Source organism: Nicotiana tabacum, chromosome 24, assembly GCF_000715075.1.
Source record: "Nicotiana tabacum cultivar K326 chromosome 24, ASM71507v2, whole genome shotgun sequence".
Taxonomy (NCBI): Eukaryota; Viridiplantae; Streptophyta; class Magnoliopsida; order Solanales; family Solanaceae; genus Nicotiana; species Nicotiana tabacum.
In genome coordinates, this window is record NC_134103.1 from 100,180,300 (window position 1) to 100,252,388 (window position 72,089).

At 36.6% G+C, this 72,089-nt stretch overlaps 1 protein-coding gene and 1 non-coding gene across 2 annotated transcripts; both read left to right on the plus strand.

The window, feature by feature from the left end:
- The first annotated feature begins 11,884 nt into the window (after positions 1-11,884).
- LOC107768913 (tropinone reductase 1) lies at positions 11,885-39,648 on the plus strand. Its single transcript, XM_016588086.2, has 6 exons — positions 11,885-12,061; positions 12,852-13,059; positions 13,715-13,931; positions 15,005-15,018; positions 17,017-17,118; positions 39,417-39,648. Exons 1-6 carry the CDS (start codon positions 11,955-11,957, stop codon positions 39,594-39,596), a joined length of 828 nt encoding a protein of 275 aa, XP_016443572.1. The 5' UTR covers positions 11,885-11,954; the 3' UTR covers positions 39,597-39,648.
- On the plus strand, positions 36,932-37,038 carry LOC142178692 (small nucleolar RNA R71). The gene has a single exon (XR_012706958.1). It is a non-coding gene; the product is annotated as a small nucleolar RNA R71 (small nucleolar RNA).
- Positions 39,649-72,089: the final 32,441 nt, after the last annotated feature.

A 72,089-nucleotide genomic window follows, 5' to 3' on the forward strand; every position in this document is an offset into this window, starting at 1 on the left:
TGGGTCAAACCATCCGATAGGTGAACGACATCGCCGACCATATAAAGCCTCAAATGGATCCATCTCGATGCTGGATTGGTAATTGTTATTATAAGCAAACTCGGCCAAAGGAGGAAATGATCCCACTGACCTCCAAAGTCAATCACACATGCCCTGAGCATATCCTCCAAAATCTGAATTGTCCTCTCTGACTGTCCATCGGTCTGCGGATGAAAGGCTGTGATGAGCTCTACATGGGTCCCCAACTCACTCTGTACTGCTCTCTAGAAATGTGAAGTAAACTAAGGACCTCTATCTGATATGATGGAAATTGGCACACCGTGCAACCGAACTATCTCCTGAATATAAATCTGAGCCAACCTCTCTGAAGTATATGTAGTCACAATAGGAATAAAATGTGCCGACTTAGTCAACCTGTCAACAATCACCCAAACTGCATCAAATTTCCTCAAGGTCCGCGGCAACCCAACTACAAAATCCATAGTAATTCGTTCCCATTTCCACTCTGGTATGGTCGTCTACTGAAGTAGGCCACCTGGCCTCTGGTGCCCATATTTAACTTGCTAGCAATTTAGACACCGAGCTACATAATCAACTATGTCCTTTTTCATTCGTCTCCACCAATAATGTTGTCTCAAGTCACGATACATCTTCGTAGCACCTGGATAAATAGAATATCGAGAACTGTGTGCCTCCTCTAGGATCTTTTTCCTCAGTTCATCCACATTAGGAACACACAGACGATCCTGGAGTCGTAGAACACCATCTGCACCAATAGTGACTTCCTTGGCACCACCTCGTAGTACCGTTTCACGAAGAACCACCAGGTGTGGGTCATCATACTGGCGAGCCTTGATCTGTTCAAATAGTGAAAACCGGGCCACAACACATGCAAGAACTCGGCTGGGCTCTGAAATATCCAGCCTCACAAGTCTGTTAGCCAAAGACTGAATATCTGAGGCTAATGGCCTTTCCTCTGCTGAAATGAAAGCCAAACTACCCATACTCTCCGCCTTTCTGCTCAAGGCATCTGCAACCACATTTGCTTTGTCCGGATGATACAGTATAGTAATATCATAATCTTTTAGTAACTCCAGCCATCTACGCTGCCTCAAATTTAGATCCCTCTGCTTGAACAAATGCTGCAAACTGCGATGATCAGTGTAAACTTCACAAGACACCCCATAAAGATAATGCCTCCAAATCTTAAGAGCGTGAACAATCGTAGCTAACTCCAAATCATGTACCGGATAATTCTTTTCATGGGGCTTCAGATGACGTGAAGCATATGCAATAACTTGCCCTTCCTGCATCAATACACAACCCAAGCCAACGCGCGAAGCGTCGCAATACACTGTATACATCCCCGAACCGGAAGGCAACACTAACACTGGTGCTGTAGTCAATGATGTCTTGAGCTTCTGAAAGCTCACCTCACAATCATCGGACCATCGGAATGGAGCACCCTTCTGGGTTAATTTGGTCAAAGGTGCTGCAATAGATGAAAAACCTTTCACGAACCGACGATAATAACCTGCCAAACCCAGAAAACTCCCGATCTCCATTGCCGAAGTGGGACGATGCCAATTCTGAACTGCCTCAATCGTTTTGGGATCAACTTTAATACCTTCGCCCGATATGATATGTCCCAAAAATGCTACAGATTCAAGCCAGAACTCACATTTAGAGAACTTAGCATATAGCTTTTGTTCCCGCAATGTCTGAAGCACTAATCTCATTTTCTGCTCATGTTCCTCCTTATTGCGCGAATAGATTAATATGTCATCAATGAAGACAATGATAAACAAATCAATATATGGCATGAATACCCTGTTCATCAGATCCATAAACGTTGCCAGGGCATTAGTTAAACCAAAAGACATTACCAGAAACTCATAATGACCATATCTAGTACGAAAAGCAGTCTTCGGAATATCCGAATCCTGAATCTTCAACTGATGGTACCCCGACCTCAAATCGATCTTAGAGAATACCCTAGCACCCTGCAACTGGTCAAATAGATCATTAATACGCGGCAACGGGTACTTGTTCTTAATAGTGACTTTGTTCAATTGGCGATAATCAATACACATCCGTATTGTTCCATCTTTCTTTTTCACAAATAATACCGGTTCACCCCAAGGCGATACACTCGGTCTGACAAACCCTTTGGCTAGTAACTCTTCAAGCTATTCTTTCAATTCTTTCGGAGCCATGCGATACGGTGGGATAGATATAGGCTGGGTATCTGAAGCCAAGTCAATACAGAAATCAATATCACGATCAGGTGGCATACCTGGAAGATCTGACGGGAATACATCGGGGAACTCCCGAACTACAGGCACTGAATCAATAGCCGGAGTCTCTACAATAATATCCCAAACATAGGCTAGATAAGCCAAACAACCCTTCTCAACCATGTGTTGAGCCTTAATAAAAGAAATAACTCGATTAAATGAACTAACATGCGAACCCTTCCACTCCAGCTTAAGCAATGCTGGAATAGCCAAGGTAACAGTCTTGGCATGATAATCTAGAATAGCATGATATGGAGATAACCAGTCCATACCCAGAATAATTTCAAAATCGATCATCTCAAGCAACAGGAGATCTGCTCTAGTTTCATAACCACAGAATATAATAATACATGACCGGTAGATCCGGTTCACGACAACAGAATCGCCCACAGGAGTGGACACATAAACAGGAGTACTCAAGGACTCACGAGAAACACCCAGGAATGGAGCAAATAGAGATGACACATATGAATACATAGATCCTGGATCAAATAATACTGAGGCATCTTTGCCACAAACAGAAATAATACCTGTAATCACGGCATCTGAGGCCTCTGCATCTGGTCTAGCCGGAAAAGCATAGAACCGAGATGGAGCGCCAACTGTCTGGCCTCCGCCTGGCTGACCTCTACTTCTAGGACGGCCCCTACCCACCTGTCCTCCACCTCTGGGTGGTCGGACTACTGGTAGAGCAACTGGTCCGGTAAGCATAGGCTGCTGACCCTGCTGTACTGGTCTACCCCGAAGCCTGGGGCAAAACATCCGCATGTGACTGGGATCCCCGCACTCGTAACAACTCTTCGGTACGATGGGCTGCTGACTAAGTGTCTGGCCCTAGGGACCTAAATACCCACTGGGAGGATCCTGAATAGCTGGTGGGCGGTAAGAACTCTCTGGGATAACACTAAGATAAGGTCGCACTGGAGCACCTCGAGGAGGTGGTGGTGCTGGATATGGGGGTCTGCTGGACTGTCCCCTCACGAACTGACCTCTGCCCCCGGACGGAGCACCTCTGAACTTCTCCAGAGTACCTGAACCGCTTATCTCTCATAATCTGCTCACGGCTCCGCTGACGTACACCCTCAATCCTCTGGGCTATCTCCACAACTCGCTCATAAGAAGTACCCATCTCAACCTCTCGAGCCATAGTGTCCTGAATACCAGTATGTAAACCGGCTACAAACCTTCGCACTCTCTCCGCCTCAGTAGGGAGTATCATTAGTGCATGGCGAGATAATTCAGAAAACCTCGCCTCATAATCAGTCACTGACATCTGACCCTGCTGGAGCTGCTCAAACTGAAATCGCAACTCTTCCCTCTGGGAGGGTGGAATATACCTGTCCAAAAAGATACGGGTGAACCTGTCCCAAGTCATGGGAGAATTTGCTGGTCTGCCAAGAGCATAAGACTGCCACCATCCACGGGCTCTACCCTCTAGCTGAAAGGTAGCGAAATCAACCCCATGGGATTCCAATATCCTCATGTTGTATAGTCTATCCTTACAACGATCAATGAAATCCTGTGGATCCTCATGTCGCTCACCCCCGAAGACAGGAGGATGTTGTCTAGTCCATCTGTCCAATTGTTTCTGAGGATCGGCGGCTACAGCTGGCCTGGGCTCAGGTGTAGCTGATGCCACTGGCTGGACTCCACCCACGGGTAGTGCACCCTGGGTTTGATATACAGCAGCTGCCTGTCCATGAGCCTGCGCAGTAGGGGTCTGTGCTCCCCCGCCCGCCTGAGATGTGGCTGGGTCTGCCGGAAATAAACCGGCTTGAGTCATATTGTCCATGAATCGCAGCATACGACCTATGAAATCTTGAAATCCCGGTGCAGATGTGAAGTCCACCGGAGTTGGCTCTGCCACAGGCACCTCACCCTGCTCCTCAATAATGGGATTTTCTGCTGGATTCACTGGCGACATAACCGGAATAGTCCTAGGACGTCCTCGCCCTCTACCACGGGCTGGAGCCCTCCCTCGGCCTCTAGCAACTGGGGGAGTAGCTCTTCCCTGGTCTGGAATCTCATTAGAGCGTGTTCTCACCATCTGTGAGAGAATAAGAGAAAGATATTTAGTACTACATCAATTGCACGATGGAATATGAAGAAAGGTAGTTTCCTAACACCATATAGCCTCTCGAAGATAAGTACAGACGTCTCCGTACCAATCCGCAAGACTCTATTAGGTCTGCTCATAACTTGTAAGACCTACGTGAACCTAGTGCTCTGATACCATATTGTCACGACCCAATTTTACCTATAGGTCGTGATGGCGCCCAACACTACAGCTAGGCAAGCCAACTAATAAGTCAAACATACATTGGTTAAACTTTTATTCCAAGAAGATAATAAAATACCAATTTCTACCAATGTGTATGCCAAGACCTGGTGTCACAAGTGCATGAGCATCTAGTAGATTATACAAAACTCCAAATACTGTCTGAAATAAAATAGACAGAATATAAATATCAGAAGAGACACTGGTAGCTGCAGAACGGCTCAGAAAGGTAGCTCACCACTATGCCTCGGGATGACGTGGGTATGTGATGATAGGTCCTCCACTAGTACCTGTCTCAGATCCTGCACAAAAAGTACAGCAAGTGTAGTATGAGTGCGTAAACAACGTGTATCCAGTAAGTATCAAGCCTAATCTCGAAGTGGTAGAGACGAGATGGCCGACTTTGACACTCACTATAGGTCAATAATAATTGAAATAAAACTAGGATATTTAAATCAGCATGATTTACAGAATTTACAATAATTTATTTAATCAGCGAAAATAATCAAATTCCTTCAAATGTATAAATTCTCAATATATTAATTAAATTCCTTCAATTCAAATAAATTCCAATTTATCAATTAAATCTCATTTACAGGAGTAACAATTAATTCCTTAACAAGCAAGAAAAATAATTCATTAAATTCCGAAGATTTTCCAATTTACTAATTAGCTTCACAAACTGAAATAAATTATTAAAGCATAGTGTAATTATTATTATTATTAAGCACGATTTCTGCCGAGGACGTACGGCCCGATCCAGAGTGTCGTGTACACTGCCGAGGGACGTGCGGCGCGATCCATAGATGCATCTATCCTGTCGAGGCGTTCGGCCCGCTCCACAAGAAAGGAGGACATTTTCTTATGTGCCTCCGGAAGGAGAGTATATTCATTATAAGATGAATTTGGGAGGAGAACAATTTCTTTTAACAATTAATTGATTTAAACAGACAATCAAGCCTATGAGATTTCCATCCTTTAATATCTTTATCTAACAATTCACAATATATTCATATAGATATCAATTAATATAAATAAATCAAAGAATACAATTTACACAAGTAAGGCATGCTTTGAGTCCTAAACTACCCGCACTTTAGTATTAATAGTAGCTACGCACAGACTCTCGTCACCACGTGCGAACGTAGCCCCCCACAATTAGCAACAATTATTTAATTTTAATCACCTATGAGGTAATTTCCCCCTCACAAGATTAGACAAGAGACTTACCTCGTCTTGCTCCAATTTAATCCACAATTTTGCCTTTTCCACGATTATCCAACTCTGTCTGGCTCGAATCTAGCCAAAATAATTCGATACAATCACTAAAAATTATATGAAATAAATTCTATAAGGAAATACTACATTTTTAATAAAAATCCCAAAATTAATTAAAGATTCGCCCGCGGGGCTCACATCTCGGAATCCGGCGAAAGTTATGAAATCCGACAACCCATTCAATTACGAGTCCAACCATACCAGTTTCACTCAATTCCGACTCCGAATCGATACCGAAATCTTTCTAAATCTCAAATCTCAAAACATTAATTAAATCGTGAAAACAATGATACACTTGTATATGTAGACCAAATCCGTGTTAGAATCACTTACCCCAATGTTTTTCCCTTGAAAATCTGCCAAAAGTCGTCTCTACTCAAGCTCAAGTTCGTCAAAAATGGCAAATGGGACGAATGCCCTCTTTTTATAAAATTGCCGAGCAGCCTTCGGAACTGGGCCTCGATCGCGGCATCGAACATGTGCCTTCGATCAGGGCATCGAGGGTTGGGCCTCGATCCTAGCCCTCGAGCCATACCTTCGATCATGCCCTCGAGCCTTGCCTTCGATCGCGGCTTCGATCACAGGCTCGAGCCTGGACCTCGGTCATGGCCTCGATCCGGGTATCGAGGTTGAGCCTTCGATCATAGCCTCAATCATGGCATCGAGCTTGAGCCTTCGATTGTGACCCTCGATCTTGGGTCTCGATCTTGGCCCTAGAGCCTTGCCTTCGATCATGGCCCTCGAGCTGGACCTTCGATCATGGCTTCGATACACTAGCTCAAGCCTGTACCTCGTCAACCCTAGGCTCGATATCTGGGATCGATCACAGCCCAGGATGTCCAACAGAAGAGGAAAAATTGCACCAGCTTTTTAACTCAAATTTTTGATCCGTTAACCATCCGAAACTCACCAGAGGCCCTCGGGACCTCAACCAAATATACCAACAAGTCCTAAAACATCATACGAACTTAGTCGAACCTCTAAATCACATCAAACAACGCTAAAACCATGAATCATATCCCAATTCAAGCTTAATGAAACTAAGAGTTTTCAACTTCTACATTCAATGCCGGAACCTATCAAATCAACTCCGATTGACCTAAAATTTTACACACAAGTCATAGATTATATAACGGAGCTATAAAAATTTTCAGAACTGGATTCCAACTCCGGTATGAAAAAGTCAACTCATCGGTCAAATTTCCAAACTTAAGTTCTTGTTTTTAGCCATTTCATGCCTAATTTAACTACGGACTTCCAAATAAAATTCCGAACATGCTCCTAAGTCTAAAATCACCATACGGAGCTGTTGGAATCATCAAAATTTTATTCCGGGGTCGTTTTCTCAAAATATTGACCGAAGTCAAACTTAGCACTTTAAGGCCAACTTAAGAAACCAAGTGTTCTGGTTTCACCCAAAACACTTCCAAATCCCGAACCAATCATCCCCGCAAGTCATAAATTATTACAAGCACCTACAGGAAGTTTTATTTTAGGGAACGGGATTCTAAAAGTTAAAATGACCGGTTGGGTCATTACAAATAGTAGCCCACATTCAAGTTTAAAAACAAATTAATAATTAAATATAATAATTAAATTTGAATTAATTTAATATTTTATTTTTTAAATTAATAGTTTTTAACACTCGAAGTCTCACATTAATCCCTATTCTAAATAATATAAGTCTTTAAATATAATAATTAAATTTGAATAGCTTCTTAAATGTTTATATAATCCAAATTAACTAATGATTTCTCAAACAAAAGAAATAGTTGTAATTAAAAATTATTTAAACTATTTAAACATATAAAAATTAAAGAATTCTAATAGAATATAAAAATTAAGGCATTTAATTTAAAGAGCATAATTGTTTAATATAAAGTAAAATGAATTCAAATATTTGGGATCTACAATAACAATTATGTAAAAAAAAAAAGGACTAATCTACAACTATAATTTAATAATTTAATGGATGAAAATGATAATAGATTTTAATTAAATAAAATTCCATGAAAGTCAAAAGATATTAAAAAAGTTAGGAGTAAGACATATTGTCAAAAGTAGTCAACTAGCACTAAGAGTTTTAATAGATTCTTCATACTTTCTCCTCTTAAAATTAGTACCATCCCCAATATAATCAAATGAGATGAATTGCTATATATGTAACAACTCTACAAATTAGTTAGCAAAATTATTTAGTAAAATTATCTCCAACTTGGTAATGTTATCTCCAAATTAGTATGTAATTTACCAACATATAACTTTAACATAAAAATTTAATTTAGCAACATATAACTCTAAATTACCAACATATAACTTTAACATATAACCCTAAATTATCAACATATAACTTTAACATATAACTCTAAATTACTAACATATAACTCTAAATTACCAACATATAACTTTAACATATAACCCTAAATTACCAACATATAACTTTAACATATAACTCTAAATTACTAACATATAACTTTAATTTAGCTACTAACAATAGTCGTAGATTTACTTTAGCTAACACCAATCAATTTTTACAAACCAAACTAGGAGCAATTAAACAAAATCAGTGTATTTTTTTTAAAAAAATAAAGGAGGATGAGGGAAACCTACCTGGCAGTGGAGGGTCGTCGAAGGAGCTGCAGCGGGGCGGCGTCGCCGGTGAGTGTCGCTGGTGATGGCAGCGGCGGGTTGGGTGGGGGGAGGGAGAGGGGAGGTTTGAGTGTGAGAGAGAGAAGAGAGAAGGAAGAAAATAGGGAAAGAAAAAAGAAAGGGTTCGGGGTGGTTTTAAGGGGGTTAAAATTATATTCCGACCGATTCGGTCGGAAATTAGGTCAAATAGTCGAACCTCGTTTTAATAAAAGATTCCGACCGAATCGGTCGCATTTTTTTTTCTTTCAATTGTTTCCGACCGAATTGGTCGCTAACAGTTATGCGGTATTTTTCGCCAAAATTTACGACGGATATAGACGGAATATCAGTCGTAATTATTATTAAAAATTGAAAAATATATTTTTATACAATTTCCGACCGATTCTGTCTGAAATTTTCGACTACTTTTTCCGGCCGGAATATTTCGGTCGGAAATTGGCCGTTTTTTAGTAGTGGTATATGTAAAGCGTTAATTATACACAATTATACGCATATTATACGTAGATTATATATAATATATATTCAAGAACTATTTTTAATTAAAACGTTAAGTAAACTGCTATTTGGATCAATCACATTAATTACGAGCCACAAGAGGTTGTCACTACTTAGTACTCGCGTGAATCGTGATAATTGTTGGCTCTAAGCTTCACCAAATCAATTGGTATACAATTGTTTTAATGAGATAGACAGTAAAAACTATGCCTTCAATCCTTAATTTTTTACTTTCACTATCATAATTATGGTTTAACTGGTGAACTTTAGTTATTTGGTCTTTTGTATGAGAATGTTAATGCATTGAAAAATATTTCTATGATAATCTAATATTCTTATCTAAGATTTTTTAGAATATAAAATAAGATTTGGACTTTTGATCAATGGTGTTATAGTGGTTTAAGCACAAGACACCCACAAAAATGCCAATTAGGAGGGAATTCAACACTTAAAATAGCAAAGAGCAACCTATAGCACACTCGAATTTGCTAAAAAATATTCAAAAGAAAACATATATATGGTGGTTGGACAAGGGGGAGCCGTGTTAAATAATACTGTCTCGAGAAAAACGTGGTGATGAGGACAAATCTATATATAATAAAAGCAAAATCACAATATTAAGACAAGTGACAAAATCACAAAAAGCCAAGTGTCATTAGGACAAAACAAACTACCTTTCTAACTAAAAAAACCTTTTCAATTTTAAATTTTGAATTAATTGGTTGGTTACTCTATTTCAATTAATAAATATAGATATCTTATAATTAGCTATAATAAAAAAATAAATATATATATATATATATATATATATATATATATATATATATATATATATATATATATATATATATATATATATATATATATATATATATATATATAAAATTCCATTCAAATTGTGGAGAAGTTTCAAGTTGAAGTTTTAAAATGATTTTAAAATAAAAAATAAAATTAGCTATAATAAAAAAACGAAAATATACAATAAAAAACTTACCCATTCATATTAGAGAGTAGTTTCAAGTTGGAGTTGTAAAATTATTTTAAAATAAAAAACAAAAACATAAAATAAAAAACTTTCAATTCAAATTGGGGAGTAGTTTCAAGTTGGAGTTTTAAAATTATTTTAAAATAAAAAAACGAAAATAAATAAATAAAAAGCTTTCAATTCAAATTGGGGAGTAGTTTCTTCCTAATATAGTAGTCTATATAAATATCTATTTTATTTTATATATATAAAAAAGAAGTAAATAATTATATGATGACAAGTGGTATAACCATAAGACGACAAGTGTAGATTTTTAGGACAAAGCTCCAACAAAGTTGGAGTTTTAAAATTATTTTAAAATAAAAAAAATAAAAATTGCCAATTCAAATTGAAAATTAGTTTCAAGTTGGAGTTTTAAGACAAAACAAACTTCTTTTCTAACTAAAAAAACCTTTTAAATTTTAAATTTTGAATTAATTGGTTATTCTATTTGAATGATATAAATATAGATATCTTATAATTAGCTATAATAAAAAGATGAAAATATAAAAATCAAATACCCATTCAAATTGGGGAGTAGTTTCAAGTTGGAGTTTTAAAATTATTTATATAAAAATATTTAGATGTAACAAAAAGAGGAAAAAATATATATTAAAAAAACTACCCATTCAAATTAGGGAGTAGTTTCAAAATTATTTTACAATAAAAAACGAAATTAAAAATAAAATAAAAAACTACCCCATTCAAATTAGGGAGTAGTTTCAAGTTGGAGTTTTAAGATAAAATAAACTACATTTCTAACTAAAAAACCTTTTGAATTTTTAAATTTTAAATTAATTGGTTACTCTATTTCAATTAAAAATATAGATATCTTACAATTAGCAACAATAAGAAAAACAAAAAAAAAAAACCTATTCAAATTGAGGAGTTGTTTCAAGTTGTAGTTATAGAAATTTAAAAAAAAATTGCCAATTCAAATTGGGGAATAGTTTTAACTTGGAGTTTTAAAAATTATTTTAAAATAATTAAAACAAAAATAAAGAAATAAAAAAACTTTCTATTCAAATTAGGGAGTAGTTATTTCCTAATATAGCAGTCTCTCTCTCTCTCTCTCTCTCTTTCGCTATATATATATATATAGTTAATAATTTAAATTTAATTAAAAATAATTATACATATTGGTAGTTTTTTTTATAAAAATAATAAAACTTATATCTTTATACTTTTGACGAATTTAAAATTATAATTTAGTAAAAAATATTGCGTTATTTAAATTTTCAGTAAATTTCAAAATAAGAAAACTAATCAAATATTACAGTAGAAAAGAAAAGAAAAGACTTTTGAAACTTGTGGTCTTAGAAACTTAAGAGGTAAAAGCTTTGTGGGGCCATGATATTTGTATGATTATAAAAGCTTCTCATTAAGGGTAAAGTGAATAAAATAAAGAGTTTAAAGTTGAATTATTTTTTTCAATTATAGAAATATGTTATTCTTTCTGGCATAGACTAATAAGAAAAGTATAAGGCTCAAAACGTGGTGACGAGGACAGTTATTTTTCAAAGGAGTTAGTGCATTAATTATAATTACTACTGCTCAAAATGTGGTGACGAGGACAAATATTTTTCAAAGGAGCTAGAGCATTATAATTATTACTACTCAAAACGTGGTTATGAGGACAAATATTTTTCAAAGGAGCTAGGTCTTGTAATTAGTTATTTTCTTAAGTTGGTAATATATGGCCTTTACTTCCGTCGGTAGTATATGACCCTTTACTTTCGATCTGTCTTCATCGTATTAAGTCAACATAGACTCCATAGTGGTTGAGGACTGATAGGTATAGTAATAAAGGTTTCCTGGCGTTATAGTACATTATAATTACTACTACACCTACTACTATATTATTTGTAGCAATCTGGAGACTTAAATTCTCACTTTGAGCATTTCAAGAAAAATACCAATTAAGAAACCAAAAATGGAAGATTCAAAAGCTAACAAGAATGACAACAATGGAGAAGAAGAAGGAAGATGGAGTCTCAAAGGCAAAACAGCCCTCGTTACTGGTGGCTCTAAAGGCATAGGGTGAGTTTGAAAATTTTCCCTTGAGTCTTCCATTTAATTATAGAGGTAGTTAGTGGCTACCGAACCAAAATTTTTACTAAGGGAATTCAAAAACATAAGAAAGTAAATACATGAAGAATCTAAGGGAATTTATTAATTAACATCTACTATATTTTAATATATATATATATAGAAAATATATAATTATAACCTTATATATATAGTGTAATTTTTCCTAACTCTGCTCTTACTAATACCTATGACAAATTTATACATGTAGAATTCCGAGTAAGTAATGTGATCGATCAGAATGAGTATGATGTTATTAATTATAATCATATATTTTAAAATTTTCTTTTTATGTATTAACTGTTGGAGTCGAAAGAAATGATGATGTCAGTTAAACCTGCAAAACCTGCTATAGTTCACGTTATATATGATTTTATCTCTATAGTTGAAAACCTCTAAGAAATACAAGTGGTACTATTAGTATTGCACTTATTGTCATAAATCAGTAAGTGTAGTGATACTCTACTCTAACTCATCAAATGCACGATCGATCTTCTTGAAAAATGATTTCTGTCATATTAAATACAAACCTTATAGACGTTATAATTTCCATGAAAATATATAGGCAGAACTCACCTCTCCAGCAAGTTAAGATGTGACAAATCTATTAGCTATGAACTATATATCTATACTGAGGCGAATCCAAAATATAGAATCAGCGAGTTCAGAGTGAATGCGATCTTATTATATGTATATATTTTACTCTGGTATGTCTTCTAATTTTGTATTATTGGCATTTTAGGTATGCAATAGTGGAAGAATTGGCAGGTCTTGGAGCACGAGTATATACATGTTCACGTAATGAAAAGGAATTGCAGGAATGCCTTGAGATTTGGAGAAACAAGGGATTTAAAGTAGAAGGTTCTGTGTGCGACCTATTGTTGTGTACTGAACGTGAGAATCTTATGCAGGCTGTTGGAGATGTTTTTAATGGAAAGCTCAATATTTTGGTTAGACTTTAATTCCACCTATTTTAATTTTTACGTATTGATAGTGTATAAAATTTTTGCATTAGCATATCATTTAATAACAAATTACAAGCAGACGCGGACCGATGATTTAAAAGTAGCGGGGTACCACTATCAAATAAAAATGAGTAAATGCTGAACGTTGCTTTCCTAAATCGACGAATGTAGTTGCTTAAGATTTAAATTTTAGGTTCCCAATCAAAATATATACTTGTTATTTAAAAATATATTATACGTATACATATTTTTTTAAAGTCATCTAGAGGGTAGGTGGGCCTTCGGGCCCGCAAAATCGGGGGGCACATGATTTTACCGTATACAGTACTCCTAATTGAAATGGGTTTTTACCCGCTCAGCGTAGTTAGAATAAGTTTCTAATTGCCTTTCTTTTCATAACACATGTAAATACTTATTCGCACCAGGTATTTATACCAAATATAATTGTTAACTTTAGTAGTTACAAGTCATTTATTTAGTGGTTTGTTATAAATATCGGGCACAAATAAATTTTCTGTTACCTGTATATGAATATTTAATAATCTAATTATATAAAAATTATTATTTATACTATCCATTTATAAAAGTTAAAGTTCCTTTTGAAAAAGTTACAACACTAATTTAATTTGTTCATGGTTAGGTAAATAACGCAGGGGTTGTGATACATAAGGAAACTAAAGACTTCACAGCAGAAGATTACAACATTGTAATGGGAACTAATTTCGAAGCTGGTTTTCACTTATCTCAACTTGCTTATCCCTTGCTCAAGGCATCTGAAAATGGCAATGTCATCTTTCTCTCTTCTATTGCTGGCTTTTCGGCACTGCCTTCTCTTTCTCTTTATTCTGCTTCCAAAGGTAATCTTTTGTATCTTTACATATGTGCTAATTTTGTCACACACATATATAGTTCTAACTAGATACAATGAGTTTTGCCAAACCTGTTGTTGGGATCGAAATAATAAGGCGCCATGTGAAAGCTTATAACAAAATAAATTTTAGCAATGATAAATCAGACAATAAAAAAATAATATATTAAACTAGATTTATCATAATTTGATCAATCAACCTACATATGATTCATTACTAATATAACAGAAAATAAAGTTTTTGAGAAAATAGTCTCCCCTTTACAAGACTCTCTTAAATGCTACATTATGGAGGTTGTATTTATTTTTGTGTGAAAGAGGAATCCTCAATTTATAGAGTTCCACAATATTTTCCTCTAGAAAAGGGGCCTGTCAAATATGGAAGAGATCTATATTTTTATTTTAGAAAAAGTAAAATCAATTTATATTATATTAAAGGGAGAGTAGTGAAGCATGGGATAGTTAAGTCAAGTGGCTTATGAGAAAATGTCACTTGGCACTTTTAAGATATAATCTAAACACATTTAGACAAATATTCTGAAAGCTTTCCAAAAAATAAAGATTCCTATTTCAATAATTATTCACTAACCACATGCTCCGTTTTCTTTTATTTCATAATTTTATATTTTAGGAATATTACCTACAAAAATAAAATAATAGTAAAAATATTTAAAAATAATTAGATATAATGTGTCCAAACAAATAAGAAATAATTCTCTATGATTAATATTTGAATTGAGTGCCTTTAGTTTAAGTTTGAAAGCATAAGATAATTTTTTGAAAATGTGGTCCAAAATAGCGTCAAAGTTACTATTGAAATAATTTTAATTTTTATATGTATTATATTAAAATGATTATGATAGAAGTGGATGTTAAAGTCAAATAAGCTAATAAAAAGCCACATGACACTGCGATATGTTAAGTATTAAATAATATAATAGCAAAAATAAGAAACAAATTGAGAAACTAAAAATTAAAAATTTCATCACAGAGAAAAAAAGAAGGATGGATGAGAAAAATTTTCTTGTCTATTATGATAAGAAAGATCATGTTGTGGGTAAGGCCAGATAAATCAAGTATAATAGACAAAATACAAAATAAAAAATATTGAATAATGAAATAAATTACTAATAATGTGAGGATATTTATACAAAAAATTAGTTTAGAAAATGAAACAAAGTAAATATACAGTACTTAAAATTATTTTTGACAGACTAAACAATTTTAAGAATTCCCAGTAATATTTTAAAATAAACTAAATATTTATTTTAAGATTAAAAAAATTACATATCTATCTATATTATAAATTAAAGAATAGTAGTGATGATATTAAATAAAGTGGCAAGTTAATGAAAATTCACATGAAAACATGATAATACTTATATTAGATAAAGTAAAATTAAGGAAAATAATTAAACTTTTAATATTAGATGGAAGGGCCAAAGACTATTTGAAATTGAGATTAGAAAGTTCTTATATAAATTTATGAGGAGAACGTTTCAACTATCGATAGGACCACAAAATTAAAGTCTTACTAGATAAAAAAATATATTTGATAAAAAAACTAAAAATGTAAAAATATAAAATAAATCTAATGTAGATAATTTTACAAACTAAAATTAGAAGTCAAATTTGTATTTGAAACTAAAAGAGAGAAAACATTTAATTGCATGTAACACAAAAACTAATTATAAGAAAACTCAATAAACTTGAAACATAATAATAAAAGAACTTATGTATTAATATTTTAGACTAATTCAAGGTTACAATTTAAAAAAAATATAATATTACTTTGATTATAGGTAAAATATTTATGTAAAAGACCAATTAAAATTTCATAGTAAGGAAGAGAATATATAAAGAGGAAAATAGAGATAGTGCAAGAATACTTACACTTTAAATTAATTTAAAAATAAATATATTAAATAATATTGTACTTAAAAATATTGTTGATAGATTTAAATGGTAAAAGAGTTTCAAATAAGAGGATAAAAGCATAAAAATATATTAAAGCAAGACATTAAGTCAGCAGATAAGCTAATAAAAGATGACATGACAATATAATAATATCAATTAATGAATAATGCAATATTTATAAACAACGAAAAATATATATACATAATTGTGTAGAAAAAATATAGAAGAATAAGACTTATTTGAATTTGAGATGAAAAACAAAGTGATAGTAAAAGTTTTGCTCAAATAATATGATCTAATATGCTCAAACAAGACATATCACGCCATGACATGTTCAGTATTCTTTAATAGACACTGAAACAAAATGCAAGTACTAAAATCAAGGGGTTGGTTGTTACAAATATAAAAAAGAAAACAAGTTATCCAGTACGAGATTTGAGAAATAGTTTCATGTTCTGCTTCTTAATTAATATTTAATGATATATATAAATTTTTTCTGGAATACTTATATTTTAAAGTTATTTGCGCATAATTCAAATAACCCCAATCATAATTTGACATGGTTTGTCTGTGTGTATCACGCGAGTACTAATATTAATTATGGTTAATATTCTGCATTTTCTTTAATAAAAAAAATCTAAATATAGTAAAAAAATTATGATAAACCCTAACACTCATCGCATGCATCTAATCTAGATCTGCCACTGATTTTAACCATCATTTTGATTTTTTAGTTTGAATAAGGCCACATTTCTTTATATAATAAAATCAGTTATTGAAGTTGAATAGATATTTCATTTAAAATTTTCATTTGTCTTCATTTCTTTTGTTTAGTCGTTACTTGACTCCATTAATTTATGATGATTAATTTATTTTGTTTAGAAAGAAGTTGCTCTAAAAGAACAACGTTCTGTTTCAGTTTTTAAAATCAACAATTTTTTGTTCAGTCTTCTATCATAATTTGGAGTATTGTACTTTAATTTTCTGAATATGACAAAACAAAATCTTTCTGAAAATTTTAGCACGTACACAAATGCGTAAATTTAAAAAACTCTACATAATATATTCAACTAATGAATAATTTAATCACGAGAAAATATCAATTTAGTGACAACCTTTTTTTATTTTGTTTAACCGAATAGGAGCAATAAAATCAGACGACCAAGAGTTTGGCTTGTGAATGGGCCAAGGACAATATTCGGGTCAATTCGGTTGCTCCAGGAATCATTATGACCCCACTTGTTGAAACAGCAATTAAGGTAAGGGATTGTTACACAAATAGCTTCTCAGATTTAATGTTTATCTTTTATAGCCGGTATACATAGATTATACATATATTAAATATGAATTACATATATATTATACATCCGCCAGCTATTTTAAATTTAAGATATTAGGTGAACGACTATTTGGGTTAAATTTTCTTAAGGTAAGCTCTTCTTATATAATTTTCTTTAAAACAAAAAAAGGGCAGTTGATCACACCCAATTATGCCTCCCAAGAGGTCTAGCGGTCGTTGTAAATATAGTCCGGTTTACAAGTCCGGAGTCGAATTGTCACGACCCAAAATCTAACCATGGTCGTGATGGCGCCTATCGTGTTACAAGGTAAGCCTACTTCCCAAAATATTACTACTAAACTGATTATAAGAATTTAATAGAATATTTCAACATTTAAATTTTTCATAAACTAAATCAACTCTAAATATAATATAGAAAAATACGGAAGCGAGCCCCAAACATCGGGGTGTCACTAAGTCATGAGCGTCTAAAACTATAAACTAAGATATATAAACTGTCTAATTGTCCAAAAGAAGAAATGACAAAAGGAGTAACAAGGTCCAGCGGACGCAAGCAACTACCTTGCAATCTCCACAGATAGTCGGCCTAAACTCAACGATCGTCGCGCTATAACTCACCTAGATCTGCACATAAAGTGCAGGGTGTAGTATGAGTACAACCGACTCAGTAGTAACTGAAATAACTAAAGAACTGAGCAGTAGTGACGAGCTAAGTAAAACAGTCCAATTATTTATTTTCATAATTTAAGTACAAACAGGAGTAGACAGGTAATTTCATAAATCAGTAAGACTACAAGAAAAATTAACAGGTAAATGCAGCAACAACAAAAGTAAATGCAACCTCACAACAATGTCACTCCATCACTCAACACTCGCACTCAGCACTCAACGCTCAACACTCTGCGCTCACTGGGGGTGTGTACAAACTCTGGAGGGGCTCCCAAAGCCCAAGCGCTAAGCACAGACAACTCACGTGATATGCAGACAACTCACACGCTATGGTATAAATACCTGGACCCGCACGGTCAACTCACGTGCTACGCGGACAACTCACGCGCTATGGTATTAATATTCTCACAACCAGGCTCTCGACCTCGCTCAATCATGTACCTCACTAGCCTCACCATCATCAACAAACAAGGGAACACAGCCCACATCAAGTATCACAACATATTAGCAAATAATAGAGACTGAGGTAAACATGTACAATAACTTCTATGACTCAGTACAAATAATGTGAGCATGAATAAAGCTTAAGCATAATTTCTAACACGAAGGCAGACAAGTTCAACAACAAGTAACTACATAAACATAGATGATGGCTATGAGGTATCACGGGACGAACCAAGTCTCAATCTCTCGTGGTGCGAACCCACACGCTCGTCACCTAGCGTGGGTATCACCTCCAAACAATCACGTGATATCAAATCTCCGGGTTTATACCCTCAAAGCCAGAGTTAAAACTATTACTTACCTTAACAACGTAACATCCTACTCCGGGATGCCCTCGTCTCTAAACTCAATCTCCAAAGGCTCCGAATCTAACCAAAAATCATAATACTACTATCAACATAGTCTAAAGAATCGAATTCCACAATAAAAACTATATAAATATGCCAAAAATTCGAAATCGGCCAAAACCCGGCCCTCGGGCCCACGTCTCAAAATCAGTCAAAAATAATAGAATAATAAACCTCGTCCTCTCCCGAGTCTAACCATATAAAATTCATCAAAATCGGACTCCGTTTGATCCCTCAAATCCTCACTTAAACTCTTCAAAACTCAAACCCTAACTCCCTCAATTTCACTTTGAAATCATCAATCAAATCCCAAAAACAAAGATGGATTCATGAAATATAACCAAAATTGAGTAGAGAATACTTACCCCAGTCCTTATGGTAAATATCGCCCCCACAATCGCCCAAATCCGAGCTCCCCAACTCAAAATATGACCGAATGAACAAACTCTCGTTTTATATATTTTTCTACCAGCTATTCTGCCTTGTTTCTCATGCCAAATGATCCCGAAACTCACTTTTATGCCTCTAATGGATTCCTTGTAAAATTTTAGTCAAGTTAGGATTTTGAATCACTTAATTTGACCTTATAATGAAGGAGATATGTAGGTTTTAATCTTTGCAAATCGTGCAGATTTTTAAATACGAATTCAGTGGCAATTGCGTAATTAATCTGCAAAAAACTGGCAACCCAATTATTTTAGTAAAATGACCATAAATTCCTCATACGATGCCCAAATTCGACGATTCTTTTGGCTATGGCTCCGTAATTACGATAACTGATCTAATTCTTCAATCAAAGCAGAAATCGGAGCTCATTTGCTTAATGTGGTACCATTTATACTTGAAGAAACGACGTCGAAACATAAGAAAAACGAGCGCAACGCAACCCAAACCTATCCGAAACTCACCCGAGCTCCTCGGGACCCCGTACGAATATACTAACAAGTCCCATAACATAACACAGACCAACTCAAGGACTCTAATCATGCATAACAACATTTAAACGACGAAACGCGCCTCAAATCAAACTAAATGAACTTTCAAACTTTTGACTTTCAAAAACTCGCGCCGAAACATATCAAATCAACTCGGAATTAACTCAAATTTTTCACACACGTCAAAAATGATACTACGAACCTACTCAACTTCCGGAATTTCATTCCGACCCTGATACCTAATTTTTCACTTCCGACCAAAATTGCCAAATTTCTAACTTTCGCCAATTCAAGCCTAATTCTACCACGGACCTCCAAATTATATTCCGGACACACTCCTAAGTCTAAAATCACCCAACGAAGTAAACCGAATCATAAAAATCCCAATCCGAATTCATTTACTAATAGGTCAACTTCCGGTTGACTTTTTCTTACTTAGCTTTCTAATTTAGAGTCTAAGTGCCTCATTTCACTCCAAAATAACTCTGAATCCAAACTACCAATTCAAAACAACTCAACACAGCTGAACAATACAAAAATAAGTAGAAATGAGGGAAACGAGGCTATAACTCTCGAAATGACCGACCGGGTCGTTACACGAATCTCACACGAAATTAACCTACTAATTACAACCACTAGTTTCGCACGAATTCAAGTAATCAGCCTTCAGAAATATTAAATAATGATTTGAATGTTTACTAACTAAGATCAAAGTAATTAAAATGCAGTAATTTATAACTAACAGAATACTTTATCGAATCCCAAGTACTTAGGGTGTCGTAGTTCTCTTCCGAGTAACTACCACAATTTACTAGACGTATTCTTCCAAACTACGCTAGCTGGCACTAATTTACCGCTCACTATGATCGCACCAAGGTTTCGTTATTCCTAATCCCACTTTTAAACCTTTCGTATTGATTCTTCATATACGTTAGGAGTGATGTTCAATAACCACCTAAATGTGTACCCTTTCTAAGGAATACACACTAAATAGGCACAGTCAATTGAGAGTTCTTCAATCAACAACAATGAAAACGTAGTTGAACAAGTAGAGAAAAATCAAAGGCTAATTTATATTAAACGTAATAGAAAATCATCCTCCAATAGGTACCATCAAACCCTAGATTAGAGAGTTTAGCTACTCATAAATATATCAGCAATTATCATGATGTTCAAAGACATTAAACTACAAAGTAAAGAGACGGAGGGAAAACTCGTTTGATTTTTGCTCCACAGTACTCTATAGCCTTTTTCTTCTCCAAAATAGTGTTCAAAACCCTTTCTCAACTCGTTTGGGGAGTATTTATGCCATACTTCAAAAATTTAATCAACACAAGGCAATATGTTTATAACAACCCTAGCCTTACAAACTGACTCAGTATCACAATGCATCTATGGCTTGAACACTTAACATCACAGAGACATCTAATAACGTCACATATCCCTTGCGAAATCATGTGCCCTCACAAAAAGAATAAAATAATAAATCGAATCCACACACTTGAATCAAATGTTCAAATATATTTTAAGGACTCAGATAAATCAAAAAAATTCCTCACTCTCACAAAGAAGTCACATGCATGCACAAAGTACCATAGGCTTGCCCTTTACGTAAATCTCCACTAATGTAGGCTTGCTCGATCTAAAATCAATTACTTTTTCATGGTTATCATGTGAACTAAGGGACGAGTAGGATATATTTAGGAATAGTGATTAACTCTCCTAAGCACTTTAACACATCACAAAATTAACCTTAAGCGCATTTTTCTTCAACATAACTTCAATTTCACAAACAATATCGTCCCCGAAAATATTTTCTCTTTCTTTAAGCACTACTTTAATTCATATCCACTAGAAAGGACAAGATATTTTTATTTTCTTTTGCTACATATTTTTTTCTTCTTTTCCACACTACCTTTTTTTGTTTTTACCATTCCTGCTAGTGGTGTATCCCTTACAATACAAGTACACCTTTCTTCATTGGTTCCACTCAAAAGTCATCCAAGTTCCCTCATTAATTATTTTAGGATTGATTAGGGATAATTTTTATTTGTGGTAAGCATTAAGCTCAAAAAGATCAAAGAAAGCCTAAAATTATTTTTCAAACCGAGCAAAACCTAAATTTTTGCTTCAACTCAAATGCCGGGCAAGTTCTAGACTCTAATGCAATGACACAAGCTATACAATTTCTCACCACACATGCCACATGACTCACTAAGGACTGTTCCATTCCAATTCTCAAACAATTGCAAGTATTTACGGAACCATAAAATTTTAAGCATCAAGCACAAAGTGACACAAGATGAGAAAATGAGATATAGGCATTAATAAACATGTTATCTACTCAACAAGTCATCATAAGCATTTTCAAACTTTAGGGAAGGTACTACACATGTTAGAGACTAAATATGCTACTATCAAACTAGTCAAGGGCACCTAGCAAATCTCATTTTTTCTATCCTTTTATTCCCTAAATCCTACTCTACTCTAAAGATTAAAAAACAACTACTACCCGATTCAACTACATCCCGTCGAAAAGAACCGAGGCACAAATAAAAATCACGAGGGATTATTACTACCTAAAATAATAAAAAGACATATTTTTGGATTTTTCTGTTTTTCAATTTTTTTGTGTTTTTGGTTAGACTTTAATCCCTCAAAAAAACTGCCTAGGAAATCCATCATCGGGAAAAGTCCAATCATTTCTAATCTTATCTCTCTCTCTCTCTCTCTCTCTCTCTCTCTCTCTCTCTCTCTCTCTCTCTCACTCACTCACTATATATATATATATATATATATATATATATATATATATATATATATTTACAAGCAATAATTATTTTATCTATTATTTAATGTCACAGAGAATATAGAATCCCCCACTCCATACTTAATTCATGCAATGTCCTCGGTGCATATACAAATTAATAAAAACAAGTAAGGTGGTAGGAAAAACTCCATGATTAGTCATCGTCATCTCCTTCATCGTCGAATGCCCCATCTGCAGTTGTCCACTCTTCATCCTCTGTTCCCTAATCAGCATTATCATCCTACTCCTCCTAGGACTGCTCTGGCTCGGCCTTGGAACACTCTTGCGTGTTGACATACTCATCCTCTGGGAGTATCTGGCCATCACTAAGCCCAACCAGATGCTGGGCATGAGTATTGAGCGAAAAATGCTCCTCCAAGATGGCCCTCTCCTCCATAGTGGTCGACCTCCCTCCAATCCTAAGCTGCAAGTCCATGATCCCATATAAATGGGCCATAAAGTTTTCATCTCGAGCATTGCGCTCAGTACCTATCAGTGAGGACATATCACTCTCCTCATTTGCCCGGATGTTGGTGATGGTCGTCAGTCAAAGGGGTGGTGGAATGACTAAATCAAAATCTCGCTCCTCATCCACATCTTCTTTTCTCAGGTACTGAGTCAGCATGTTACCGAAGGACAATCTATCAATTCTCTTGCTTGTTCTCACCTGCGATATCTGGTAGCGTATCAACTGGCCCACATTCACCTTCTGGCCAGTCATTAGGAAGTATAGCAGACAGACCCTTTCACGGCTAATCAGAGTCTCATGGTTGCATGGTAGTAGCCGCGTGTCGATCAATTTCAACCACACTTGAGCTTTCAGCTTAATTTTCTCTTTGGAAATTTCCTATGATGTTGGGTCTTCTTGTCACGATCCAAGCAACCACAGAATTGACTCCACAGAGAGTGTGTCTTAGCACCAGATATGTTGGGCGGGCAATGAAATTATCCAGGGACTCGTGGGGAACATCCGGATCTCCCAAGTAATTGCATATAGCTGATGCATAAAAATCAATCAACCCCCTCTCCCCCTCCCCCGAATAAGCACTAGCTGCTCAGGATCATTTGGATCATATCCGGCGTAAAACTCACGGACAAGGTTTACATTGATATCCCCAGTGTTTCCAAACAGTTAGATCAATCCAAGATTATGAATACCCTTCCAAATTGATTGATACTTCACTTTTAGACGGCACTCATGAACAACCGACTCAAAGTGTATATGTCTCGGCCGACAAATCTTGTACCAATCCTTGACCGATGGGGGTATACTCTTAAGTCCAAATTCTCGTTGTCCTGAAGGTTGTGGGTGTGAGGCTGATATAGCTGCCGCTGCTTGCAATCCCTCAACCTGACTTGAAGTGGCCTCCCCTCCTTTTCTCTTTTTCGGTGGAGGTGCGGAAGAAGCCTTGCCTTTGGTATGAGCAGTGGCCTTGCCCTTTTCTTTACCGTTGTCCTTCTTAGGAGGAATATTTGTGCCTACAAAAGTAGATACTAGCCAACCTTAGAAACATTGAATCAATTCAAAACATGGTCTTACCACCCCACACTTAAGAGTTCATCACATGATGTTCAACAATTTTGAGGCTACTCATACATCACCTCTTTATTTTTGCATGAGAGTCAATCAATGTCACAAAGATGTCTACTACAATTTTGATGCATATATCTACCATCTCAGCTCTGGTGAGCCACCCCACACTTAAAATTTCAAGTGGTTCAAGACGACATAACACTAATATAACAATCCCGGAGACTCGGACTCCAATGGGGACAAAGAATGCCTTTGAGGCATTTTGACAAACACTTAGCATGCACTAGTGCCATGGAAGTGCTCGTAGGAATGAGGGATTACCTCACCCTCTCAAATCGGCTTGGGACCTTCGTGCTACCACCCTTGTAAACAACAACAATACCATTCTTATGGGGTTTATGCGGTTAGGACAAACAAGCATAGTGTTACTATGAAGAACATACCCAAAAGTTATTCGATTTCATTACTTTACCCAATTCTAAATTCGACAAAAAAAGAGTTAGAAATCGTACCTTAGATGCTTTGGAGGGGGGATTGTTCTTCAATTGATGTTGCTAGTGAATGAATGAGTGGAGAAATATATGAATTTTATGGAGTTTGTGAGTGAGAGGGGGGATTAGGGCGGGCAGTAGGGTTTCTTTTTGTGAAGGACTTTGAAAAGTGAAGGAGAAACGGGGTGGGGGCTAGCAGTGTGGTGTTTAGAAGAACAAGGGTAGGGTAGTAGGTTTGTAATGGCTGGGGACTGGGCGGTTGTGTTGTGTTTTAATTAAGGTGTGTGTGTGGTGTTTTAAACCGGTGGGATTATAAAAAAAATATTTACAACATACCTGGCCTAGAGACAACACTGGAAAAGCGAGGCAGGCAGCGATCTCAAGCGAGGTGTAGGCTGCGCAGCGCCAGACTCATTGCGAGATCGAGCGCGCTACAGAGTGTGCGGTGCCAGTTCTGCAGCCAGATCCATGGCGCTTTAGAACACGCTTCTTACCTGCTTGGAGAGCTTTGGGGCATAATCATATGGTTTTCATTCATTTTCTTGTAAACTACTCCAAGCGTTATGACCTCCCAACGTGCTCCAGTACCTGTTCAAGCACCAAGACTTAAATAAAAACTTGTTAGTGCCTAAAAAAAAAGACAATTCTAGTTAAGCTAAAATAAACTACGAATTGGGTTGCCTCCCAACGAGCGCCTTAGTTAACATCACGACATGATAAATACAACATTACAATGGGTTGCCTCCCACAAAGCGCGTGATTTGGCACGACACATGCTATCAAACTTAAGGTTCACTCAACACTTGAGGCTCCTTCAAGTAAATCACTGATACAACATTTTCTACGGCTCCAGCGGGATGCATCTTTACCACACAGAATGGTCCTGACCATGTTGACTTCAACTTGCCCAGAAATAACTTCAATATCGAATTGTATAGCGATACCACATCTCCAGGTTTAAAATTTCGCTCAAGAATATTTTTGTCATGCATCATGTTCATTCTCTCCTTATATAGCCTTGTACTCTCAAAAGCATGGTAATAGAACTCATCAGGTTCGTGCAGCTCTGTGACTCTACTCGTTCCAGCGGCCTCCTAGTCAAGATTTAATTTCCTTAATGCCCAAAAGGCTCTATGCTCTAACTCCACCGGTAAATGGCATGCCTTTCCAAACACCAATTTGTATGGTGACATACCAATCGGATTTTTGAATGCAGTGCAGTAAGCCTATAGTACATCATCCAATTTTCTCACCCAATCAGTCCGTGTAGCATTTACAGTTTTGGTCCAAACACTCTTGATTTCTCTATTTGACACCTCCACGTACCCACTTGTTTGTGGGTGATACGGAGTGGAAAACTTGTGGCGAACTCCATATTTTTCCAACAACTTTGAGAAGGCTCGGTTGCAGAAGTGAGTTCCTCCATAACTGATGATCGCTCTTGGAGTACCAAATCGGGTGAGATATTTTTTCTTATAAAACCAATAACTCCATTTGCATCATTTGTTGGGAGTGCCACGGCTTCTTCCCATTTTGAGACATAGTCCACCGCTACCAGTATGTACTTGTTGCCATGTGAGCTGAAAAATGGTCACATAAAATCGATTCCCCTTACTCAAATACTTCCACCTCTTGAATTGGGTTCATGGGCATCTTATGTCGACGGGAAATATTCCCCGTCCGTTGGCACTCATCACAACTCTTTACCTAAAAGTGTGCATCTTTAAACAACGTCGGCCAATAAAAGTCCGACTCTAGCACTTTAGCAGATGTCCTTACTCCTCCAAAATGGCCTCCATAAGGCGAAGCATGACATGCCTGCAAAACAGAAGTTTGGTCTATATAAGGATATCTCCGAATCATGTTATCACTACAAATCCTAAACAAATATGGTTCATCCCAGAAATACATCTGACAATCACGAAAGAACATTTTCTTCTGCATAAAGGACAAGTCATAGGGAACAATATCGCTCGCCAGGTAGTTTGCAATATCTGCATACCATGGCGCAACCTCAAGGCTCGTTGGTAAAAGTTGTTCATCTGGGAAAGTCTCCATAATCTATTCCACCTCAGCCCTCTTTTCAGCTCCTTCAAGCCTGGATAAATGATCAGCAACTTGGTTTTCCGTTCCTTTTCGGTCACCAATTTCCAAGTCGAACTCTTGCAGCAATAGCACCCATCGAATCAAGCGTGGGTTTGACTCATTCTTGTCAATTAGGTACATGAGAGCAGCATGGTCAGTATACACAATTACCTTCGAACCTATCATGTATGACTTGAATTTGTCAAATGCGAACACCACTGCTAGCATCTCTTTCTCTGTCGTTGTGTAATTCAGTTGGGCACCACTCAAGGTTCTACTTGCATAGTAGTGTCATGACCCCAAGTTCCCTCCGTAGGATGTCGTGATGGCACCTAGTCTCTAAGACTAGGTAAGCCTAGCACTTACTAAATTAATAGAAGAATTCAATCGTCAATGATAAATATAAAATAGAAATCTTTATACACAACTTACAATTCCCAAAATCGATAGTACAAGTCATAAACTCTACTGAATTTGCTAGAAAAATCCCTAAATATAACTGTTCAGAATAGAATTAAACAGTACATGTACAATATTAGAAGGTGACTCTGAGGCCTGCGAATGCGACTGCATGTTTACCTTGAGTCTCTACAGCTCGACCAACCAGCTAATAATCAACAACAACCGTGGCACCTGGATCTGCACAGAAAATATATAGGAACGTAGTATGAGTACACCACAGCGGTACCCAATAAGTATCAAGACTAACCTGGGTGGATCGGTGACGAGGGACAGTCAAGACACCAGCGGACAAAACAACCTGAACAAGTGTGAAGGTGAACTAATAGAGAAAAACAATATTAATATACAATTAAGCAAGATAAGGAATACCAAACAATACTTGCAACGAGACACCAATAACAACAATATTTAACAGGAAGAAGTCGGGTAATAATGTCGTAGAGTAAGATGGACACAGTCTAAGTCGAGTAAAATCAAAATAAAGGAAAAACGAGCAATAACTCAATAAGAATAACCGCTTTCACACCAGATTTGTTCAAGTATTTCCACGAGGTACCGAACCTCATAATCACAGCTCACGGGTACCAATTCTTGAACCCTAATACCTTGGCATCTTATGCCCACATTACGACCCATATCCGCATGGACGTCTCACACACCAATAGAACATTCCTCACACATAAGGCAAGTAGACAAGAGTACGTATAATGGTTAATGACGTTAGGATTCACCTTTTGAAACCGATATGGGTGATTTAACTACTTGTATGCTTGTGCAAGTGTTCTACCACAAATCCAGTCAACAAATAGGGGTAGAGATAATGAATGGCAGTTAAGAAACGTTCACCACAAAATGTACAGTGTAATAAAAGCAGGAATGAAGTTTGAAGCAGCGACCAGCACAACAAGATTAGCTACATAGAACTGAGCAAGAAAGTGCATCACGAAGGATACAATTGGTAGTAAGCTAAGAAAAACAACAATCAAAGACAAGTGCACAAAAAGGGGAAATGACAACCAGAGCCCTCTCGAGGTACCGCCTTGTAGTCTCAAATCGTAAAATGAATCACAATTTTCCTTATATCACCGCAGGAGCCTTTATATTTAATTTTGAAAATCATTTTTCCAGTAATAGCATCCCGCGTTTTAGCCCCTCTTATCACACCGCATGACTTCTAGTAGTTTCCCTACTAGCCACGTGTTTCAAGGCCACCTTATCTCACTGCATGTGCTTCAACAGCCAGACTTTATACCACCGCATGCGTATCAATAATAACATCACAACAGAAACCTCATGCAACACAATAACAATAGCACGGCAGAAACCTCGTGCAAACACAATAACAATCGCACGGTAGAAACCCCGTGCAAACTACATAACAATTCTCTCAACAAAACACATATGCCAAAAACATAACAACTCAAATAAATTATTTTCACAATATGTTGCCACATGCCACAACATTTCCTCAAAACAGTTTCAATATTGCAACCACACATAGCCCTCGGCTCAACAACACCGAATACAATAACAACAATAATAATAACACGAGCATACAACAAGTAAATCAACACAAGAACTTCATAACACAAAGAAACGGAAGAACGAACTCACAAAGAAAGACACAACAGCGAAATAATAGTCTCAACAAGAATAGTTCAACAAGGGAGAGGTAATGTGTAACAATGATCCCACGAAAGTGCAATTCGACAACAAGAGAGATAGCAAGAATTAATGACCCCAAATAAGAATACATCAACAATTAAAGTGATAACAAACTTCAATTAAGGCTAAGCAATTATTGAAGAGATAATAATAATTTCAATTAAGGTTAAGCAATTACGGAAAATGATAGCATGACGATAAAAATGGGCAATAACTTCAGTTAAGGCACACAAGAATTTAATCAACAATAAGGGTAGAACATGAAGCAATTAATTTTAATTAAGACACGTAAGGGTGAATTTAGTAAATGAGGTATTTAACATGACAAAACAACTTCATGTTTAATAGACATACGAACCTTAGAGACCTAAACGGTCAAATTTCCACAAATAATCCCGAGCACGTCCTCGTCACCTCGCGTATACGGCCTTCACATGACACAAATTAGCACCAAAGAGATAAATCCTAAGGGGTAGTTCCCCCACATAAAGTTAGGCAAGATACTTATCTCAAAGAAGGTAGATCGATACTCTAAAATGACCTTCTCGAGTGAAACACCCTCTGGACGACTCAGATCTAACAATATTAACTCCAAATCATAAATAAAACTCATAGAAAATAATTCCGGATAATAAAGCTTCAATCTTTAACAAAAACTAAAAAGTCAACCTACAAGTAAACCCCTTGGCCCGCACCTCGGAACCCGATAAAATTCACAAAACCCGAACACCCATTCCGATACGAGTTGAACCATACCAAAATTATCAAATTCCGACATAAATTCGTCCTTCAAATCATCATTTTACACTTTTGAAAGATTTTACAAATTTCCCCAAATTTCCATATTAATTCTCTAATTTAATGATGAAAACAAAGATAAAACCATGAAATAAAACCAAAACTAGGTAAAGATCACTTACCCAAATCAACCACGTGAAGAATCCCTAAAATATCGTTCAAATCCGAGGTCTCTAACTTAAAAGATGAAAAATAGACAAAACCCACGATTTTGAAAATATATTCTGCTGCCCAACGATTTATACATCGCGATCGCGGACCAGAATTTGCGATCGCGAAAGAGAAAATATACCAGCTGTTGAGCTGTGCTATGCGAACGCAGAACTGCCCATGCGAACGCGAAGAAACAAAACTCACACTTACGCTATCGCGAACCTCACAATACGATAAAGAAGGAAAAAGGTCAGTCCAGCACAACCTACGCGAAAACGACTTGAACTTTGCGATTGCGTAGAATGGGATACCAGATATGAGAACAGCCATCCAAAACATGAGAAAATGGCTTGTAGTTCATCCGAAACAAGCCCGAGGCCCACTGGTCCCCATTGAAACATACCAACAAGTTCCGTTATATAACACGGACCCGCTCGATGTCTCAAATCATATAAAATAATGTCGGAACAATGAATCGCACCACGAATCGAACTTATGAATTTGCAAATATTAAAACTTCCAAAACGCGTACCGAAACATTTTAAATCAACCCGAAATGACGTCAAATTTTGCATGCAAGTTCCAAATGACATAACTGTCACGACCCAAAATCCACCTAGTCGCGATGGCACCTAACCCAACCCGTCAGGTAAGCCAATTAAAAACTATTCAATTCAATTAATATTTAACTGACTCTAATACACTCCCCAAGGACTGGTAGTACAAATCATGAGCTTCTAAGATTAGAATTTACAAGCTGGTATGAAATAAATACATCATCTGTTCGAAATGTACATAAACATATTTTTATAAATCTAAGGGCTACCATGAACAAAAGGCAGCTATGACCGAAACACAGGTACATCTTTAAATCCCGCTCTCGTCGATCACAGCAATATCAGCATCCAATATTTGCATGCAAGGTGCAGAAGTATAGTATGAGTACAACTGACCCCATGTACTCAATAAGTAATAAACCTAACCTTATGTTGAAAGTAGTGACGAGCTGGAACAAAGGTCGGGTCCAACACCAATATCCAACAACAGTCCATAACAACGTAAAGAAAGTAATAAAAGAAGTAACTCAGAGATAAAATGCTCAGCTTAATCATGATTTCTGAAAATAGTTCTGTCTTTCAAGTGTATGAGTGAAAACTCAAGTCTTTTACCGAAATTGCCAAAAAATATGAGTAAGTTTGAAAACAGTAATTTTCCCAAAAATCCTTTCCACAATAAATAAGATGTTTCATTTTCTTTCCAGATAGCCAGTAGAAAATGCATCACTATGCCCATATGCCAATATGTGTGAGAAGTCATGAATGACGTGATACCGTACAACATGAGGAAAATACATCTACATGCTTGTATATCATGTGTGCATGTCAATGTAATGTATCTCAGTGATAAAACCATATGCATACTCTCAGATTATCAATTCACTCAGTACTCCCCATCACTCAGTCACCATAGTCACTCAGTCCTCCCAGTCACTCAATTCTCACGGTCACTCAATTTTCTCAATCGCTCGGCACTCGCACTCAGTAGGTACATGCACTCATTGGGGTGTGTACAGAGTCCAGAGGGGATCCTTCAGTCCAAGCGTTATAACAAGCCAATCATGGCATAGATCAATAAAACATGTTACGGTGCGCAACCCGATCCCATAATTATCCTCACCATCAGGCTCTCGGCCTCAATCAGTCATCAATCTCTCCAGTTTTTCGGGCTCACAATGTCATGAAAAATCAGCCCAGAATGATGATATGATGTGTTAATATGTAGCAACAAAGACTGAGATATAATATGAAATGAATGAACATGACTGAGTATGAAATTGCAATGTAAGAAAATAACTCAACAACAGTAACAACCTCAATAGGTCCCAACAGAATAAACATGTAGCCAAGACATGGTTTCTAACATGAATCACAACTCGATAACTCTAGTACGTAGAGATTTCATGATTACAGATAAATTCAGGTAACTACACAGTACCACAGGAATAACGGAGTCACAGTTCACACGGTGCACGCCCACAAGCCCGTCACCTAGTATGTGCGTCACCTCAACACTAAACACATAACACGTATAATCAGGGTTCAAACCCTCAGCTCCAAGATTAGAAGAGTTACTTACCTCGTACAAGCCGAATCCGATGTCGACCAAGCTAAACAATACTCCGAAAATTCCATTCCATGCATATCGACCTCCATACGACTTCCTATCGCCTCAACTCAAGCCAAACGATTTGTATCTATTCAAACAACGTGCAAATTAATCAAAATATACTCCAATACTTACAATTTAACAATTTATAAAAATTCTTAACTCCGCTTGTAAAGTCGGCAGTGGGGCCCACGTCTCGAAATCCGACGAAACTTATAAAATTTGACAACCCATTCAATTATGAGTTCAACCATACAAATTTCACTCAAATTCTACTCTGAATCGGTATTCAAAACTCAAAAATTCGTTTTATGAAATTATAGAAATTTCCTTCGATTTCTCTTGAAAATTCGATAATCATACGCCAAAAATGAAGATTAGTCCGTGAAATATAATCACAAGTGAGTCAATAACACTTACCCCAAGTTGTGTGGAAAACTTCCTCTCTAAAGTCGCCCAAACCGAGCTCCAAAATCCGAAAAAGGCTAAAATAGCGAATCCCCGAACTTAAAGCTTCTGCCTAGCGTCTTCTGCATTTGCGATCGCATAGTCGCACCTGCGGCCTCCGCTTCTACGGAAGTAGCTCGCATCTACGAGTTATCCTTGGCCAACAGTGGTCGCTTCTGCGATGCCCAAACCACATCTGCAGTCGGGCTTCTGCGCGAGTTGGGCCGCTTCTGCAATGCCTCCCAGCTAGCCTTCCCAGGTCACTTCTGCGACCAATTTTCACGCCTGCAGTCACTCATGCGCAGGTGCGAAGACACCAGCAACATAAAAATTCCAGTATTCCCTTAGGTCCGAATTTGATCTGTTAATCATCCGAAACTCACCCGAAACTCCCGGGACCTCAACCAAATACACCAACCAATCCTAAAACATCATACGAACTTAGTCGAACCTCTAAATCGCATCAAACAACGCTAAAACCATGAATCATACCCCAATTCAAGCTTAATGAAACTAAGAATTTTCAACTTCTCATTCGATGCCGAAACCTATCAAATCAAGTCCGATTGACCTCAAATTTTGCACGCAAGTCATAAATGACATAACAGAACTATTCAAATTTCCAGAATCGAATTCCGACCCCAATATCAAAAAGTCAATTCCCCAGTCATACTTCCAAACTTAAATTTTTATTTTAGGCAATTCAAGCCTAATTTAACTATGGACTTTCAATAATTTTTCGGACACGCTCCTAAGTCCAAAATCACCATACGAAGCTATTGTAATTATCAAAACTCTATTCCGGGGTCGTTTACACATAGTCAACATCCGATCAACTATTTCAACTTAAGCTTTAAATCTTGGAACTAAGTGTTCAAATTCATTCTGAACTCTCTCCGATGAGTCACATAATTATAATTGAACACACGATAAGCAGTAAATGGGGGAACATGGTTGTAATACTCAAAATAATCGGTCGGGTTATTACAATAACGAAGCTAATCTAACTCTCAGAATCACATTCCAACCCCAATATCACCAAAGTCAACTCTCGGTCAAACCTCTCAACCTTCCAAAACTTCGACTTTCCAATTTTTGCCGAAATACTTCAAATTACCCTATGGACCTCCAAATCTAAATCTGGACGCACGCATAAGGCCAAAATCACCATACGAAGCTATTAGAATCATCAAAATGCTATTTCAGAGTCATCTATACAAAAGTCAAATTACGTTAAACTATTACCGCTTAAGCTTCTAAAACAAGAATCTTTCTTCCAAATCCCAAATCATCTGAAACCCGAACTCGACCATACACGCAAGTCATAACACATAATACGAAGCTGCTCGAGATCTTAAGCCACTGAACGGGACATTAATTCTTAAAATGACCAGTCGGGTCGTTACAAGTAGATTGGATGCATGACTCTATCTTTTCTCAGCCCTAGAACTGCTTCCACATCATAGTTGTTTGCATCGCACATCAGCTCAAAAGGTTGTTCCCAGTCAGGTGCCACTATGATTGGTGCAGTCACCAGTCTCTTCTTCAACTCCTCAAAAGCTACCATGCAGTGATCAGAAAACAAAAGGGGTGATCTTTTTCAAGCAATTTACACAAAGGGTTAGCAATTTTGGAAAAATCTTTTATAAACTGCATGTAGAAGCCGTCATGACAAGGAAACTTCTTATGTCCTTAATGAAATTGGGTGGATGAAACTGCTCAATTATATCAACCTTATCATGGTCCTTCTCAATGCCCTTACTTGACACTAGGTGTCCCAAGACTATACATTCATGTACCATGAAATGTCACTTTTCCCAGTTCAGTACCAGATTGGTCTTCATAAAACTCTTCAATACTCTTTTCAAGTTCATACAACAATCATCAAATGAGTTCCCCACCACTGAGAAGTTATCCATGAAAACCTTTATTATTTCCTCTACCATATCTATGAAAATGGCCATCATGCATCTTTGGAATATGGCAAGTGCGATACATAGGCCAAACGACACTCTATGGAAAACATAGATGTCATACGGACAAGTGAATGCCGTTTTCTCTCTATCCTCTGGGGCTATAGAGATATGGTTACACCTCGAGTATCTATCCATGAAGCAAAAGTGGGACCTCCCCGCCAATCAATCTAGCATATGATAAATGAATGGCAGCGGAAAGTGGTCTTTTCGGGTGGCCTTATTCGATCTTCTATGATACATGCAGATTCGCCATCCCTTGACTGTTCTTGTTGAGTTAAACTCATTGTTCTCATTTTGCACTACAGTCATTCCACCCTTCTTTGGCACATACTGAAGAGGGCTAACCCAGTTGCTATCAGAGATGGGGAAGATGATTCCTTTATCTAACCACTTGATCACTTCTTTCTTCACCACTTCATGTTGGGGTTCAACCTTCTTTGATATACTCTAGAAGGTTTGTGCCCATCTTCCAGTAGAATCTTATGCATACAAAATGTTAGGTTGATTCCCTTTATGTGTACAATGGTCCACACAATTGCAGTCTTGCACTCCTTCAGAACTTGCAAAGTTGTTCTACCTGTACATTTAACAAATCAGATGAGATAATAATAGGTAATATCGAGCTAGGTCCCAAGAAAACATACCTGAGGTGAGACGGTAACGACTTTAGCTCCAACTGTGGTGGCTCTTCAATTTATGGCTTAGCTAGAGGGGTCTTTCTTTCTTCTAAGTGTAAAGGCTCGAATTCGAGCTCTTTTTTCCAGTATCCTTCGCCCTCAAGGGCCAAAAACCACTCCGCTAAGTCCTCACCATCTACCTCTTCTCAGTTCATCAGGCAGGCTGATAGGGGGTCTTTTACATTCAGTGCCTCATCTTCCTCCTTCAGAATCACATCCACATCTTCGATCAGATAGCAATTAGCAAACTCACTAGGTCACCGCATAGACTTCTGTACATTAAACGTTATTTCTTTATCGTTCAATCTCTTCTTTAGCTCCCCAGGTTCAGAATAAATCAAAGCTCTCTCTCTCTCTCTCTCTCTCTCTCTCTCTCTCTCTCTCTCTCTCTCTGTCCAAGAATAGCCTTCCCAAAATTATGGGAATCGCTTCATCAACTTGGCAGTCTAGAATGACAAAATCTACCGGAAACACAAACTTTCCAACCTGCACAAGTACATCATCAAGTATATTTGATGGCCTCTTCACCGTTTGGTCGGCTAGTTGTAGTAACATGGATGCGGGTCTTGCCATTCCAATGCCTATCCTTTTATAGATAGCCAAGGGACATAAAGTTTATGCTCGCCCCCAAATCATACAATGTTTTGGCAAAAGCATAGCTGCTTATGGTGTGCGGAATTGTGAAACTCCTTGGGTCAGATAGCTTCTCAGCTATAGGTCTTGTCATGACAGCACTGAAGGTCTGAGTCAGTGTCACAATTGCCAAGTCTTGAAAGTCAAACTTGCAAGACATCAAGTCCTTCATCATTTTTTCATAACCGGGCATCTCCCTCAAGAAATCAATCAGTGGAATGTTCACCTGAATCTTTTGCAACATCTTCATGAATTTCTTATACTGCTCATCCTTCTGATAATTGGATAACCTATGCGGGAAGGGTGTTGGCGGTCTCTTCTTTTCTGTGACTTGAGTTAGATCGTGTTCAAGCACTTTGTCTAATGCATTCTCTTGCAGTTTCTCAGTATCCTTTGCAACCTCTTTCTCTTTGCTTAGTTACTCCTGAGTTGGCTACACTCTTACTTCTATTAGCTCAGTTGACTCATCTACCTCAATTGGCACTGGCACGAGTATCTCAGTTGGTCGGCTCTCGCGAGCGATTTCTTGCTCTAAATCAAGATCTCTATCATTTCTCAGACTCACAACCATCAGCTGCTTCGGGCCCTGCTCTTTCGGGTTAACATGTGTGTCTGCAGGTAACGTCCCTTGAGGTAGATTGTTAAGGGCCATGGATATTTGCCCTAGTTGAATCTCAATGCCCTTGATAGCTGAGTCGTATGATACTACCTTTTCTTGTATCTGGGGGACCTTTTCTTCCATTTTTCCGCTGGACCCAATGAGTTGTTGTAGCATTCCTTTAATTTCAAACAACCCATCATCTTGTCGCACTATCTGTTGCTATTGAGGTTGTTGATAAGCTAATTGTTGATTCTGCTGATTATACCTTTGTTGCCTTTGATAAGGCACAACCTGACCTTGTGGTCGTGCAGCTCCAGGATTATTAGTTGTACTGCTGCTACGCTGGCCTCTATTGTTGATTTTGTTGTCCCCAAGTCTGACCACCTTTTCTCTGGCCTCCATAGTTGCCCACATAGTTTATATTCTCTTAATAGTTCTAATTGTCACTCTCACCAATCCGCATGCACATATATAGCTGATTAATGCATGGCGTGCATAATCCTCCATTTGTCGTGTCAACTATGTGCACCTGCTTTTGGCCTTACTCATCAATCTTTTTGGTTAGGATACTCAATTGCGTCATCATAGTAGCCATATTCATAGCCATGGAGTTGTTTGGGTCTAGAGCCACAGAGTGAACGACATGAGTGATTGTAGAGTCTCTTGTCATCCATCCTTAGTTTTGAGCCATTTTATTAAGTAAGACCTTACATTCTCTGACTGATTTGCTAAAAAATGCTCCACTTGCTGAAGCATCAATATTGGCGTTCAAGATGTCTGTCAATCCCATGTATAACCTTTGCCCCAACACTGATCAGGAATGCCATGGTGTGGACACTTGACCAACATCCCATTGAACCTCTCCCACGTTTCTTGCAGTGTTTCAGTTGGTTTCTGCCTGAAGCTCAATATCTCATCAACTTGCTTGGAAGTCTTATTGGGTGGGTAGAATTTGTTCAAAGACTGCTTGACTATTTCCTCCCAAGTAGTGATGGAGTTTATGCGGAGCGATTTGAGCCAAGTCTAAGCCTCTTGTTAGCTCGATTTAGTGCCTTGAAAACTTTCTCAGGGTCCGGTAATGTTTCGTACAATTCAATAGTTCTTGAGGAGTTTCTAGTCATGCACATGTAACACACAAGACTACAAACATTAGAGTTTCAATATAATGAATTTCAAGTCGAGAAAGCTGACTAAATTAAGAATTCTAACAATATTTTTAGCCGTAATTAATAACACCGTTAATTTTCCGGTAACGGTACCAAAATTTGATCATGCCCAACTATGCCTCCCAAGAGATATAGCGGCCATTGCATATATAATCCGATTTACAAGTCCGGAATCGAATCCCACAGGTAATTAACCTACTAATTACAACCACTAGTTTCGCATGAATTCAAGTAATCAACCTTCAGAAATATTAAATAACGATTTGAATGTTTACTAACTAAGATCAAGGTAATTAAAATGCAGTAATTTATAACTAGCAGAGCAAACATTGTGGACAAGATTTGGAAAAGTCTAGGGTTATGATTTTCCCTATTGTCGGAATCCTCCCCGTTATATTTTTTTAAATTTGCCTAAGTGTCCTCTACCGATCGTGAGTACTTTGGGTGTCGTAATTCTCTTTCAAGTAACTACCACAATTTACTAGATGTATTCTTCCGAACCACGGCAGCTGATACTAATTTACCGCTCACTATGATCGCGTAAAGGTTTAGCTATTCCTAATCCCAATTTTAAACCTTTCGTATTGATTCCTCATATACGTTACGGGTGATGTTGTTCAACAACTACCTAAATGTATACCCTTTTCCAAGCAATACAAACTAAATAGGCACAAGTAATTAAGAGCTCTGCAATCAACAACAATGAAAACGCAGTTGAACAAGTAGAGAAAAATCTAAGGCTAATTTCTATTAAACGTAATAGAAAATCATCCTCCAATAGGTTCCATCAAACTCTATATTAGAGAGTTTAGCTACTCATAAATGTACCAACAATCATCATGATGTTCAAAGACATTAAACTACAAAGTAAAAAAGATAAACGGAGGAAAAACTCGTTTGATTCTTGCTCCACGATACTCTATAGCCTTTTTCTTCTCCAAAATAGTGTCCAACCCTTTCTCTACTCTTTTGGGGAGTATTTATATGTTAGGGTCGAAATACTTGAGTCAAAATCCGGGTAAGAGTCTTTTAACCCCGCAACTTTTAATCACCGTGCTATAGACCTTGCGAGGCCATGATTATAGCGCAGTCAGCCTGACTACAGTGTAGGCTACGTCTGGCCTATAGCGCGGTCAAGCTGGCTATAGAGCTAGCTTTACTTAGTCTGTAGCACGGTAAGGCAGGCTATAAAGCTGGCTTTACTTGGTCTGTAGCACTATTTGGGTACTTGATGATTTTGTGCTCTTTTTTTTTGCATTTTTGTCCTCTTTTAGTGCAACTTTCATTCGACTCTTTCTCTTAATGCCCCTTCACATAAAACAACACAATTTAGCTCAAATATCACACAATTAATCACTAAACCAACAAAATGTAGGCGAGTAATATACTAAAATTATAGCATTTTGGTCAAACATCAGCAGCTTATTACACGAAGCATTCCTTATTCACATATGGTCCGGGGACAAGATACACCTAAGGGTGTGTGTGATGGAAGCAACCTACCCTAATACAGGTATCAGTGGTTGCTTACACGGCTCGAACTCGTAACTTATAAGTCACACGAAGACATAATTATGTTGCTCCAAGACTCCCCTTCTCTTATTTAATTTCTTTTTTGTTATAAGAAAATTGAATTATTGTGGATGTCTACTCTTCTCCATTATCTCCATAACTCCCAATACTCTAATAATTATGGAGTTATGATTGTAACTCTATAACCTCCTCCATGATATTACTCTCAAATGCTTAATGACATGTTCAATGACATATTTTGCAATAGTAATTCTTCAATTTTCATGCCTATATAAAGACCTTGTAATAGATAGGAAAATACACACAATTGAAAAAGAAAATCTCTTCTCTCTTTCTCTATATATCTCTTAGCTTGTTTTTCCTTATTTTATATTGTTACTTTGAGGTATATTTTTATAACATTTTTGATATTTTTAGTTTTTTATTTATGCATTTTCCTACCAAATTTGCTCCCTATTTACATTATTATCATAAGCCTCAGTGTGGATGCTGGTATAATTTTTTTAATTTAAACTAGAAGAAACTGTATCTGATCATTATAAATTAGAAGAATGATATAACTATGTTTTATTTGTCTACTTTTTCTAATAATCTCAAGGATTGCAGAGAAATCCTCGTCAAAGGGAAGAAATAGACCATTTTATTGTCAGAACTCCAATGGGCCGGGCTGGAAAGCCCGAAGAGATATCTGCACTAATAACTTTCCTTTGCTTCCCTGCTGCTTCTTACATTACGGGCCAGATCATATGGGCTGATTGTGGATTCACTGCTAATGGTGGGTTTTAATTGGACATTGTAATCTTTTGAACAATAATTTAAATGGATATTTTAAATATTACCAAGATGAGAGACAGGTCCTATTTATTAATAATATGACTTTTTGGGACTTCGTAATATTATTTAAAAAAATAACACTATATAGCCGTTCTCAAAATAATAACCGAAAATATATATATATATATATATATATATATATATATGATTTTTGGATCAGCCTGCTCCAATCTTTTTGCGTGGAAGTTACACCAGGTACCCATTTTTAACCCCGCCGTTTAAAATATATCCAAAGTTTACGAGTTATTTAAAGATTAGCCAATTTGCTAAAACTTTAAGGATACGACGCCTAAAAGTTAAAATCTCAAAATTCAAACTACATGATATTGTGTCCTAAAGTTCGAAAATCGTGTCCAGAAGCTCTCTTATGTCCTAAATTTCAAATTAGCACTTGTAAAATTCAGGATACTAGATCATGATTTTCAAATTTAGGATACTTAATCCTGAAATTTAGGTAAATTGAATAATCTTTAAGATATATTATAAATTGTGAATATATTTTAAAGAGTTGGTTTAAAATTGGCTGTTGGTGCACATCTCCCTCTTTTTGCTATCATCGCCCCAATAAAAGCTGGAGTATAACATGTGCTTCCTTTTTTTAAAATCTCTTATTCCCGATTTATGTAATTTATTTTCTTTTTCAGTTTGTCAAAAAATATATATTATATATATACATTTTTTATCTTTAATGAAATAATTATAACTAAATAAATATCTATTGACTTATTTTGAAACACTAGTTTCGAAAGATTTTCTTTCCTTTTTAGATTTTGTGCTCAATCAATTAATACTACATAAATTAGTATTAATTTAATGTGTCCTAAAGTCAAAATTTAATGCGTGACCTAATATTTAAAAAATAATTGTAATATATATTTTTATTTAAAATCTATTTTTCTAGCTTTTTGAGATATAAAGTTGATAAACATTTTTATAATCAATTTCTTCAAATAATTCCCTTTAAGTTGATAACCGCCAACATTATTCTATAAGTATATCAATTAAATTATTATCTTCTACTTGTAATATTTCACTTAACAATTATAAAATCCTATAAACCTATTAATTTTAAAGAATGGGCCCCCCTAAATTTGGGGGCTAATACATAAGCCTTACTAGCTACTCCATAACATAAGAGCCTGCCGTGGACTGAGGGAATATTTTATGAGGATTTTTACCAAGCTATACAATAATAGAAATATATTTATCACTTTTATTTAGGTTCCTTATTAATTACTTGGTATATTTATATTTACAAGTTATATACAAAATCATAAAAAAGAAGAAAATTCAAGATCTCTTAAATTTTGTCTATCAATTACATGACACTCACGCCCCCTCATTTCCAATAACGCCTACATTTAATATTCTGTTCCTTTTCCAAAGGAATTCAAAAATATTCTGTCATAATTTTTTTTATACATATTCTGCAAAAATTGTCGATTCTTTTTCTATTCCAAAACTTTTCAAACCCAATTTCTCTTTCTTACTAATCATCTAAAATCTCTCTTTTTTATTGACACATTGCAGACGAAATACGGAATATTACTCTAGAACTAAGTTACTGGTAAGTTTGAATCTTGTTTTCTTCCTTTCTAAAATATTTATTGTATGTGACTTGTATATCATACATCAATACCCAAAATAATACTTGATATAATACAAATACAATTGAATGATTTAAGGAATTTTGATGTAAAAAAAAAGAGAGAGAAGAGGAGAGGATAAAAAAAGAAAGGATGTAATTGAATCCCTTAATTGTAGGGACTAATAATGGGTTGGGAGCAATCGACATAACTTGTAAGAAAAACCTAGATACTTATTAAAAATTACAAAACATAGAGAACATAAGTAAATAAATTTCTAATATAGTATAGCTAGGTAAAGATTAATATTTTATAAGGACATATCATTAATATTACTTTAATGAAACTTACTCTTTTAAAAGTACAACTTTTACAGCTTTGTGAGTGGTAAAAATACAACTTTTACAGTTTGGTGAAATTCTTACTCGTTTTAAAAGCGGTGGCTTGGAATATAGCTCTTTTCTTTTAAGTCAATATCACACTTGTTCTCCTTTGTACTAAGTAGGATTTGAAAAGCTGGACAAAGTAATATTATTTTCATTTCTTGTCAAATATTTTCGATTCAATTGAAAATACGACCGTAATTAAACGCATCAAAAACATGAAGAGATTAAACATAAATGTTTTCAGGAAATACCAATATAGAAACGACATGGGAGCACGTGCACCCGGTCATCCTAAGGCAGGCTACATAGAAATGACATCAAATAGTTACTCTGAAAAGCTGTAATTTAAGAACTAGCCAATGTGTTTTGAATTTTAGTTTTTCGATTACTTTTTAGAACAAAAATGACATGAGTTGTCCTAAAATTAAGATGTTTAATTTATAATTTCAAGATAAAAATAAGTATTGGATAATCTCTAAATGACATCTTTGAGAATGACTATTTGTGTACTTGGTTGCTCTTTAAGACCAAGCAGATTTGTTAACAAAAAAGATTATGAGTTCTCAGGATTTTCGTCTCATTTTCGAGTTAGTGTGTTGAATCTCTTTCTGTGGCTATAGTTAGTACAAGGAATATTAATTCAGTGGCAAGATATATAGAGGAATATATAGAGGACAATCAACAAGATTTTATAGTTGTCCTATATATATATTCCTCTTAACTATAAAAATCTTGTTGATTGTCCTCTATATATTCCTCTATCTTTCCCACGCTCTAGATTGAAGGGAGATTTTGAGCAGTATATCCAAGTTATATATAGGCTAGCTTGGGAAAGTTGAACAGTCACTTGCAGAATTAGGACCCAGAAGGCAGGTGATAAATACATGGCAAAATTAATAATTACTACTAGTAATTAAGTTGGTTAAATAGATATTTGGAAGTAGCTTGTGTTCTTTATGAAAACCCTAACTCCCCCCTATAAAGGGGGGAAAGGGACACTATACACACATTTCTCTGGTTCTTATACTATGTCACATACTCAATATACACGCTAACATTAAATAAAAAACGAGTTTATATATCCTTTAATTCCGATATATATGAATAAAACACAGCATAAACCAAATATAATGGAAAATAAGAAAAGGAATAGAATTCATATGCATAATTATAAGGAAACTTACTAGCTAACATATAGATTTCATTATATATTTTATAGCTGTGATTTTGTCCTAAATCCAAATGGTTGTTATAACTGCAAAGGGATCCATGAACTATATATGGAACAGTCTTAAATCCAAAAGAGAATATAAACTAGTGAAGACATATAAAGGAAACCATGAATGGAAAACTTCCCTGCAATTTGACCTAAAAACTATCGAGACGGATAATATATATATTCTTCAAACAAATACACATCAAATTAGTAAACATGATTAATAAAAATTCTATGGTAGCAAAGAAAAGGTACTGATATATATAATCAAGATACAACGACTTAAAAACACACTTGGATTAACAGCTTAAAAGAGTTTTATTTGCAAAGCAACTTATTGTAAAACAGAAGACAAGATAAATTAAAAACAATAATTACAGTATTCGAAAAAAAAAAGTGATACCAACTTCGAACAAGAAAATACCTATTTGTTTTCTTGATTTACAAGGAGCTATATATATAGCTAGCTGTGAATGAGAATATCTTCCTTTGTGCTGCTAGAAAATGTGTGTGAGGAATGAAGCCTGGTCCGAGATCACTCCAAAATGTCTCACTGAATTAGATTACTACTTTTAGCTAAAAAGCAAAAACACTCCGAAAATACACACACAAATTTAAAAAATAAAAAAGAGAGAGAGGAGAAAAAGTAAAAGATTGATTAAGATTTAGACTAAAAGAATCAAAAACCCCAAAAAATCAAAGGGTAAAGAAGAAGAAGAAGAAGAAGAAGAAGAAGAAGAAGAAGAAGAAGAAGAAGAAGAAGAAGAAGAAGAAGAAGAAGAAGAAGAAGAAGAAGAGACAAAAAGGAAATAGAAGGATCTTGGATCAGTCTTCATTCCAAACACTTCATTTTTCTTTGAATGATGATAATCTCATAATTTCAATTCTCTCTGCCTTTCTCATGATTTAGCAATGAAGAGCAAGCTATATATGCATATAAGAAGAAGAAGAAGAAGAAGAAGAAGAAGAAGAAGAAGAAGAAGAGACAAAAAGGAAATAGAAGGATCTTGGATCAGTCTTCATTCATTTTTCTTTGAATGATGATAATCTCATAATTTCAATTCTCTCTGCCTTTCTCATGATTTAGCAATGAAGAGCAAGCTATATATGCATATAAAGCTGCAGAGACTCGAATTCTCAATCAATTAAAGCTATGTACTCGTGGCGACACAAACGACAACATTATGTACTCTCTTCCTTTATTTTTTAGTGGTCCATTTTTACTAAGGAGGGAATAGTACTTTCAAAAAGAGAATAAATGAGCTTGTGAATAATTTTGAAATTCTAAAGAAAATGTTTCCAAAGAGAGTTCTGAAAGCATTTCAAAAAGAAAATGTTTTTTTCTAAAAACCAAAACCCTATTAGAGTACGTCATTTAATTCCACGCGATGTCCGGATGCACCTCAAATTCTTATTCCGATAACTTTATTCAGAAAAGTTTGGACAAATGAAAAGTTAACTTGTATATAATCTTCGTATTTTTGTACTCCTATGTATCAAATTTCAAGATTAAAACCCTAATTTTGTAACTAATAATTCCAAAAAATTTCATTCCCTTTCTACGAATATATTTCTGATAAGTTCTAGTTTCTAGGTGTGTGACAGTATGAAGTTGTACTTTTTCTCTTTTTTGTATTTTACAAATCTATTTATGGGTTTAAGTTAGACAGAAATGGTGCATGTGGAAGAGCACATGAAAGACAGGTCATGGAGATTTCTTTTGATAAAATAAAGAAAAGCTGATGAATTTTGGAGTCATTGAATTGTCTTGTTCTGTGACTTTTGGTTGAAGGGATAATTCAGATAGAGACAGTGCCTATTACAGCTATAACTTTTCTTTTGCAGTGCGCTGCCTCTGCTTATGGGAAAAGAATAAGAAATTTATGCACTGAAAACAAAGCAAAAAAAGAGGACAATGGGGAAATATGACGTAGGACATGGTCCTCCTATTAAATTGTGAAATTAATTTTACTCTATTGATGAGTGACTTTAACAGCTTGTTGTTTCGTAATATAATACTATATCGTATTGTAATATATTGTTATGATGTATATGCGGTTTAGATAGATTATATTGTTTGTCATTATTTTATGATATTATGTGTCGATAATATAAAAAATAAAATTATAATATTATAAAGATTTAGTAAGTTATGAGGTTAAACTATTATATAAAAAGGAGGAGTAGGATCAGAGACAGATCCAGAATTTCAAAAAAATGGGTGCACTATTGTGAAGAGCTGGATCTGGAATTTACATTTGACGAGTTTAACTTTAGTCTCTTACCATAAATCCACTACACTTTTAAAATTCTAGGTTTATATTGACGAGCTTGTAGCATGAGTATGCTGATGAAATCTGCCTCTCCCAAGTCTAGGACAATCTCTCATGATGTGCCTAATATCACCACACTCATAACAAACCCTTTGCAGGTCCGGCTGCTCATACTGAGTCTATGCCAGATAACTAGAATAACTATTATAAGAACCATGTGTCGGTGGTGCGTTAAAAGAACTTACTAGAACACTCCGAGTATTCTAAAATTATTTCCATGACCCCGCTGATACTGGAATGTAGAATTATTAAGGATGCGAGAACATCATTATCCCAAAGAAATCTCAACTCTTAATCATATACAAGTTTTGGAGAACCCTTCAATACCACATAAATACATCTCAGGCTAAAATTGATATAACACATGACCGTGCAATCTGATTGTTTATAGTGGACTCCCTTCACTTGGCGAGAAGCCATAGGACACAGTCCGATGATCCACAATACTAACCTTCATCGCTTGTACGACACTAATCATAAGACACCTTAAGACCTTTATTTGGCGCATGTCATCCTCGTGACAGTTAGACTCGCTTCCTCGAGTACCTTGGCTGCTAGTATGTACCCTCCGCTAAATAGAAATTCCATATGAACCACATAATCGCTAATACTACCAACTATCTTCAGATTTACATCCACCTCGTTACCCTACCACGATTGTGACGATTAGACAACTAATTAAACCTTCTTAAGAACGTACTTATCAACCAGGTATCAGAACGTGCAGCACCCTCATGTGCACAACTGAATGATCTCTCAATACTTCCGCATCCTCGATCTCGACGACACGTGGTAACAATGGTTGAGCAACCCTGGCTCCCTCATAACCCCTTTATAGTATCACGAACTGTTGGCGCATAGTTGATACCAAGTGCGCAACTTCATACACGAGTGAATGCAAAAGAACATAAGATATATGTTTCAAGCTAAATAAATGTCGCACGATAAGGAATGAAAGAAGTGGAGATTTTCCTACTAGCTGTGTAGCCTCTCGAAGATAAGTACAGACGTTTCCGTACCGATCCGCAAGACTCTACTAAACTCGTTCGTGACTCGTAGAACCTATGAACCTAAAGCTCTGATACCAACTTGTCACGACCCAAAATCCCACCACAGGGGTCGTGATGACACTTAGTCTCTAAGACTAAGTAAGCCGATTATAATTACAATTCAAGATAATTTTTTTTATATAAACCAACAGCAAAAATAATTACAAACAACCTCCCAAAACTGGTAATACTGAGTCACGAACTCTAACTAAATACATGAAATGATCTTAAGGATCGAATACTCAATACTGTTTGATTAATAATTAACAGTATAATAAAATGGAAAGACTCCAAGGGACTTCGACGACCAAAGAGCTCTACCTTGAATCCTTGCGATCACACTCTAACTCTGTCCGAGTCCGATATCTCCAATACTGGCTCTGTACAAAAATGTGCAGAAGTGTAGTATGAGTACACCACAGTTGGTACCCAATAAGTATCAAGACTAACCTTAGTGGAGTAGTGACGAGGTACAGTCAAGACACTCACTAGTCTAATAACATGTGTAATATAGCATACAAAAATAATAGGAAACAAATAACAATGATGATAATAATAATCAACCAGAAATATAAACAGCAGGGCGACAAGAACACCATAAATATTGTGCAACAAATAATGAATACAAGTACAACCAATTAATCAAGTCATTCCAATATAAATCTTTCGCCTATATGTTTTTCAAATAGAAATCCTCACGATATAATACTTTCAAATAAATCTCATTCAAATCTATTTCCCTCAAATATCTTTCAAATAAAATTCTTTCAAATAAATCTCTTTCGAATAAAAGTCACCTTGTGATACAGTATTTCAAAATCATAAAATACGGGTCTCAGCCTACTTTCATATTTCCACGACACCTCGTGCTAATTTCTCTATCACAACCGCACGGACAACTCACGTGCCAATATCATCATTATTTAACCACAATACCTAGTGCCCACATTTCATATCCCAACTGCACGGATAATTCACGTGCCGATATACCAATATATATAAGATACGCATGATTAATTTATTTTCAGTAAAGTAAGTTTATAATTTTTAAACCAACTAAGAAATCATCAAAGAAGTGAGTTTATTTTTGAACTCGTTTGGTGAAGAAAATGACATTTCAATTAAAATGAAGCATCCGATGACTACTAAGTTGGTTGTAAAATTTATTAAATTAAAACATAATAGCAATTTCTTTTATTCGAAACAACTCAATTCTCGAAAACCAGTAAAAATCATAAACACAAATCTGCAGAGTCTTGTACAAAGAGCCAAAGCCAACACAACACAACAAGAAATACAAAACACATAATAAAATCAAATAATACATCACGGAAGAACACAAAAATTTACATATCACGAAAAAATAAAATAACCAAAGGCAAGTGCATCCATAGAAAAATATCAACAAAAAAAAAAGCACCCCCGTAGTACCGCCTCGTAGTCCCAAAAGTAAATATGCAAGACATGAGGGATCTCCCAAGGTACCATCTCGTAATCCCAAAAGTAAATATGCAAGACAGGGGGATCTCCCGAAATACCGTTCCGTAGTCTCAAAGTAAATATGCAGGGCATGGGGATCTCCCAGAATACCGTTCCGTAGTTCCAAAGTAAATATGCAGGGGGATCTCCCGGAATTTCGTTCTGTAGTCCCAAAGTAAATATGATTTTAACAACTGCACATCAAGTGTTCACATATCACAAATGGCTCATCAAGTGCTCAAATACTACAACATATCACAAATTACAAATCAAGTATTCAAATATTATAACATATCACAAATTGCACATCAAATGTCAAATATTACAACATATCACAAATTGCACATCGAGTGCTCAAATATTTTAACTTGCCACAGAAATCAACAATACATCAATTTCCACAATAAGGAGCCCATGGCTCGGCCATAATGTGCACAAAATCTTAACAAAAATATTCGGGAGTGAACAACTCAACAAAATAATACTTCACATAAATTCAAGGTGGCAATCACACCAAATCATCATATAAAAATAATTTCAACAACAAGGATCTAGGCATGACAAATAGAGGATTTAATAAGTGCTAATAATTTCCAACTTAATACATAAGGGCGTTTAAGAATTTTAACCAATGTAATTTGCACGTATAAACCAAGTACGTACTCGTCACCTCGCGTACATGGTTTTCAATTACACAATTTACACATAAGGCTCAATGCATAAGGGGTAATTTTTCCACTCAAGGTTAGACAAGATACTTACCTCGACGAAACTAAACCGATATTTTAAATGATCTTCGCGAGTGAAGCCACCTCCGGACGGCTCAAATCTGAAATTCGCCCCTTCATAATACTACGATGGTCCACCACACTAAACAAATTTAAATCTACAACAATGCAACATAATTGCGCCAATATTAGCAAGATTTCTATACTTTAAGCCATTTAGATATTTTATCAAACATCTAATGTGCATATTTTTTCACAACCTCCTTCAATGAAATTTCTTCACCTAACAATCATCTTCCACACAAATGATTGATCTCACAATGGTCTCTAGGTCATCCACAACTTCCCTTAGCACATGCATGCCCAATAATTTACTCCCAACACACAAATATTATCAATTTATTCAATTTACAATCTCTACAATACCAACACACCTAGGTTGGGCACTTATTGCTTCCAATCACCATCCCATAAGTCCTAACACGTATTTCGTACATAAATAATCACCATGAATTAGTTAGAGGTAGTAGGCACACCTATTATAGACCAAATCTTGAAAGACAACTCTTGGGGTGTTCTTGAGATTTGAAGAAATACTATGGAATCCAATCAAAACTTTGTTGTAACTAGTGATTGAGAAGTGAAATCATCATAAAACACACTTAAAAACTCAACTTAGGTGTGTATTAGAAGCCTTGGCGAGATGGGTGATGGAGAGAAAGCCCTAGTATTGAAGAAATGACTTAGCCCCTCTCTTTACCCGTCCTTGAAGTTATTTAATGGGCTCCTACATGCGTGGCCGCGCACCTGGGCAAGTGATCGCGCATCGGACCGCACACCTGAGGCGGAAACTCTCAAATATGCGCGGCCGCGCATCTGGGCGCGCATATGACACATGTCTAGTAAAATGATCATATCTTTCTGTTTACATATCCAAATGATGAACAATTTGATGCGTTGGAAACTAGACTCAACGAGATTTAATTTGATAGGTTCTACACCATATAACTTTTCATATCTTGCGAGTTATGATTGTTGAAAATTAGGTCTTGTGCGAACTCACTTGAAACTTTATCCCATCATATAATTTTCAACTTGACTTAGCCTTATGGATCTTCTTAGACCATAAATCATTCTTAATGCACCTCATACATATATTATCATGATCAATGGATATCATTCAAATTATCGGTTTTGTTCATACCCGAATGAATATAATTAGCACCCGCCAATCTTATTAATGGTCTTAAAATATTTCAAAAATTTTCGGGGTGTTACACTTTTAGAGTAGTTTTATTATCAAATTCCGTAAAGCATAAAGTAAAAATACCTATTAAAGATTTTAATTAATATATAATACAGTTATTCAAAGTAATGGTATTAAATATGTGATATTACTTATTGTCTACATGATCACTTAAGTATATCAAAATACATCATTCAGTATAAATTTAAAATATACTCCATAAATCAATATATAATAGAAAAGATCTATTTTTAATAGAGATATTATTCCAAAGAGGAATTACAAATATAATGAAAATAAAAAAGAGAAGAAAGGGATGGTAGAAACAAAAATAAAAATAAAATTTACGAGTGATAATTTGTAATATATAAATTATGGTAAGGATGTTTTTGTTATGAAAAAGTTAATTTTTTGCTTCTGATTTTTGGAAGAAGCTAAAATTTGTAGCTTATCTCTAAAAGCAGAAAAAATTGCTTATGCTCATTCTTAAAAAAAGAACTTTTTTATCTTGGCCAAACACTTCTAATTTTTATATAATTGACGCTTATAACTTAACTAGGAATATAGCCCCTGAATTTCACACTATTACTATTCCTATATTCTTTTTGAGATTTGTCGATGTGTTATCCTTACTTTAAGCATGAAGAAAAAACCTTTTTTGCCCCCTATGTTTTCTATCCTAACTAGTTTAATTTACGTGAGCTTTGACTAGTTATTGACCACTAGCGTAAAAATAGTTATTACTAATTGTTTATAAGTTCTAATATATTGAGACGTGCTCAAGTAGGAATGAGGTGACATGAAATAGTTGATCGCACTTTTTTACTTTTTGATTTATACGCTCTTCTTTAGAAATTTAACAGTTACCGTCTTACCGACCAGTGAAAGAAAAGAGCCGGGTCAGTCATTGACAAAGGAATATCGAACTTTACCTATGTGAGGCCTCACTTTATACTTTAACATCGGTAAAAAGATCGAGAGGGCAACTAAAGCCAGAGTAGGGTAAAATTGTGTTAACTCCTTCAAAAAGTGTAACAAGACAAAAGAGTCTGGACTAGTAGCCTGTTTGGCTAACTTTCTCTAAGTTGAAAATCACATTCTTTTTTGTTTAGAAAAAATATTTTTTTTCAAAGCTGAAATGTTTGGCCAACAAAAAAAAGTGCTTTTGAGTAGAATCAGAATTCGTTTCGGAGAAGTACAAAAAAATAACTTTTTTCCCGAATCACTTTTTTGAGAAGCACTTTTGAAAAAAAAAAAACACTCTGAAGCACTTTTTAAAAGTTCGGCCAAACACTAATTGCTGCTTAGAAGTACTTTTCAAATTAATTAACCAAACACTAATTGTTTTTCACCAAAAGTATTTTTTTTAAAAAAATATTTTTTTAAAATCACTTCTCAAAACTGATTTTTCCAACTTTGCAAAAAAAAAAAATAAGAGGAGTAGAAAAAAGTAACTTCTTCCCCGAATCACTTTTTTGAAAAGCACTTTTGAGAAAAATACACTCTGAAGTACTTTTTAAAAGTTCGGTCAAACACTAATTGCTGCTTAGAAGTACTTTTCAAATTAATTAACCAAACACAAATTATTTTTCACCAAAAGTATTTTTAAAAAAAATATTTTTTTTAAAATCACTTCTCAAAACTGATTTTTCCAACTTTGCAAAAAAAAAAACAAGAGGAGTAGAGACGAAAAGAAAAAGTTTTCAAATAAGACATATGACTAAGTACATGCTAATGTATTCTAAATATGAACTAACAATAATTTAGCAAAAGTATTCTAATGAAAAGTGTAAGAAAAGTTGTGCAAAAACAAAAGATTTCTCCTTCACATAAAGTGTCCCCTGCCCATATTAAAGCAAAGATATCTCATATCAGTACAACTCACAAAAGATTTTCCACTTAGTGGATGGCCATAGATGTGATTATGCATTATAATGTCACTATTTATATTCATAATTAGTGGATGCGCAATAATTCTGACAAAGGAGTGATTTATATATTTAGAAACCTGATTAAGAAAATGCAGATTAATATTGAAACAGCGCGAGAGTAGCAAATAGTTAAGAATAACAAGTACAAAAACAATACTAATGTTTATTTATCTTTTTTTTTTAATCCCCAAATTTGGATCGTGAAAATTGATCCATTTACATGAGAAGAAGTTTCAAATCTGATCAAGGTACTATACAAGGCGGATCTAAAGTGTCATCTACGGATTTATATGAACCCAATAGCTAAATATATATATATAAATTCATTAAATATTTTTAAATATTTGACAGAGATCATAATAATAATAATTATTATTATTAATTTGAAATCATTATAGAGTTCATAAGTTTCAAATCCTGAATTCACCTCTACATTTTATAATCTATCAGTAAGAGCATTTTCCTAAAACACCTTTTTTTTTTTCTCTCACGGTCAAGATGAAGCTGAAGATTTCTGCATGCTAATTGAGGACATATGTTTGGCCATGGACAATCTAAATAATTTACTTATCCAAGTAATATGAGACATAGAATTTTTTTTTTTGTCATAATAAGAAACATTTTTACCTTAATAAGAGTTTGAATTTTATTGTCTCATCGCCAATGCTATCCTATTAACTGCTGAGTTTCTTCTTTCCTTATTAATTGGAGTATGTAAATTTGGATGAATTCCGCAATGACAATAGAGAACTTTGGGCTGGTCAGGTTCAGAAATCACCCAATTAGAATTGGGCCTACGGTCCACTAAACTCCCTTCTGGCCCACTTTGTTAGGGCCAAGATCAGAATCCAACCCATCTGGACTAGATGAACCATGGATTTGTAGGCCCGCAAATATCATGATTCTCCCTTATGATTAGCTCAAATTAAGAAGGCAAAATACATACTTTACCCATCGACCTTGTCCTCAAATCCCTCTTACATACCTGTTAAATACGGAATAATATTATACACCAAAACTTTTAAAAGTGTCTATTACACACATCTTTTGCCGTGTGTCACACGCGTGTATTACACATAAAAGAGGCGCGTCAAAACTAAAAAATTCATCTGAAATTAAGGTCCCCAACCCCAAACCGCAGCGTCCCCCCCGTCTCGTTTTGTCTTCTTCCCCAATCCCCACCCTAGTTTTGTCTACCACTCCTGTTCCGTCTCCCCAACCTCCATGACTAAGAAGGAAAAAAAAAAAAGAAGAGGAGTTATTGTGGTCTTGTAAAAATCACCGTTATTGACCTTTGGGAAAAACTTGAATATTTAATCGGTCTTGTTGATTTTGATGCTCCATGACATAGAAAATTAGTTTGAGTTCGTGATTATTGTTGAGTTAAAAATTTGCTTAAAATATGCTGAAAATTTGGTGATTAATTTTGATAAAATTCAAATACACCATTAACAAGTTTAAAGCTTTGGGTTTGAGCCAAAATTTTGTTATAAGGATTTGTGATGAATGTTGTTGAAACTTGTTAAAAATTGGCAAAGAGTTGAATCTATAATTAGGGAAGAAGGTGCTTATAGTAGAAGGGTTGGTGGTAGTATGGTGGTAGTGCAGAAGATGATGGTTGGGAAGATGAAGGGGGGGGGGGGGGAGGGAGGATTTTTCTTTTCTGTATTTTTTTTCTTTAGGAAGATGAAGAGAGGGGTTGGGGTTGGGGTGGGGGGTACAAATTTTTTTCCAATTTTTTTCTCGATTTATGACACGTGTCAGATGCTGATTGGGCGTGTAATAGTAATTTTTAAGCAAATGTGAGCAAACACCAGAGTGGTGTGTAATAGATACACTTTTAAAAGTTTTGATGTGTAATATTATTGGGATTATTACACAAATAGCCGGTCAGATTCAATGTTTACTTTTTCTAGCCGGTATACATAGATTATACATTATTTATACATAGATTATACATTATTTATACATAGATTATATATTATTTATACATAGTTATACATATGTTATACACTAATTATATGTATAGTATATATTCAACGGCTATTTTTAGTTTAAGAGATCAGATGAGTGGCTATTTGGGTTAATTCTTCAATATTCCCATATTTAATAGGTGTGTAAGAGGGGTTTGGAGACAAGGTAGATGGGTAAAGTATGTATTTTGCCAATTAAGAACTGAACCGGGGTCTACCAATTGAAGACCTGAAGACCCATCTTTTGCATAGTTTCTCCCTTTCCTTTTAAGGTTTTATTTCTTATTTATACCTAAAACAGAGAATATATTTAAAGCAAATAAGCAATCCCTTCATGATACTAATAAATTAATTTTTAATTGTTATTTTGACGTAAATTAGAGTTGCATTTATTAGTCCGTTCCAGTGACAAGTTAAAGCCCATGGGTCGGCCCATTATATTCGGAGCCTAAGTATGTTTGATTTGATATGGAAGCAGCTAAAGCGTACATAGATAAAGTTCAGTAGAGCTAATTTAATTAAGAGAGAATTATGCGACATAACAAATATTTATACTATATTTATCATTCGTAGATATACTTTCAAAAAATTACTAGTCGTAGCTATATTTGATTTTTATAGCAAATCCATGAAATAAGAGATCACTTGTTTTGAACTGAAACAAGAGAGCAACAAGCTCTCGTAATTTAGTTGGTTAGAGCGCCTGCTTAGTAAGCGGAGGTTTGGAGTTCGATTCTCAATGAGAGCATTTTATTTTTTCGTATTTCGGAATTTAGCCTTGATTGTATACGTTGCGCGAACGAATACTGTTGATACAAATTGAACAGCAGCTACAAATACTAATTAGACAAATTATAGTTACGTATGGTAATTAGGCTCTAAGCTATAGTATTTTATGAAAATTTCTCGTTAATTAAGGGCTCTCCGATGTTAATAGCTTATTTTTGCATTTTACTGCTTTATTTGATGAATTTCGGGTAAACCAAAATGTAAATAATGTAATATTGGGGAAAAAGTAAATACTTATATTCATTAGGTGTTTACACCAAACCATATTAATTTTATTAAGTGATTCAATGTGATAAAAATATATAGTAATTAATTATGGCTAAGTGTTAGAAATGTATGTGCAAACACAAACACATGTCACATAACATGGATTTATTAGTGAAAAACTATCAGATATGTCTATTTATAAGTAGCTTATTACTAAAATTGGCCAATTTATTAAATATTACTAATATTAGCCAAATATTACCAATATTAGCCAATTAGCTATTTGTAGCCAAAACAAGGTCAAATTTTTATTTTCTTTTGAGTGGATGTAATTAGAAAAGATTGGATACATCTTAAATAGTTTGAATCTCAATTTTTAAATGATTTGGCGGAGTTTTGAATTCAAAATTCGAAGTAAAAAATAAAACATCTAAAAAAAAGACATGTGTATCACATATGTATCATATTAGTATCAAATGTGTATCACATATATATCCATGTATACTTGTGTGTGTGATCATGATTGATACCAGTATTTTAAAAGGCGTGGACGTAAGGCGAGCCATTTTACATATGCCGCAGCGAGGCGTAAGTCCCGAAGCACGGGGTGTAAGCCCCATAAGTATTTAATTTTTAATATTTTATAAAATAATATAATTACAGTAAATATTTATAAACATGTAAAATTGCATAAAAAATAAATAAAACTATAAATATGTGATATATATATATATATATATATATATATATATATATATATGTGTGTGTGTGTGTGTGTGTGTGCGCGCGCGCGCTTTATCCCCACAAAAAACTAGTCAAAACAATCTATTATATGCTACTTATAGAAGCACAAGTAACTTAAGTCGAAAAGAATAAAATTTTCTACATGGAGGAACAAAAAGGATGATTAACCTACAATTTGAACTTTGAACTTGCTGCTATGAAGGAGAATGGAGTTCTATTTGTATTTGTAAAATTGTTTTTGAATTTTCATTGCTTTTGTGAGATATTAGCAGACTAGCGGACAAGATAAAGAGTTGGAAAAGACTATGAATAAGGGCTTCAATCTGTAATGACCCGACTTGTCGTTTTGAACATTCACGCTCCTTCCAACTATTTGAAGTCTTGAATAGCTTCATATGATGTATTATGACGTGTGTGAATCGCATGTTTTGATTTTCAGGTATTTCGGGATTAGTTCGGAAAAATAAATTCCATGTTGGAAGCCTTAAGTTGAAAAAATTGACTAAATTTGATTTTTTAGTATTCAATCTCGTATCGGAATTTTGATGGTTCCGTTAGGACCGGATGGTGATTTTGAACTTAAGCTTGTGCCCGGATTTGCATTTGGATAGGTTTAGAAGGTTTCGACACTAATTAGCGAAAGTTTGAAATATTAAGTGGAAAAAGTGTCTTAATTTGCACAACACCTACCTTTGAACGGGTGTAACTCTCATAATGTGAAAATAATTTTCATGAATTTTGCACCTAAAGTGTAGCCCTTTGAGTCTAGTTTCCAACGCATCAAACCGTTTGTCATTTGGACTTTTCTACTAAACGTTATGATCACATTACTAATGTTAGACCACTTAGTTAATTTGGCGGACAGCGAAGCGAAGCTCGCTTCGCCAAACCAGAAACGGATCTTGTCTTCCCTTGCCTGCAGTGGACAGCGAAGTGAGGCACACTTCGCTAGAGTAGACGCGCCCCAGCTACGGCTCTTTTTAATCCAATTCGGGGTTCATTTTTCCATTTTATTTGGACGGATTTTAGAGCTCTTCTCCACTCTCTCAAGACCACCAACTCCCCTTTTCTTCAAAGTAAGCAATCCCCATTATCTTGATATGAAATTCCATTATTTCTACACTAGTATTGATGAAATCTACACATAAAATACTTAGATCTTCAAGAAATTTCTTCAAGAACTCAAAGGAGGGTTTTGCAAGATTTCTTCTAAAAAGGTAATCCTACACTCTTAGACTTATATGTACGGATTTATTATGGGAATATGAGTATTAATTAAGTATTGTTACTCATGGTGTGATGATTGGAAGCCATGAATTCTCAAGTTAAATGAATACCCATTGTAGAGATTGTAAAATAAATTAATTGATAAGATTTATGGGTTGTGAGTGAATTGTTGAGCATGCATGTGCTAACGGAAGTTATGGATGGACTAGAGACGATTGTGAGGTAAATAATTTGTGTGGAATATGGTTGTTAGGTGAAGAAATTCCATTGAAGGAGGTTGTAGAGAATTATGCACTCTAGATGTTTGACAAAATGCCTAAATGACCAAAAATCTGGAAATTTGTTACTAATATTGGTGCAATTGTGTTTCATTGTTGTAGATTGAAATTTGTTTAGTGTGGTGGACCATCGTAGTATTATTAAGGGGCCAATTTCAGATTTGAGCCGTACAGAGGTGGCTTCACTCGCGAAGATCATTTAAAGCATTGACTTAGTTTCGTCGAGGTAAGTATCTTGCCTAACCTTGAGTGGGAGAAATTCCCCTTAGGCATTGAGTCTTATGTGAAAATTGTGTGATTGAAAACCATGTACGCGAGGTGAAAAGTACGTACTTGGTTATATGTGCAAATCATATTGGTTTAAATTCGTAGACTCCCTTATGTATTAAATTGGAAAATTGTTGGAACTTAGTAAATCCTTGATTTGTCATGCCTCATTCCTTGTTTGTCGAGATTGTATTTTATATGATAAATTGGTGTGATTGCCACTTGAATTTTTATGTGAATTCCGTGTGTTTGTTGATTTGATATTTCTTGGAATTAATTTTATTATGGATTTTCCATCTGCAACTAATTAATTAAATAAGCTTAAAAATAGGCGTTAATATATTTATCAAAAAATTGGATTAAAGAAGATGTTGTCCTATGCTGAGTTACTTTTCCATCTCTGTTGTTGTTTTGAGGTTTTATATACGTTGTGTGGAGCCTTGGGCTATTTGCTTTGAAATTAATTGATTTTTGTTGTATCTTTGGAGTTGGTTGTGGCCGATGGGCAAATTTTGATATGAATTATTGTATTGTGTTGTCATTTAAACACTCTCTATGATGTTATTTATGCTTCCTACCTTTCTTGTTAATGATATACATGTGCTTGGTAAGGAAGAGTGTAAAGCACGAAGTGTGATGCCGTGCCATTTCATATACATTATCATGTAAGGGAGAGTGTAAAGCACGAAGGGTGATGCCGTGCCATTTCATATACATTATCATGTGAGGGAGTGTGTCAAGCACGAAGGGTGATGTCGTGCCATTTTAGAGTGTAAAGCACGAAGGGTGATGCCGTGTCATTTGAGAGTGTAAAGCACGAAGGGTGATGCCGTGCCATTATATTTATATTATTATATGTTCATGGCACGAAGGGTATTTTCGTGCAGGCGAGGACAAGAGACATATATTATATTGTGATATCTTTTCGTTGTGTATACATTCATGTCTTTATCTTGAGATGTTATTGTGCACCTATATTTTTTATGTGACTTGTAGTTGTTGTTGCTTCCTGTGTACCTCTCACTTTATTTCTTTTATTGTTATTGGCATTTTTCCACCTAATTGGTACTGTTATATGTATGCTCTATGCGAAAGAGATAAATACACGAAGGGTATTGCCGTGCCAATTTATATGTGTTTGGCTGATTTTGGTAAGTCTGTGATTAATGATTAGAGATTGATAAGTTTGAAATTATTTGAGACATTTATGTAAGATTCCCTTTATTGATTTAACGTAAACACATTGAGCTAGTAAGTTTTTACCTTGGGGAGAATGTTATGAGGATTTAACTATGACATAGAAAGTAAGTACATGCTATAATATATTTTTTGCTAAAAATGTTAATGGAAAATATCGTTACTCAATTTTACTTTTACTATTTATTCCATATTTTTAATTTTCCTATTATTTTATTTTTATCCGAAAATTAAAAAAAATATTTAGTTTTTTTCGTTTTTTTATTTATTTATTTTATTTTAAAATAAAGATAAAAAATAAAAATAATACTAATAGTAATAATTTGACCTTTTAAATTATTTTTAATTCTTGCCCTATATTAAAAAAAAATGTAACAAAGCTAAAAATATATATTAAATTTCTAAAAATATTTACATAGTAGAAGGTGGTAAAAATTCAAATATAGTCAAAAATTAGGTGCTCACAGCTTCCCCCCTTTGCTTGATAACATGAAGAGTTTTCAGGCAAAGATTAGGTGAGCCATGTAACTAATTTTTGACCAAACCGTTATTCAAAAGGAAAAGAAATAAAAGATAGGGTGTAATCAAGTCCTGATTTTGGACAGCCTACATATCCCGGGTTATAGGAGAATCAGGTCACGTGTAGTTCAAGGAGAATGGTGAAATAATGTGTTGAGGAGTCGAGTGAGGTTCCGTAGAAGTTCCGGTCCGCGATCCTGCTATTATAAAAAAAAAAACTAAACAAGCCTATCAGCTTGAGTTACAAGATTCCTATCTATGAGTCTTTTGAAACTTGATCTTGAGTCTTGACTGGTTCTTCATGCAAACTCTGGTCTAAACCTTGATGCTTGCTAGCTGTAGGTGCTAGTTCATTGTTCTATAGCCTCTTCTAATCAAAACAGGACTCCAATGCTCGTGGCTTCAGTCATGTCTTGAGCATTCCACATCTTTTCAACTGCTTTTACATTTTGGATTCACATATTTTTTCTTTTTTTTTATTCTGAATTGAGGCTTCTTCTTTTGGTCATCTCGAACTCTGTTCTTCGAGGTAAAACCTACTCAGACACCAAAAAAACAAACGAACGAAATTTTTCTACCCCAGTTTGCACTAGAAAAATTTCGTGAGTTATTGTAACAAAATTCTAAACTACTTCTTTATTGAAAGCAATAAAAGGTCGAGAATGGTGTACCCCAAAAAAAATAGAGACTAGGGAATGGAGACCCTATGTCTAAAAAATAAAAGAAACTAGGGAGTGGAGACTCTATATTGGAAAAACGGCTAGGGATTGGTGTACCCTGATACTGGTAAGGAAATGTAACCAGGGTTGATACCCTGTATTATGGAAAAAAATGTAATCAGAGGTTGGTGCCCTCTATTACTGAAATGAAAATGAATCCCATGGGCGAAAAGGTTCTACCTGGGTTAAACTGCGAAAAGCGAGCCTGGGTGAAGAGTACTTCTATCCGGAATATGAGCTGGATCCCCCTAGGCGAAAAGTTTCTACCCGGGTTAAGCTACGTAAAACATTCTAGGCGAAGAGTACTTCTACACGGAACTATGAGCTGGATCCCCTAGGCAAAAAGATTCTATCTGGGTTAAGCTACATAAAACAATCTGAGCGAAGAGTACTTCTATCCGGAACTATGACCTAGATCCCCCTAGGCAAAAGGTTCTACCTGGGTTAAGCTAAGTAAAACAACCTGGGCGAAGAGTACTTCTACACGGAACTATAAGCTGGATCCCCTAGGCAAAAAAGTTCTACCTAGGTTAAGCTACGAAAAATAAGCCTGGGCAAAGATTACTTCTACCCGGAATATGAGCTGGATCCCCTAGGCGAAACGTTTCTACCCGGTTAAGCTACATAAAATATTCTAGGCGAAGAGTACTTCTACCCGGAACTATGAGCTGGATCCCCCTAAGCGAAATAATTCTATCTGGGTTAAGCTATGTAAAACAATCTGCGCGAAGAGTACTTCTACCCAGAACTATGAGCTGGATCCCCCTAGGCGAAAAGGTTCTACCTGGGTTAAGCTACGAAAAACAGCTTGGGCGAAGAGTACTTCTACCCGAAACTATGAGCTGGATCCCGCTAGGCAAAAATATTCTACCTGGGTTACGTTACAAAAAATAGCCTGGGCAAAGAATACTTCTACCCGGAAACTATGAGCTGGATCCCCCTAGGCAAAAAGGTTCTACCTAGGTTAAGCTACAAAATAATAACCTGGGCGAAGAGTATTTCTACCCGGAAATATAAGCTGGATCCCCCTAGGCAAAAAGGTTCTACCTGGGTTAAGCTAAGAAAAACAGCCTGGGCGATGAGTACTTCTACACGGAACTATGAGCTGGATCCCCCTAGGCAAAAAGGTTCTACCTGGGTTAAGTTACATAAACAACCTGAGCGATGAGTAAAGTATTGTTAATATTCCTTTCAAATTGAATGTCTTTCCTTAAAAAATATTTTCTCCCCTTTCTCATACCAGCTCAGATGCCTGTTTCAGTAGCCTATTTCATTCCATGACAACTGAGTCATGAACTGATGAGGCAAGAATATACCTAAGGAAACATAACTGATCAGGAAAAGCTGGGCCAACAGTTTTCGCATTTGCGAGTTTTCTTTCGCATTTGCGAAAGGAGTCGGGGGAAGGGAAGTGATCGCAAATGCGATCATTGAGTCGCATTTGTGAAGATTCAAGGTCGCATTTACGAACTTATCTTCGCATCTGCGAAGGCAGCAAAAGTGTGTAGGGTTTAGCATTTGCGAAGCTCAGGTAGCAAATGCGACATCTGCAGTTGATCAAAATGACTTTTGGACGGGAATTTTCATTCATTTCCCAAATTATCAAGACCTAAAACATAATAGGCGATTTTCCGAAGACCATTTCTTCCCCAAATCATAGGTAAGTGATTCTAAACTGGTTTCTTTCAATCTTTCACTACATTTTACAAGATTTCAACCTAAAATCTAAGGTTTTCATGGTAGAATTAGGGGTTTTGGGTAGAAACTAGGGATTTCGGAAATTTGGGGATTTGGTCCTCAAATTGAGGTCAGATTCAAAAACCAATTATGTATTCGGGTTCGGGGATGAATGGGTAAATGGATTTTGGTCCGAACCTCGGGTTTTGACCAAGCGGGTTCGGGGTCGATTTTTCGACTTTTTGGAGGAAAATTTGGGAAATTTAATTCATGCAATATAATTAATTCCTTTAGCAATATTTGATATTATTGAGTTATTTTTGAATAGATACGATTGGTTTGGAGGTGAGTTCCAAAGAAAAAGCTGTGATGGAGAATTAAATGGCCTTTGGAGCGAGGTAAGTGTTGTGTCTAACCCTGACTTGAGGGAATTAAGAACCTTAGATTACTTGCTAAGTGAAATTCATGTGAGCGGCGTATATGTGAGGTGACGAGTACTTATGCGCCGCCAATTTACCTATTTTCCATGTTTCTCTGTTTTTCTTATATTGTCTCATTCCTATGTCTAATTGCTACGTGTTATACTAGTGTTGTTCAATTTATCGTTCTTATCATGTTTACGGATTTTCTGGTGATAATTGAGTTTTTATTTCAAAGTTGAGATTGATATTATGGAACCAAATGTTGAAGTAAGGTTTGTACTTGTTATTCTATCTCCCTGTTGTTATTTATGCATTGCATTATGGTAAGGGAGAGTGTTAATGCACGAAGGGTGATGCCGTGCCATATTGTGAGTGTTAATGCACGAAGGGTGATGCCGTGCCATATTGTGAGTGTTAATGCCTGAAGGGTGATGCTGTGCCATGATATGAGAGTTAATGCACGAATGGTGATGTCGTGCCGTTTCTATTAATTTTATGGTGAGATTGAGAGTAAAAGTACGAAGGGTGATGCCGTGCATTTTTCCTTACTGTATTCACTATTCCTGTTGATTCCTGGTATATTGACTGCTCCGGTGATCATTCTGTTGTAGTTCTTTATCTTGCTTTCCCCTCAGTATGTTCCCCTCCCGACATTTCCTATTTAGTTCTTCATTTCTGTGATTTGTATATACACTGTTAAATTGTATAGGTTGATTTGTAGGTGACTTGCCTTGGCCTCGTCACTACTTCGTCCAGGTTAGGCTCGACACGTACCAGTACATGGGGTCGGTTGTACTGATACTGCACTCTACACTTTCTGTGCAGATTTTGATACCGGCTCGGATTGATCGAGATTTTGCTATTGGTCCATTGTTCGGATACTTAAGGTAGATCTATCGGCGTACACAGACCTTGAATTCCCCGTCTATCTTTTCTGTTCTACTGTTTCTTTCATTTAGACAGTTGTATTTCTTTCAGACTATTACTTGTAGTAAATTCTATAATGCTCGTGAATTGTGACTCCAGATCCGGGTAGTAGTAATTAATACAGTTTTATGATATTCCGTACTTATTATATTTCATCTTAGTTAATTATTGTTAATTACTGAATAGAAATAAGGAATTGGTTTAATGATTCTCTAATGTTGGCTTACCTAGCAAGTGAAATGTTATGCGCCATCACGGTCCCGTCAGTGGGAAATTTTGGATCTTGACAAGTTGGTATGAGAGCACTAGGTTGCCTAGGTCTCACGATTCACGAGCAAGATTAGTAGAGTCTGGAGGATCGGTACGGAGACGTCTGTGCTTATCTTTCAGAGGCTATGAAGTTTAGGAACAAGTTTCACTTCTATTCTTCTTTGTCGTGCGATTTTACTTTCTCAATACTTATTGAACTCTTATTCTTTTACAGATGGCGAGAACACGTACCGCTTCCTCAGCTGAGCAGCAGCCAGAGCCTCCAGTGGCAGCTCCTACGCGGGGCAGAGGTCGAGGTCGAGGCCGTGCCAGAGGCCGAGGCAGGGGCAAGGGCAGGGTTCAGCCTAGAGCCCGAGCAACAACCCCGGCAGTGGAGCCTCTGAAAGAGTTTGATGAGGAGGTTCCAGCCCAGACTGTTCCTACCGGACCAGCTCAGGTTCCGGAGGGGTTCATTGCCACCCCAGTACTTCAAGATGCTTTGGTCCGTTTGGTGGGCCTTATTGAGAGTGTGGCCCAGATTGGCGCATTTCCCATGGCACCAACAGTCTCTCAGGCTGGAGGAGGAGCCCAGACTCCCACTACTCCCGGTCTGGAGCAGATAGCTCCCCAGTACTAGGCTCCAGCAACTCAGCTAGTCAAATTAGTTCAGCCGGTTATTGCGGCACAAGTCGGAGATGGGCCAGCTATGTCTTCTAAGGCTTTTTGGAGATTGGAAAAGTTTACCAAGCTCTTTCCTGTTCACTTCAGTGGTGCTCCTTTAGAGGATCCCCAGGAGTATCTTGATAGCTGTCACGAGGTTCTACGAAACATGGGTATAGTGGAGACCAATGGGGTCGATTTTGCTGCATTTCAGATGACTGGTTCTGCCAAGAAATGGTGGAGAGATTACTTGTTGACCAGACCAGCTGGGTCGCCTGCTCTTACTTGGGACCAGTTCTCTCAACTCTTCATAGAGAAGTTTCTACCTATCATTGAGAGAGGAGCGTCGCCGTCAGTTTGAGCATCTCCAGTAGGGTAGTATGACTGTTACTCAATATGAGACCCGTTTTGTGGATTTGGCTCCTCATGCCATTCTTCTGCTTCCCACCGAGAGAGAGAGAGAGAGAGAGAGAGAGAGAGAGAGAGAGAGAGAGAGAGAGAGAGAGAGAGAGAGAGAGAGAGAGAGAGGGTGAGAAGTTTTATTGATGGACTTGCTCAGCCTATCAGATTGCAGATGACTAAGGAGACTGGGAGTGAGATTTCTTTTCAGGCGGCTGCTAATGTCGCCAGACGGGTCGAAATGGTTCTCACTCAAGGAGGTCAGGGGTCTGACAGGAGACCTCGTCATTCTGGTGAGTTCAGCGGTGCCTCATCTAGAGGAAGGAGTACTTTGGTAGAGGCCATCCTCCCATGCCGTTTCAATTCAGCGCTCCAGGTATCCCACGGTGCCTCAGGTGGTCGTGGCCCTCAGATGCATTATTCCGACCAGCTAGCCTACGGTGCACCAACAGCTCCTATTAGTGCACCTCCACTCCAGAGTTATCAGGGTGGTTATTAGTGATGACAGGGTCAGTTTCAGGGTCAGCAGTCACTGCAACCAAGGTTATGTTATACTTATGGTGATCCGAGACACATTGCTAGATTTTGCCCTCGAGCAACGGGCAGCTCACAGCATTAGAGTTCTCGTGCCATGGTTCCGGCACCAGTTGCTGCACCACCTGCTCAGCCAGCTAGAGGCAGGGGTCAGACAGCCAGAGGTAGAGGCCAAACTATTAGAGGTGGAGGTCAGGCCGTTAGAGGTGGAGACCAGCCAATTAGAGGCCGTCCCAGGGATGTAGTTTAGGGTGGCGGGGCCCAGCTCCGGTGTTATGCTTTCCCAGCCAGGCCTGAGGCTGAGTTATCTGACGCTGTTATCACATGTACTGTTTCAGTTTGAAGTAGAGATGCTTAAGATCTATTTGATCTGAGATCTACTTACTCTTATGTGTCATCCTATTTTGCTTCCTATTTGGTTGTGCCCTGTGATTCTGTGAGTGCTCCTGTGTATGTGTCCACACCAGTGGGAGATGCTATTGTTGTAGATCGTGTTTATCGTTCTTGTGTGGTCAACCTTGGGAGTCTTGAGACTCGTGTACATCTTCTACTTCTTGACATGGTTGATTTTGATGTCATACTGGGTATGGATTGGCTATCACCCTATCATGTTATATTAGATTATCACGCCAAGACGGTGACATTAGCCTTGCAGGGGTTGCCTCGATTAGAGTGGAGAGGGAATCTTGGCCATTCTGTCAGCATAGTTATCTCTTATGTGAAGGCTCGGCATATGGTCGAGAAAGGGTGTCTAGCTTATTTGGCTTATGTCCGCGATTCTAGTGCGGAGGTTCCTTCCATAGATTCGGTGCCGGTTGTTCGTGAGTTTCCAGAGGTGTTTCCTGCAGACCTGTCGGGGATGCCACCCAACAGGGATATTGATTTGGCTTCGGGCACTCAGTCTATTTCTATTCCGCCATATTGCATGGCCCCGCCAGAGTTGAAAGAATTGAAGGAGCAGTTGCAAGATTTGCTTGATAAGGGCTTCATTAGACCTAGTGTCTCGCCCTGGGGTGCACTCGTGTTGTTTGTGAAGAAGAAAGATGGATTGATGAGGATGTGTATTGATTATCAGCGGTTGAACAAAGACACCATCAAGAACATATATCCATTGCCGAGGATTGATGATTTATTTGATCAGCTTCAGGGTGCCAAGGTGTTTTCAAAGATTGATTTGAGATTTGGCTACCATCAGTTGAGGATTAGGGCATCCGATGTTCCTAAGACAACTTTTCGGACTCGGTATGGGCATTATGAGTTTCTAGTGATGTCATTTGGGCTGACAAATGCCCCAGCAACATGCATGGATTTGATGAACCAAGTGTTCAAACCCTACTTAGATTCCTTTGTAGTTGTGTTTATTGATGATATCTTGATCTACTCCCACAGTCGAGAGGAGCATGAGCAGCACTTTCAGATCGTTCTTCAGACTCTGAAAGACAGCCAGTTATATGCTAAGTTCTCAAAATGCGAGTTTTGGTTGAATTCAGTTGCTTTCTTGGGTCACGCTGTATCAGCAGAGGGTATTCAGGTGGATCCTAAGAAGATTGAGGCAGTTCAGAACTGGCCTAGACCCACATCAGCTACAGAGATTCGTAGTTTCCTGGGTTTGGCATGCTATTCCCATCGATTTGTGGAGGGATTTTCATCCATAGCAACCCCTTTGACCAGATTGACCCAGAAGGGTGCCCCGTTCAGGTGGTCAGACGAGTGTGAAGTGAGCTTTCAGAAGCTCAAGATAGTTTGACTACGGCACCGGTATTGGTGTTACCCACAGGTTCAGGATCTTATATAGTATATTGTGACGCATCTCGTATTGGTCTAGATGCGGTGTTGATGCAGGGTGGCAAGGTTATTCATATGCTTCGCGGCAGCTGAAGGTTTACGAGAAGAATTGCCTTGTTCTTGATCTAGAACTGGCAGCCATTGTTCACGCGCTGAAGATTTGGAGGCACTATCTTTACGGCGTGCCATGTGAGGTATTCATTGATCATCGGAGCTTGTAGTATTTGTTCAAGCAGAAGGAACTCAATTTGAGGCAGAGGAGGTGGCTGGAGCTATTGAAAGACTATGATATCACCATATTGTATCATCCCGGGAAGGCCAATGTGGTGGCCGATGCTTTGAGTAGAAAGTCAGTCAATATGGGTAGCCTTGCAAATATTCTAGTTGGTGAGAGATCGCTTGCATTGGATGTTCAGGCCTTAGCTAACCAGTTCGTGAGGTTGGATGTTTCTGAGCCCAGCCGTGTTCTAGCTTGTATTGTTGCTCGGTCTTCTTTGTTTGAGCGCATCAGAGATCAGCATGATGACGATCCTCATTTACTTGTCCTTAGAGACATAGTGCAGCACGATGGTGCCAAGCAAGTTACTATTGGAGATGACAGAGTTTTGAGGATGCAGGGTCGTATTTGTGTGCCTAATGTGGATGGACTTCGTGAATTAATTCTTGAAGAAGCACACAATTCCAGATATTCTATTCATCCAGGTACCGCCAAAATGTATCAAGATTTGCGGCAACATTATTGGTGGAGGAGAATGAAAAAGGATATAGTTGTGTATGTAGCTCGGTGCCTAAATTGCCAGCAGGTAAAGTGTAAGCATCAGAGACCTGGTGGTTTACTTCAGAGGTTAGATATTCCTGAGTGGAAGTGGGAGCGTATCACTATGGATTTTGTTGTTGGATTCCCATGGACTCAGAGGAAGTTCGATGCAGTTTGGGTTATTGTGGACAGGCTGACTAAGTCAGCGCTTTTCATTCCTGTGGCAGTTACCTATTCCTCGGAGCGGTTGGCCGAGATTTACATTTGTGAGATCGTCCGTCTTCACGGTGTGCCCGTGTCTATCATTTATGATGGAGGTACGTAGTTTACCTCGCACTTTTGGAGGGCAGTACAACGTGAGTTAGGTACGCAGGTTGAGTTGAGCACAACATACCATCCTCAGACAGACGGACAGTCCAAGCGTACTATTCAGATCTTGGAGGATATGCTCTGCGCCTGTGTTATTGACTTTGGAGGTTCTTGGGATCAGTTCTTGCCGTTAGCAGAGTTTGCCTACAATAACAGCTACCAATCGAGCATTCAGATGGCTCCCTATGAGGCATTATATGGTAGACGGTGTAGGTCGCCAGTTGGGTGGTTTGTGCCGGGGGAGGCTTGGTTATTGAGTACAGATTTAGTTCAGGAGGCCTTGGACAAGGTCAAGAGTATACAGGATCGACTTTGTACAGCTCAGTCCAGGCAAAAGAGTTATGCCGACCGTAGAGTTTGTGATGTGGCATTCATGGTCGGAGAGAGGGTATTACTTCAGGTATCGCCCATGAAGGGTGTTATGAGATTTGGGAAGAAGGGCAAGTTGAGCCCTAGGTTTATCGGGCCATTTGAGATCCTCGAGAGAGTGGGGGAGGTAGTTACAGGCTTGCGTTGTCACCTAGTTTAGCAACTGTTCATCCGGTATTCCATGTGTCCATTCTTCGAAAGTATCATGGTGATCCATCCCATGTGTTCGATTTCAGCTATGTCTAGTTGGACAAGGATTTGACTTACGAGGAGGAGCCGGTGACAATTCTAGCCCGGCAAGTTTGCCAATTGAGATCAAAGAGTTACCCTTCAGTTCGAGTGCAGTGGAGAGGTCAGCCTATTGAGGCAGCTACTTGGGAGTCCGAGTCCTATATGCAGAGTAGATATCCCTACCTTTTCACCAGCCCAGGTACTTTTCTATGTCTGTTCGAGGACGAACAGTTGTTTTAGAGATGAAGAATGTGATGACCCAAAAGGTCATCTTATGTTTTAGAACTTGAACCTGAGGTCTTAAGCCTTACAAATCTAAATTTTTACCCTTCTCGATTTGCGTGCGCAGTCTGGGCAGATTTTCGGAAAGCTTTTATGTTGAAAATCAATGAAAATAAGAATTTTTGCCTTAAAAGTTAATTTTTGTTGACTTCAGTCAACATTTTTGGTAAACTGGCCCAGATCTGTGCTTTGACGGTCTCGGTAGGTCCGTATCGAATTATGGGACCTGGACGTATGCCCGAAATTGAATTCGGAGGTCCCTAGCTTGAGTTATGAATTTTTGATAAAAATTGAAAGTTTGGAAATTATTTGTTTTTAAGAATTGATTGATATTTGGCATTGTTAGTATCGGGTCCATATTTTGGTTCCGAAGCCCGGTACAGGTTCATTATGATATTTAAGACTTGTCTATGAAATTTGGTGAGAAACGGAATTGATTTGACGTAATTCGGACGTCCAGTTGAGAAGATATGAATTTTAAAGTGTTCTTGAGAATTTCATTTGATTTGTTGCTAAATACGTAGTTCTAGGTGTTATTTTGGCGATTTGATCACGCGAGCAAGTTCGTATGATATTTTTAGACTTGTGTGCACCTTTAGTTTAGAGCCCCGAGGGCTCGGGTGAGTTTCGGATAGGCTACGGAGTGAGATTTGGCTTGGAAAACTTTGCTGGTGCATTTAATATTATTACAGGCCTTTGATCTCGCATTTGCGTGATCAGGCATCGCAATTGCGACCTCTGAGAGGTTCGCATTTGCGAGCTTCTCATCGCAAATGTGAAGAGAAGTTGGGCGAACAATTTTCGCATTTGCGAGTTTTCTTTCGCATTTGCGAAGGGAGTCGGGGGAAGGGCAGTAATCGCAAATGCGATCATTGAGTCGCATTTGCGAAGATTCAAGGTCGCATTTGCGAACTTATCTTCGCATTTGCGAAGGCAACAGAAGTGTGAAGGGTTTCGCATTTGTGATGACTCCTTCGCATTTGCGTAGTTCATGTCGTAAATGCGCCATCTGCAGCTGATCAAAATGACTTTTGGACGGGAATTTTCATTCATTTCCCAAATTTTCAATACCTAAAACACAAGAGGCGATTTTCCAAAGACCATTTCTTCCCCAAATCATAGGTAAGTGATTCTAAACTAGTTTCTTTCAATCTTCACTACATTTTACAAGATTTCAAACTAAAATCTAAGGTTTTCATGGTTGAATTAGGGGTTTGGGTAGAAACTAGGAATTTCGGAAATTTGGGGATTTAGACCTCAAATTGAGGTCAGATTCTAAAATCAATTATATATTCGGGCTCGGGGATGAATGGGTAAATGAATTTTTGTCCGAACCTCGGGTTTTGACCAAGCGGGCCCGGGGTCGATTTTTCGATTTTTTGGAGGAAAATTTGGGTAGTTTAATTTATGCAATATAATTGATTCCTTTAGCAATATTTGATATAATTGAGTCATTTTTGAATAGATACGAGTGGTTTGGAGGTAAATTCCAAAGGAAAAGCTGTGATTGAGAATTAAGTGGCCTTCGGAGCAAGGTAAGTATTGTGTCTAACCCTGACTTGAGGGAATTAGTAACCTTAGATTACTTGCTAAGTGAAATTTATGTGAGCGGTGTATATGTGAGGTGGCGAGTATTTATGCGCCGCCAATTTACCTATTTTCCATGTTTCTCTGTTTTTCTTATATTGTCTCATTCCTATGTCTAATTGCTACGTGTTATACTAGTGTTGTTCAATTTATCGTTCTTATCATGTTTACGGATTTTCTGGTGATAATTGATTTTTATTTCAAAGTTGAGATTGATATTATGGAACCAAATGTTGAAGTAAGGTTTGTATTTGTTATTCTATCTCCCTATTATTATTTATGCATTGCATTATAGTAAGGGAGAGTGTTAATGCATGAAGGGTAATGCCGTGCCATATTGTGAGTGTTAATGCACGAAGGGTGATGCCGTGCCATATTGTGAGTGTTAATGCACGAAGGGTGATGTCGTGCCATGATATGAGAGTTAATACACGAAGGGTGATGCCGTGCTATTTTTATTAATTTTATGGTGAGATTGAGAGTAAAAGCACGGAGGGTGATGCCGTGCATTTTTCCTTACTGTATTCACTATTCCTGTTGATTCCTGGTATATTGATTGCTCCGGTGATCATTCTGTTGTAGTTCTTTATCTTGCATTCCCCTCAGTATGTTCCCTTCCCGATATTTCCTGTTTAGTTCTTCATTTCTGTTATTTGTATATACACTGTTAAATTGTACAGGTTGATTTGTAGGTGCCTTGCCTTAGCCTCGTCACTACTTCGTCGAGGTTAGGCTCGACACTTACCAGTACATGGGGTCGGTTGTACTGATACTGCACTCTGCACTTTCTGTGCAGATTTTGATACCGGCTCGGGTTGATCGAGATTTTGCTATTGGTCCGCTGTCCGGAGACTCAAGGTAGATCTGTCGGCGTTCACAGACCTTGAAGTCCCCGTCTATCTTTTCTATTCTACTGTTTCTTTCATTTAGACAATTGTATTTCTTTCAGAATATTACTTGTAGTAAATTCTAAAATGCTCGTGAATTGTGACTCCAGATCCGGGTGGTAGTAATTAATACAGTTTTATGATATTCCGCACTTATTATATTTCATCTTAGTTAATTATTGTTAATTATTGAATAGAAATAAGGAATTGGTTTAATGATTCTCTAACATTGGCTTGCCTAGCAAGTGAAATGTTAGGCGCCATCACGGTCCCATCAATGGGAAATTTCGGGTCTGACACGTACGCACGAGGTGACGAGAGTCCGTGCATAGCTACTACTAATGCTAAAGTCCGGGTAGTTTAGGACTCAAAACATGAATTACTTGTGTAAATTGTATTCTTTGTTTAACTAATATTATTTGATATATATATATATACATACATAATTATATATTATGAACTGTTAGATAAAAATATTAAAGGATGAAAATCTCATATGCTTGATTTTCTGTTTAAATTAATTAATTGTTAAGAGAAACTATTCTTCCTCCTGAATTTATCTTATAATAAATATACTCTCTTTTCGGAGGTACATATGAAAAATGTCCTCCTTTCTTGTGGAGCGGGCCGAACGCCTCGGCAAGATAGATGCATCTATGGATCGTGCCGCACGTCCCTCGGCAGTGTACATGACACTCTGGATCGGGCCGAACGACCTCGGCAGAAATCGTGCTTAATAATAATAATTACACGATACTTTGATAGTTTATTGTAGCTTGTGAATTTAATTAATAGATTGAGAATTATTGCATTTGAATGAATTTGATTTATAAATTGGAAATTATTGGAAATTGAAAGAATTATTATTCCCGCTTGTTAAGAAAATTATGGTTATTCCTGTAAATGAGGCTAATTGAAAAATTAGAAATTTATTGGAATTGAAGGAATTTAATTATTTCTGTTGGTTAAAGAAAATCATTGTAAATTTTATAAATCATGTTGATCTAGACATTGCTATCTTTATTTCATTTATTATTATTGACCCTTAGTGAGTGTCAAAGCCGGCTATCTCATCTCTACCTCTTCGAGATTAGGCTTGATACTTACTGGGTACACGTTGTTTTCGTACTCATGCTGCACTTGCTGCACATTTTATTGTGCAGGTACATATATGTCTAGCGGCCTTGTGTGCATAGAGGTTGGTTAATAATTGTGGGGACATAGGTGAGTTGCATTCTATATTACGATCTGTAGCCAACAAAGTCTCTTTTAGAGTTATTATATTTTCCTGTCTAATTTGTATTCTGGACAGATGCTGTATTTTATTTTTAATTCCCTAGTAATGCTCATGCACTTGTGACACCGGGTTTTGGGAATGGTTGTGAATTGTTTAGAAATTTAGTTGCTAAAAATATTTATCATTTACTCTATGAGTT

Coding starts and splice junctions, on each gene's coding strand:
- LOC107768913 (XM_016588086.2), top strand. CDS start 11,955: ATGGAAGATTCAAAAGCTAACAAGAATGACAACAATGGAGAAGAAGAA. Junction 12,062..12,851: donor GGTGGCTCTAAAGGCATAGG/GTGAGTTTGAAA, acceptor TTGGCATTTTAG/GTATGCAATAGTGGAAGAAT. Junction 13,060..13,714: donor ATGGAAAGCTCAATATTTTG/GTTAGACTTTAA, acceptor GTTCATGGTTAG/GTAAATAACGCAGGGGTTGT.